Source organism: Procambarus clarkii, chromosome 17, assembly GCF_040958095.1.
Source record: "Procambarus clarkii isolate CNS0578487 chromosome 17, FALCON_Pclarkii_2.0, whole genome shotgun sequence".
In the NCBI taxonomy this organism is placed as follows: domain Eukaryota; kingdom Metazoa; phylum Arthropoda; class Malacostraca; order Decapoda; family Cambaridae; genus Procambarus; species Procambarus clarkii.
In genome coordinates, this window is record NC_091166.1 from 25,757,499 (window position 1) to 25,829,587 (window position 72,089).

The following is a 72,089-nucleotide window of genomic DNA, read 5'->3' on the forward strand; positions in this document are numbered from 1 at the left end:
GTAATGCTAGAAGGCCGGAGTAGCACTAGGTAACCATGGATATAGCTTTGGGAAAATACATGGACCCGCTCTGGGTGTGTGGAGAGCTACACACCAGCAAATCAATTGTCTAATTAACATGCATATATATGCTAATTAACCTTCAAGATTTATATGTCAGAAGAAAGGCAGAGATGTAGACATTACTGTAGCTACATTTCAAGTAATATATATAATTTATGTGAAAGGCATTATATTTTTAAATAAATAATACTACATAATCGCCGGTATCCGGACACATGAACACTACATTCAATGCCATCATTATAGTCGGTAAATATGTCATATTTCATCAATACTTGTGTAATGCAAGGAGGTTTTATCTTTTTTTAAAGATAAATATTTCAACTTTAAATATCTTTTCAAATATTTTTCATTAAAGTATATATTCTGAAAATAATCATGTATTTTATTTACCCCAAAGTAGAGCACGCATATCATAGTGTCATATCCTGTGATTAGTAATTTATTTTGCACCCCATACTCATTCCTTGAAGATTATTTACATTCACTCCTAGCTGGATAAATTCAAGATCTTTTGAGTACATGAAAATATGTTTTAGAATTAAAGTATTCAATTGAAATTAGTAGCGTATAGCTAGCTCTAAGCAGAACTACTACTGTACCAGTAACCAGTAAAACATTTTAATTAACATTTCAGATCAGGTAAGAATTGAGACCACAAAAATCCAGTAGCATTTCTATCACATTCGTCTATAGTTGAACTATTAAGAATGTCTCTTAAATGTTACCCAAGCACACATGTTTGTGGAGACTAAAGTTATTATCAATAGAAAGCAACAAAGCCAGATGGGTTTATTGCACCATATATGACAGAGGACTTTCTAAGTGAGCAGAAAGACATCAGATTAGTGATGTGAAAGGAATTAGATTCTCTGAATCTTTATCCTGGGAATGTGTGTGTGTAATACTAGATAAGAGAGAAAATTAGGTCTGGAGTCAGTACATTAGACAGCAGAGGGTTAGAAAGGCGGAATCCAAGAGCTAACAGCTTTAGCCTATGGATAGAAATAGCAAATACACAAACAATTCATTTCATGAGGATCCCGGGGATCCTGTAAATTACTATCCTCCCTTCTTATCCAATATTGTTCTTCCGAAGAAATTACTATCTATTTGTTTGTGTTATATACAAGAAGGTACATTGGATTTGTCAGGGTACATAACAGTGGTGTTCTTACAATTATTGTAAAGCCACCTAGTTTTGGGCAAGTGCTTAATCTATCAGGGGGGGGGGGCGTCTGGCGCCCCCCTTTCCCGGCAATTAAATATTAACCGTATAGAATGTTACAGTATTACACTGTCATTTTACCCAAGGTAGCACTTTTACTAATGTAAAATGTAATAGCCCCATTGTTAGACTTATTCTCTGGAAGTTACATATTATTACATTTACCCTTGTTACACTTACTAAGTTTAATATACAAGGTTATTCTCAGGATGTTAACCTTCAAGCCATGTTAATGAAACCAGTACAGTGCATTGTTAACTTACAGCGTTAATGTAAATAAGTTATTTTACCCAGGATAAAAGTTTTACCAATGGTTATTACCTTATAGGAATGTATGTACTTTATATGGGAAAGTGATCACTAATTAGCCATTGTAATACCAATCTTTGGACAGCATTGACTAACTGGCCTTCATTTATTACAGCCAAATCTTCCATCCATAAGGCGGATGGTGTTTGATGGGTTAATATAAAATAGTCATAACTTGTAATTATAGTTATGTAATTATAGTTAATGTTGCAGATGTCATAAGATAAACAAGTAAGAAACTTTCATGCAGTGAGAACTTACATACAATATGTAAACTTTCTATATTTAAATTTTAATTAATAATGAAGAAAATGGAGTTAAATGTAATGAAATAATTAAACAGAGTACGACAATGTTATTTATTAACAAAAAATTAAGGAAAATGAAATAAACTTGTGCTCTAAATATATAATTTTTAACAAATCAAATAAATTGAATATGCAATCTCTGTACCTACTAATTAATATGTATGTCAGCGACCACAGACCTTTCGCATATAAACTGTATGGCTGTGACATGAACCCTCACATTTATCTCTCGAGTGTATATATGTTACCAGTTTCATTTAACATCTAAGTGAACAAAAGATAAAAAATAGATAATAATCGACAGTTTTAAAAATCCGAAAATATGGTGTTGGATACAATGAGGAACTTAAAAAAGTTTTAACTAATAATAGTAATATTGGAAGAACTAGAACAAATAGAAGAATAAACAACTGACAGTTAATATTATTGAATATAAATAAACAAGGTCACCATATGTATAATACAATTAAGAATAAAGATAAATGAAATTAGATTCAAATAATTAACTAGGATACATATAAATAATCAAATTGCAAACCCAATAACTTCTTATATGAAGATTGTAATACGCTAATAGGATAAAGATAAGCAAAATAAACACACAATTGCCTGGTGGCATTTCCCAAACACTTATACTTCTCTACTCTATACTGTCCTCTCACTTCGTGGACGCTTACGCTGATGTGGTTTTCTAGCTATTGCAGAAGTTTTGAGAATTGAAAATCTGTTGCCTTTGGCAAATATTTTTCTGTCCTCAATATATGGTTTTCTTGATATAAAGCACCATAAGCACTTTATCTTTTCGTCTTTAGTTTTTTTATCCCAAACTTCCTTAGGAATAAGGTACCCTTTTAAATTGGATGAAAGTACATAATTACCTTCTCCATGTAACGCCCTCCTCAGATCTAACATTTGGAGTGTTGAAACATTGCTGATTTTTTCAATCAAATCTGGCAATTTTTGAGGTTTCCAGTCAATAGTTAGTTTAAGAATGTGGTTCAGTGACTAGCAATTGTTGTTAGTCCACAACTTATCCATTTTGCCTTTGTGTGAGGAACACACACATAATTCCACAGAGAAGATTTTAAACGGCAATCAAAATATTCTTTGAACTTTGGGTATTTGGAAAAGTACCAAATGAGATTGTTGATACCTGTTTCAAACTTTTCCTCACAGTCACTTCTAACTAGTCCATTTGTACCAAAAATTTTCTTTAGGATAATAATCCTTTCGGTGGTCATACAACCAATAATATCAGTCAAATAGCGTCTAACATTTTCCTTTAGGTGGTTGCTGCACAATAAGAGTGTTGCATTCGGAAGACAACACATAAGTGCCTTTCTTAAATCTTTTTCTTGATCACTTCCAATCATTACGTTCGCGTTATCAATATAGTCTCCTAGTTGGGTTCTTAGGTTGTAGAAAAATGTTGTGTAAGTTTTATATTCACCATCCCAGTGTAAATACATAGGTCCGAGAAATATAGGGTTGTTTGATGTTTCCTTTTGTATTACATTTGTGTTCTTGTAAACAATTGTCGTTAGATAACAAGGGCCAAGATTGAAGGTCCTGTCAACACCGATGACAAAAGGGTTGTCTTTTCCGGCAACACACAAATGTTGCTTGAAATCTTCCAATTGCTCCTTGGAATATAATACCACACAGGGGACTTTGTCCTGTTTATGAATTATCTCCTTTACATATTCATGACCGTCTAACATGCAAATTACAGTTAAAAGATCATCTGCAACATTGTGCCTATGGATAGGTTTACATTCCCTTTTCCTCTCATTGTATTTTTTATTCCTTATTTGCTTGAAGTCTCGTGGGGCTAAATCTGAATCTTCCATGAGCATATTTTGATAAACCTCCCGCGGAGGATGGCTCTTAACCATCTCCCCTATCTTTTCTAAAACTTCAGGCCTAGTCCGAATATAAGGAATTGTTTTTTTTGGAATTACCATGCATGGTAGCTCCTGTAAACTTGCCAGAGTATTCTACGAGAGCTACAGACTGCATCTGTTTAATAACCGTTACTCTTTTTTTAAAGCATTCTTGACCTTTGAGGGTTGTGTAATACTTGTGCATGTTGATGATAGTATCTGGGGAGGGCTGTGGATCTAAGGGTACCCACTGCACTTTCCTTTTAAACATAACTCGATTAAAAAAATAAATTATTTCTCATATATATCATCCGCAAACTTTTGTTAGTGTTCAATACATAGCAACTGTTCACTGTGGCAGATTTAGCACTGTTCCACACTCCACAGTCGTCAGGAAAGTTATTTCGTATTTTGTCACCCCTATTAATATTATGTGAATTGTCAACCACATAAAATGTGTCTTCTTTAGCTCCACGAGGGATCTCTTTAAACACATTGCGTTTCTCTTGCAAATGCCAATAGACTTCTTCTGCAAGTAAAAATCTTCCATTGTGCAGCTTACCAGAATTTTCAATCTCGATATCATTCAACAATTTTTGCTTCTTCAAAACAGGTCCTGTCTCTTCAGTGTCATAATATATTTTGCACACACAGGGCATAGAGTAATTTCTAATTGGAGTTGAAGTGTATACAATTGGTGCAGATGATGTTGATCGACCCAAACTTTGAGGTGTAGATGCAATAGTGTTTATTAACGGGGTACTATCTATGGATATGTGACCCAGTGGAGGCAATAACATTAATGGAACGAAATGGTTAGGTGTCCATATTTGTTCTCCTAGCTTAAGATTGCCGCTCCACATAATGTAAATGGGATCCTGCCTCACTTCACACCGAGGCACAAATCTTCTATTGAGAATAGACATACATTTGTCATAGAGGCCGTAAACAGCCGGGTACACAGATATTATTTCTCTACTTACAACAGAACTCGCTGCATGCATTGTCCAACCTGATGAATACTCTCCAGGTAAGGCACAATTGAGACAAGCTTCTTCGAAATCGGGAGACGCTAGGTGTAATCTTGTATCCGCATTGTGTGTTATATACCAGTCCCATTGGTCTACAAGCTCAATAGTTGTCCTTGCTTTAATTTCTACTGATCTAGTCTCATCCCCACATACAGCAACTGAGATGGCATTAAATAAACAATTCCCATCTCCTTTAACACTAACTGGCATACGTGTGTTGCTCTTAGTACTTCCAACACTTCTTATAATTTCTGCAGCTGTAATGTCCTTCGAAAATTCGACATTTTCAGGAATCTTAATAGAATCAAAAGAACATGCAGTCCGCATAAGTATTTTCTCACGACTGACTGCTATTTTCAGTTTCTCTATGCCTAAAGAAGCCGATTTCGCCAGGCGGGTTTGAGCCTACTCAAAACAAAATTTGCCATGTGACTGGCAGCACCTGATACATCTTAATTTGTTTTTTGTGCGGTTAAGCTCAATCATGTGTTCAGTTGACAACTTCTGGCAATGTAAATGGTAGCGCAGATGACAAGTGCCGCACTGGACACTATGTGGGCCACAAGCATCTTGACAAACACCACATGAAGTAGCCTGAAACAAGAAATAATCCTAAGAGTCAGTAATGGTAAATGTTTATGTATCATGTGTATCTACACGTATATAAATAAAATTTTTAGAACATAAAAACATAAGAACAAAGGTAACTGCAGAAGGCGATTAGTTATTAATATTGTTATTAATATTAGTATTATTGTTATATGATGCCTCTTCACCTAGAAGTTAAACACACCAACCAACACACACTTGTGACAGCAACACAAGACAGAAAATAAGATAAGAACATAAGAACAAGGGCAACTGCAAAAGGCCTATTGGCCCATACGAGGCAGCTCCTATTTATAAACACCCAATCCCACTCATATACATTTCCAACCCACGCTTGAAACAATCGAGATTAATCGAGAACGCGAAACAATGGGTATAAATTGGATAAGTTTAGATTAATGATAGACTTTGGTAAATACTGGTTCGGTAACAGGGTTGTTGATTTGTAGAACCAATTACCGCGTAACGTGGTGGAGGTGGGGTCTCTCGATTGTTTCAAGCGTGGGTTGGACATGTATATGAGTGGGATTGGGTGGTTATAAATAGGAGCTGCCTCGTATGGGTGAATAGGCCTTTTGCAGTTACCTTTGTTCTTATGTTTTGCTTTTAATTACATGGATGGTGAATAGCGCATATTTATGCATATATATGTGACGGAAAACATATATATGTGATATATATGTATGTCTAGCTTTGGAAACAGGTACGTCATTGTTTGTAATCTATTTAATGCTAGTAGTTAAGAAATTGAGTCTGAAAATATTTAGCTGTCTACTATAATGTTTTCAATCATTTTAAGGGGCACCAGCAATGCTACCAGTTCAACTTGCAAGGTGAATGCAACAATTACGCCACCTCCCTTGACAACACTGCCCACTCTACACTTACCTATATACAACCCCTCCCAGGAAATCCTAATTTAAAGGTCACAGCCTGCATACCATCATAAACCAAGAGTCAGGCAATGTGCAAGTGAGTCGTGGAAGGTTGCTAATGTGATACGAGTATTCCGGGTGGGACATAAATGGTTGGATATATTTCCTTTCACCTAATGCATCTGTTCATCTACCAGTAAGTAGGTACTCAGGAGTTAGCCTTTTTGTTGTGGAGTTGCATCCTGGATGGGGTCAGTAATTCCTCCCTGGGGACGTAGTGGGTGGCCTTGATAAAAGCCTAACGTGTATAAATACACTCCGGCTTCCTGTCCCCCGATACAATGAATTTTAAACTAAATTATATATCAGGAGGATGGGTTCCTTGCTTTCTTACTAATTCATAACTAATTCTTACTTCTTACTAATTCTTACTAATCTTACTAAATTCTTACTAATCATAACCCCCAGATCCCTTTCGCAATATTACTTCGCAATCTCAATACCATCTAGTAAATATCTTGTAACTCTATCATCATTACCTAGCCTCAAAACCTTACATTTGTCAGCATTAAACTGCATCTGCCAATCCTTTGACCATTCAAAACCCTATTTAGATCATCTTGAATTGATAGTGAGTCTTTTTCTGAGCTTATTTCTCTCCCGATTTCTGTATCATCGGCAAATTTGCAAATGTTACTGCTCAAACCTCAATATAAATCCTTTATATATATTATGAATTGCAGAGGTCCCAGGACAGAGCCTTGAGGCACTCTACTTACAACATTTTCCCACTCTGACTTAACCCCATTGATACTAACATTGTTTCCTTTGGTATAGCCATGCCCTAATTCAACATAATATAGCACCCCAATTCCATAAGCTTCTATCTTTTTAATCAGACTTTCATGTGGCACTGTATCAAAAGCTTTGCTAAAGTCAAGGTACACAACATCACAAACCTTACCACTATCAACTGCCTCAACCATCCTGGAATAAAATGATAGCAAATTTCTAAAACACGAAGAGTAATGTTAAACATAAAGATGACATTTAAGGTTGGGAAGTCTATCGCCCCTGGGGAGGATTACTTTACCTTGTGGTTACTTTTCCTTTCTAAGGTTACGCGGATCAACGTCCCCAGGGGCCTGGTTTGACCAGGCCTCCTATCGTTGGTGGTCTGTTCAACAACGCTGTCACTTACACTCATTACATTATATGTGCATAAATAATATATAATTTACATTCTGAAATAGGTGATAGGTGACGTAAAAGGGGGGTTTTCGATGTGGATTCAAAATATAACCTATTTAAAAATATTCTAAGCAAAGCCCAGGAATGTAGTATACCATATACTACAGATCCAGATCGAATACTAATGATCCAAAGTGGATAACAAAGGATCTGAAGAACCTTATAGGTAAAGTTAAGAAAGGAGATAGATCACTTGATCAGGGCATAGAGATAGCCCTTGCGCCACCTATAGCTCTGCTGTTCAACAAATCCCTTGAGTGTCATACTTTCCCTGATATCCTTAAAAAAGCAAGAGTAACGCCAGTTCAAGTATCTCTGGGAATTCGCATTATCTGCTGATGTAGACCTGACCAAATGTAAACTGTCAACAAAATTATTCGCACACACTAAATAATGTTGTTAATAATGAACTAAAAAAAGTCCACTTATGGATGTCAACCAACAAACTAACACTTAACATAGAAAAGACCTACTACATCTTATTTGGAAGCAAATCTACAAATGTAATTCAGCTTCAGATAACATATGCAGTAAATTTATGCAGTAAATAAAGAACCTAAAAATCAAGGAAACTACAGACGGCCTATTGGCCCATACGAGGCAGCTCCTATTTATATTCATCCAAACTCATTCATATATATGTCTAACCTACACTTGAAACAATCAAGGGATCCGACTATTATATTATATTCCGCGGTAATTGGTTCCACAAATCGACAACCCTCTTATTTTCATTTAATATTACACTTAAACATGTGTTGGGACTTTTCTTCAATTTCATTCAATAATAATAATAATAATAGTAATTCATTGTGTTGGGGGACTGGCAGCTAGTGTAAATATACATGTTATGTTATATCGGTTTCCCTCCTCCCCACAAGGTCTATTTCCTGACTCCCCAGGATGCAACCCCACAACAAGGTAGCTCCTGGCTACCTATTTACTGCTAGGTGGACAGGAGCATTAGGTGATAGGAAACACGGAAACCATTTCTTTCCTGACCGGACTGAAATGATCACATCTCACTTGCACTACACATATCAAAAAACTCTATCCAACTATAAACATTTAAATAAAATGGAAAACAAAGGTATTTAACATTTCTTCTGGTGCATAACACAACACACCAGACGAGGCTAACCATAGCCCGTGCTACTTGCTCCGCTCCTGTGCCAGGTAAGTCCACTACGGGCTCACCATAGCCCGTGCTACTTGGAACTTATGTTCCGAGTAGCTGAATCTAAAACAACAACATGCATAACACAATTGTTTAGCTTACCTCAGACTGCATTATGATGCTCACCGTATTCACGCTGCTTATGACTCCTGTTAAGTGACTAAACTAAGTTTGGAAGCAGACCCTTTTATCAGAGACGGAGACAGACAGAAACAGAGTCAAGGACGGACAGAAACGTCGTCGTTCCTTCACCTTCTAGTGTGTGGTCTGGTCAACAGACCCTTTTATAGACCAGGAAGAGACGGGGCTTCTAGCTAATCTTGGGGATTGATTGATGAGGATAAAGCCATCCAAGAGGTGGCACGGGCATGAATAGCCTGTAACTAATCTTGGTTGTTGTTGTTTAAGATTCAGCTACTGGGAACAAAATGTTCCAAGTAGCACGGGCTATGGTGAGCCCGTAGTGGACTTACCTAGCACAGGAGAGAGGCGATGAGTAATTATCTAATCATCATTATCTAAATATCTAAAAAATGGGAATCTTGGTGTTAAAGGTAACTTATATACCCCATGAGAGTTTGGAGGCTGAGATGAACAGACTGTTCATATCAGATGAACACATGATGAAAAATTTTAGAGAATGGTAATGGTGGACAGCAGTAACACACTTAAGAATTATGTAATAATAAATACAAATTCGTCCTTCAATTCTGGTAAAGTAGTAAAGTACTTAGTAGATTTGTGCGTCCCTTGAGGGACTTGAAGTAGAAGGGGGTAGAAATAGCTTAATATACTCTATCCATTTGAGATGTACGTTTCGCAATGAATTTACTTGAACTTGAACCTCAGGGAGAAGTATTGAGTTTGTAACGGTTCTATTGTTACGTAAAGTATGGTGACAAATAAACACAGACACTAAGATACTATATATATATTTGGTCGAATATACAGAAGTACACCGGTGATACTTTGGTGTGAGTTGAGCGCACTGAGCGTCGGTACAGTATCTCGCAAGTGTCTGCTCTAGACCACACTTGAAAGTAGACTAGTTAATGTTTGCTATTCTTGCTGCTTATATTGCTCGGGCAACACCTCACCGTGTTGCCCGGGCAACGCCTCACCTCATTCATCTCCAAAGGTTGACAGGAATATTAACACTATATTTGGAGCGAGTATATTATTGGGATAATCTACTCGCTACAGAACTCCCCCTCCCAGGGGATGAAAGGAAGAATACTTGATCAAGGAACTTAGCTGGTCGGTGAATTGTACGCCCTGCTCGCGTTACATAACCATCAAAGTTAACTTCCTCCTCTTCGCTGATGTCATCTAACTGGGGTCGTAGGGTGGGAGGTCGCACAGGATCGTCCGTTGTCGCAGGATCAGGTTGTGGTGCGGCTGGTAACTGGGGTTGTAGGGTGAGAGGTCGTACAGGATCGTCCGTTGTCGTAGGTGGCGGTGCTGCTGGTAACTGTGGTCGAAAAGTGAACTGCGTAGTCGGCGGATGTGTCTCTGGATTTAGCAGTGTCGCAGACGTTTGAGACGAAGCCTGGAGCAGAGCAGAGAGCTGAGTGAGGCCGGAGTCGTGGAGCTCTATGTGGGAGAGCGTGGCGGCTCGATTGAGAATTGTGAGTGTCTAAACTCGGGGAGCGAGAGCGTGGCGGCTCGATGCGGTCGTAGTCTGCTGTCTGCTCTGTGTCGAAGCTGTAGCGTCTTGGGTTGATTAGGACTGTACACGCCCAGTACTACATTGTTGACTGTGGAAATTTTAGTCTGGTACTAAAAGATGTAGGCAGTGTGTGGACAAGCTCGGTGTAGCAGGAGAGAAGAATGTGCATAATTGTTGCGTCCTCGGGTCGCTGGTGGAGCATTTAGATCCGGGGCGGATGGGCTCGGGCACCAGGACATTAGGAGGTAATGTAGGCACGTAGTTAGGACAATGAGGTAATCACTGCTAGAGCTGAATTGTCCTGGAGGCGACGAAGAGTCGGAAACGCAAGCTGTAAATCCTGTACTGCGCAAAGTGCTTGAGTCGGCAGAGTATCAGAATGCAGTGAACGTGTAGATGAATCTGACGAAAGAGCAGCTTTCGTGGGCGTCCCTGTAGAACAAGCAGTGCCCTGGCAGCGACGGAGAGTCGGCAGGACAGGCTGTAGATCCCACATTATGTAGTTACTGATGAAGCTGCCAGATGAGTGAGTAGTGATCGTGGAGCAGCAAGCCGTAGTAGATGAAAATGCAGAGACGATCGCGATGAAAATCATGGCTGTGGCAAGGGTGTTGGCAACGTTCCATGACAGGTGGCTGCGGTCCACAGCAAGCAGCAGCAGTGGAGGTCCAGTGAGAGTCCATGTTGTAGTCCATCGTGGCTGGGTATCGTCGAAACTCTCTGGGGTCACCAATGTAACGGTTCTATTGTTACGTAAAGTATGGTGACAATAAACACAGGCACTAAGATACTATATATATATTTGGTCGAATATACAGAAGTACACCGGTGATACTTTGGTGTGAGTTGAGCGCACTGAGCGTCGGTACAGTATCTCTCAAGTGTCTGCTCTAGACCACACTTGAAAGTAGACTAGTTAATGTTTGATTGATTGATTGATGAAGATTAAGCCACCCAAAAGGTGGCACGGGCATGAATAGCCCGTAAGTGGTGGCCCTTTTAAGCCATTACCAGTATCAAGAGATGATACTGGAGATCTGTGGAGGTGCGAATGCACCCTGCATGACGGGAGATGTCTCCCTTATGAATGTGCTAAGATGAAGATGAAGCAACCCAAAAGGTGGCACGGGCATAAATAGCCCGAAAGTGGTGGCCCTTTTAAGCCATTACCAGTATCAAGAGCTGATACTGAAGATCTGTGGAGGTGCGAATGCACCCTGCATGACGGGAGATGTCTCCCTTATGAATGTGTTAAGATGAAGATGAAACAACCCAAAAGGTGGCACGGGCATAAATAGCCCGTAAGTGGTGGCCATTTTAAGCCATTACCAGTATCAAGAGCTGATACTGGAGATCTGTGGAGGTGCGAATGCACCCTGCATGACGGGAGATGTCTCCCTTGTGAATGTGTTAAGATGAAGATGAAGCCACCCAAAAAGTGGCACGGGCATAAAAAGCCAGTAAGTGGTGGCCATTTTAAGCCATTACCAGTATCAGGAGCTGATACTGGATATCTGTGGAGGTGCGAATGCACCCTGCATGACGGGAGATGTCTCCCTTGTGAATGTGTTAAGATGAAGATGTAGCCACCCAAAAGGTGGCACAGGCATGAATAGCTCGTAAGTGATGGCCCTTTTGAGCCATCACCAGTATCAATAGATGATACTGGAGATCTGTGGAGGTGCGACTGCACCTCCACAGCACCCAGCGTGACGGGAGATTTCTCCCGTGTGAATGTGTTAAAATGAAGATGAAGCCACCCAAAAGATGGCACGGGCATGAATAGCTCGTAAGTGGTGGCCCTTTTGAGCCATTACCAGTATCAAGAGCTGATACTGGAGATCTGTGGAGGTGCAACTGCACCCTGCGTGACGGGAGATGTCTCCCGGACCAAGTGTGTGGACCCTTAATGTTTGCTATTCTTGCTGCTTATATTGCTCGGGCAACACCTCACCGTGTTGCCCGGGCAACGCCTCACCTCATTCATCTCCAAAGGTTGACAGGAATATTAACACTATATTTGGAGCGAGTATATTATTGGGATAATCTACTCGCTACAAGTTCCACCCTGTTCAGTATACTAGTGAATAGATCCAGTGTCCTATTTACCTTTACTACACTTTTATATGTCACTAATATAGTTTTGTCACCTAAAAAATTTTGCATTTAGTTAAAAAAATTGCTAAGTCGTTCCAGCATATGAGTAGATTGAATGGCCAGTGCTGTGGGTCAGCTGTGTAAGGAGACAGCGTTGGTCAAGGGATTTACAGAGGTAATAATCTTAGAAATATGATATAACTCCAGGCTGGCAGTTGACCGCTGACAGGTTGACCGCGTCAGATCAAGACCTCAACAATCCATCCCATCACGGGCCGCGGGTCTTTGAATGAGGATATATGCTCAATTTAATTAATTTAGACATTTGTTTTTCTGGACTTCATAGTGAAAGATGTAACACAATGTGCTGTTGCTGAGCGTACAAGTCGTATTAAATATATTTTTAATACATACACATTAAAGCTACGTGATTTAGGAAATACTATAAAAACATAATTTTTAACATTGAGTATTACTGGATTATGCAAGTGTTGTACATGATTTTAGAGTACACGTACAGCTTAATATACACAGTGTATATTAAGCTATAATATACATATAATGTGTATAATATACATGTGTACACTGCATTACTCACTGCCTGCCCTAACAAAGCTCTCTTCGTATCCATTGTTCTGTTGTTGTTGTTGTTTCAGATTTAGCTACTCAGAACGAAGTGTCCAAGTAGCACAGGCTTTCACTTTCAACAACGGCTTCTCCAATGGTTTCGTATAAAGACATCATAAGAAGGAAAGTGAAACGCCATGCAACCTCTGAAGAGACAACTAACACAACACCTATACCCCCTATTAGACTATTTTACAGGAACTTCTTTCCCACAGCCCATAAAACGGAGGAAAGAAATTAATTTTGGAGAATTGATCTTTGAATTACCATCAACAATGAAAAGAAATGTAAGAAAGATAGAGAAAATTCGTGGGAAGCTGGGAAGCTCCCCAGTTACATAGCTCATATTATACAATTCAAGCAAGGGATTACCTGGAATCCACAGGGAATAGCAGTTAGGTTATATAGATTACGTCTAGGTTACAAATGCAACTGGGAGATTGGTGAAACCCGACAGAGAGAGTGCATCTTCTGACAAACTGTCACAGAAAAGCCATTACTTCACTATCTTCTGGAATGTGAAGCAACCAATGACCTTAGAAGAGCTTTAAGAGTTCCTGAATCATGCAGTGGCCACCCTGAAGCCATCAACACAGCCACTCTCCTGGTCAACAAAGGTGTTCAGCAGCTGGACACCCTCATAAAGACTGTGAAGCAGTATCCTCCCCAGCGATAACAGCTTGATGGTTAAATGGAAACTCAGAATACTGAGAAAAAAAATTGTACCACTTACGGGGGGTCATGCCCGTGCCACCTCTTGGGTGGCTTAATCTTCATCAATCAATCAATCAATCATAGTTTTTCACTTTTTGCCTTAAAATTGCACTGTATCAATTGCTACCCAATCTCCCAACCTTTATGTTCCCAATTTGAACATCTTTACCATTGTGATCATTCCTGTTTTCTTATATGTGCTGCCAATCTGTTGTATGGTGTTTATAAATCTTGTTTATCTGAATCTTTTGCTACCCAGAGTCCCAATCTTTATGTACCCAATCTGAACATCTTTAACATTGTGATCATTGCTGTCTTATATGTGCTGTCAATCTGCTGTATGGTGTCTATTAATCTTCTTTAAATTACTAATCAAGCTGTCAATGTAATCAATCAGAGCTTTAATATAACAATGTGCTTTAATATACTTACTTATCTCTGTCATCTCATTTTTCTCTTGTAATGTATCTTTATCATTTATCAATTCTGATTGAAATTACCTACTTAAAATTATCTGCTAGATTAAGGACCTGCCCGAAACGCTGCGCGTACTAGTGGCTTTACAAGAATGTAAATACTGTACTATCCAATGTATTCTCACAAACCCAATGTACCTTCTTGTATATATATAAATAAATAAATAAATAAATAAATAAATAAATACAAAAAATAAATCTTCCTCATCACAATCGACTTGAGAATGGTCCAGGACGGACCGAAACGTCGTCATCCCTTCACCTTCTAGTGTGTGGTCTGGTCAACAACCATTGGTAAAACTTTTATCATGCGTAAAATAACTTATTTACATTAACGCTGTAAGTTAACAATGCACTGTACTGGTTTGATTAATATGGCTTGAAGGTTAACATCCTGAGAATAACCTTGTATATTAAACTTAGTAAGTGTAACAAGGGTAAATGTAATAATGTGTAACTTCCAGAGAATAAGTCTAACAATGGGGCTATTACATTTTACATTAGTAAAAGTGCTACCTTGGGTAAAATGACAGTGTAATACTGTAACATTCTATGCGGTTAACATTTAATTGCCGGGAAAGGGAGGCGCCAGACGGCCCCCCCCCCTGATAGATTAAGCACTTGCCCAAAACTATGTGGCTTTACAATAATTGTAAGAACACCACTGTTATGTACTCTGACAAATCCAATGTACCTTCTTGTATATAACACAAACAAATAGATAGTAATTTCGTCGGAAGAACAATATTAGATGAGAAGGGAGGATAGTAATTTACAGGATCCCCGGGATCCTCATGAAATGAATTGCTTGTGTATTTGCTATTTGTATCCATAGGCTAAACCTATGGTTTAGCCATGAGAATAATCTTAGGGTGCCCAAGAAATGCTATGATTGAGATAATGAGGAAGGAATTGATGAGTATTGAGGATAGAATTTCACAGATATATGTAGCCTCGGCCATTAGATTAATGAGAGACGAGGTAGCTAATATATTAATCCTCTCAGTTCAAAAGGTGGGAAGTAATGAACAATATATGTTAAAGAATAATAAGAGAACATAGAAATTAGAAACCTGTCATATAAAAAAAGATTAACGAAGCTTAAATTGCATTCACTGGAAAGGCGAAGCGTTACGGGTGACATGACAGAGGTTTACAAGTGCATGAATGGACATAACAAAGGGGATATTAGACTCAAATATCACAGAAACAATGTTATCGCGAATAACCGAACTCAATTACGAGCTCACCATAGCCCGTGCTACATGGACACTTCGTTCTATGTAGCTAAATCTAAAACAACAAGGGGATAATAGGGTATTAAAAGTATCAATACAAGATAGAACACGAAACAATGGGTATAAATTGGATACTTTTAGATTTAGGAAAGACTTGGGTAAATACTGGTTCGTTAACAGGGTTGTTGATTTGTGGAACCAATTACCGCGTAACGTGGTGGAGGTGGGGTCCCTCGATTGTTTCAAGCGTGGGTTGGACATGTATATGAGTGGAATTGGGTGGTTATAAATAGGAGCTGCCTCGTATGGGCCAAGAGGCCTTCTGCAGTTACCTTTGTTCTTATGTTCTAAAGCTGTTAGCTCTTGGATTCCGCCTTTCTAACCCTCTGCTGTCTAATGTACTGACTCCAGACCTAATTTTCTCTCTTATCTAGTATTACACACACACATTCCCAGGATAAAGATTCAGAGAATCTAATTCCTTTCACATCACTAATCTGATGTCTTTCTGCTCACTTAGAAAGTCCTCTGTCATATATGGTGCAATAAACCCATCTGGCCTTGTTGCTTTCTATTGATAATAACTTTAGTCTCCACAAACATGTGTGCTTGGGTAACATTTAAGAGACATTCTTAATGGTTCAACTATAGACGAATGTGATAGAAATGCTACTGGATTTTTGTGGTCTCAATTCTTACCTGATCTGAAATGTTAATTAAAATGTTTTACTGGTTACTGGTACAGTAGTAGTTCTGCTTAGAGCTAGCTATACGCTACTAATTTCAATTGAATACTTTAATTCTAAAACATATTTTCATGTACTCAAAAGATCTTGAATTTATCCAGCGAGGAGTGAATGTAAATAATCTTCAAGGAATGAGTATGGGGTGCAAAATAAATTACTAATCACAGGATATGACACTATGATATGCGTGCTCTACTTTGGGGTAAATAAAAAACATGATTATTTTCAGAATATATACTTTAATGAAAAATATTTGAAAAGATATTTAAAGTTGAAATATTTATCTTTAAAAAAGATAAAACTTCCTTGCATTACATAAGTATTGATGAAATATGACATATTTACCGACTATAATGATGGCATTGAATGTAGTGTTCATGTGTCCGGATACCGGCGATTATGTAGTATTATTTATTTAAAAATATAATGCCTTTCACATAAATTATATATATTACTTGAAATGTAGCTACAGTAATGTCTACATCTCTGCCTTTCTTCTGACATATAAATCTTGTAGGTTAATTAGCATATATATGCATGTTAATTAGACAATTGATTTGCTGGTGTGTAGCTCTCCACACACCCAGAGCGGGTCCATGTATTTTCCCAAAGCTATATCCATGGTTACCTAGTGCTACTCCGCCTTCTAGCATTACACAAGTAATGAAGATATATGACATATTTACCCCCTATAATGATGTTATTGAATGTATATCACACTACACACACACCCAGAGCGAGTCCATGTATAGCGAACGCATACCAGCGAATAATCATCAGCATCTATATAACAAAACTATTGTCCCAAGGAGTTAATTTCACTTCCAGACACCTATTTTTCAATACAATTTCAATATTTTCTGGCTATTTATGCTAAATATTATTGTAACTATGCATTATTGTAGTTTATACCATTATTTCAATTTGTGACGACGTGTGTACAAGATAACTTGTCTTGGATAAGTCGCTCCACAACATTGACGCTTGGATCGTCGACTTGATTTGGCGTCACATGCTCTTTATTTTCGTCTAATTTCTTTATAAAAAGATACTTTTTCGGATTAAAATTATGTTTTTTCATGTTGTATGTTCAGCACCAACATTGTAATGAGTAAATATATCATATTTATTCATTACTAACGTATTGCCAGGAAGTTTTCTGAAGCGTGTGTAGCATGTGCTAGTTTTTGGTAATTAGACGGACCGCCACCAGGCTAGTCGCCGAGCTGAGGGTATGACCTATGAGGAAAAGTTATAAGTTGTTGTCATTATTATATTTTTTTCTGGTCTCAGTTGTAAGAGAGAAATACCCCAGATAAAAAATTACATGAAATCTCAGAGTTGAAAGGAATCCTGCTGTTGGTCAATGTTTGGTGAATTTGAAAAACTTGAGTGTAGAAAAAAAAGTGTCAGAGTACCTAACAGACGGAATGTGATGACGTGGAGGCAGACTCCATAAGCTGTTTTAAATGTAGATATGATAGAGCCCAATGGGCTCAGGAATCTGTACACCAGTTCATTGATAGTTAAGAGGCGGGGGCCTATGAGCCTAAGCTCAGTCCCCTTCGCCAAGCATAACTAGATGAGTGTATACACACATACACATATTTGATGAAAATAAAAATTCAACCAGTATATATATGAAACTATATTATCTTTTTGTTTTCTTTAGTTTAGTAAGTATTAAATAACAGTAATATTATTTTATTTACTTACTAAAACAAAAAAAAGAGATAATAAGGGTTTAGTTTTATATATACTTTATACAGTCAACCAGACCACAAAGATAGATTAGACATGTTTGGACAATTTTAGGCATCCTAGGGAATCATATTATATAATAAACCCCTTGAAAATTTCTTTAAAAACTTATGATGACAAAAAAATCAGCTGTGTTATGCCAAAAATTACATAGACACGAGAACTTCAAGAAATTGTTCTAATTTATTAGTTGCTGTCATTATTAATTTTTTTCTTTATTCAGTTATAAGAGACAAATACATTAGAAAAAAGATTTCATGAAATCTGAAGGCTGAGAGGAATCATGCTCTTTGTCAATGTTTGGTGAATCTTTGGAAAACTTGAGTGTAGGAAGTAAAGTGTCAAAGCAGCAACTCCTAAATTAATATTCTCTAGGATGCCTTAAATTGTCCACATGTGTCTAATCAAACTTTGCGGCCTGGTTGACTGTATTACAGTATATATAAAACTAAACTCTCTAATTATTTATTTTTTATATAAAATAATAATAATAATAATAATAATAATATGTACTTACTAAAAAAGGAAATTATTGAGTATAGTTTCATATATAATGGTGTATTTTTTTATTATCCATTGTGTGTGTGTGTGTGTGTACACTCACATAGTTGTACTCATCTAGTTGTGCTTGGGGGGGGCTGAGCTTCGGCTCTTTAGTCCCACCTCTCAACAGTCAATGAACTGGTGTGCAGATTCCTGAGCCTAATGGGCTATATCATATCTACATTGGGAACCGAGACATGATCACTTCTTTATAAAACTCTCTGGAAATAAAAAAACTGGAAAGAACTAAAAATCTTCCTTGTTGTTACAAATTCCACCAGTCTAATAAACCATTACACATCCAAATTCCAACATCATAGCAAATTGATTGACTCTTTATTTTATTGTTTGGAAATCTTTATATATTTCATCTTGACATCCATTTGTGGAAATCCCCTTGAACAATTGATTCTATCATTCGTGAAACTCCTGTAACAAATTCTACATAATGGAAGAGAAGGTGGATAATATGGTGCTTTTACCATATCAGTTACTTGGAAGGAAACCAAAAGATATTTTCACTATATCAGTTATTTAAGGCATCATGTTGTTCTGTATGGAACTAGAAGACACTAGTCCTTCGGTACAACTTCTCAAATAAACCACAGGGTCTAATTTAACTTTGCGGTTTCTATATAAAAAATACAAAAAATATATGTTCGGGAATAGAATATTCACATATTTTATACTTATTGTATTAGTTATTTTGTGTCTGTTCATTAGGATAACATCTATTATGAATATATATAACAAAATACCATATATGGAATCAGTTGCAGTTGAAATAACTGATGGTAAAATTAAATATGTTATGGGTTCACTACATGCCATAGCTGGTTCCCTTGTTGTAATTCTGGCAACTTTGGCAATTTTCACAACAATTAGCACAAATAAAAGTATAAAAAGTGAAGAAAGAGAACAAATGAATTTCGAAGCACCATAAAAAAGGTAGGAATTTTCCAAATATAAAATTAAATGGATGAGAATATATTTAATAACTGGGCTAAAAAAAGACCATACTGTGTGAACCAGGTGCTTGATTAAAAATATAATAATGACAACAATTCTTAACTTAATATTCTCTAGAAGGCCTAAAATTGTCCACACGTGTCTAATCTAGCTTTGCTACCCGGTTGACTGTATACAGTATATATAAAACTAAAATTCTTATTCTCTCTTTTTGTTTTGTTGAAGTAAATAAAATAATATTATTATTATATATTTACAAAAAAAAAGAAATATAGTGTACAGTGTCTCACCTAGTTGTATTTGGGGGAATTGAGATTCGGCTCTTTGGTCCTGCATCTGAACTGTTAATGAACTGGTGTATAGATTCCTGAGCCAATTGGTTCATCATATCTACATTTGAAACTGCGTATGGAGTCTGCCTCCTCCTCATCATTGCCTAATGCATTCAATCGGGTAGGTACGCTGACACTTTTCTTTCCACACTTAAGTTTTCCGAATATTCACCAAACATTGACCAACAACACAATTCCCTCAGATTTCAAGAAATCTCTTATCTGTTGAATTTTTTTTCTTACAACTGAGTCAAGAAAAAAATAGTAATACCAACAACTCCCAACTTAAAATAATATTCTCTAGGATGCCTAAAATTGTCCACGCGTGTCTAATCCAGCTCTGCAGCCTGGGTGACTGTATACAGTATATATATACTACACTCTTATTCTTTCTGTTTTTTGTTTTAGTAAGTAAAATAATATTTCTGTTATTTAATACTTACTAAGAAAACGAAAACAAATTGAGATTATAGTTTCATTTATATACACTGGCTAAATTTGTATTTTCGTCAAATGTGTGTGTGTGTACTCACCAGTTGTGCTTGGGGTGGAGGATTAAGCGTAGGTTCTTTGGTCCTGCCTCATAACTGTCAATAAACTGTTGTGTAGATTCCTGAGTCCATTGGACTCTATCATATCTACATTTGAAATTGTGTATAGAGTGTGCCTCCACTGCCTAATGCATTCCGTCTGTTAGGTACTTATCATTGTTATATTTTTTCTTGACTCAATTGTAAGAGAGAAATACCCCAGATAAGAGATTTCATGAAATCTGAGGGTTGAAAGGAATCGTGTTGTTGGTTAATGTTTGGTGAATTTTTGTAAAACACTAGAATAGAAAATATATTTTCATTAAGATGAGACTTGGGGTAATAATGTACAATATAAAGAGAGCCGAGAGATTTTAGACTGGCCTCTTTATCAAAAATATTGTTCGTTCTTTTTTATTTACTAACTGATGAGGATCCCAATTACCCTGCAGAACTTTACATTTAAGCTGAGAAGATGGTATCACTAATATGGGTTCTAGGAGTAAAAAGAGAATTGGGGACCAATGATAAGCTACATCTAAGCCACTGTCAGGAAGTCTAAAGATATTAATCACGTGACGTGAATTAAAAACAGGTTGTATTTTAGGTTTGAGCATTGTAGTTGCAATCCAACCTGGATTGGTAACCATTTCAGAAAAGGCAGAGACCGAAGTTGGAATAACCCAGTTGCATGGTAAATCAGAGGTGAAAAATGAAAATGACACTATACCTTTCTTTTGCTTCTCGATATCATAACCTAAGAGCAGGAGACCAGGTAGTTGACATAGTAGACATCTTCCTCCATCATAATCATTATGATTAATGAGTGATTTATTTATCTGTCTGCAGTATTTGAGGAAATTAGTAACTATTTGAAAAAAAAACCTTGGTGTCGTGTAGTGGGAGGTAATAATAATCATCCTTATTATTGTCCAGGGTATTATTACACCAAGACCAACTTTCATAGGAAAAAGGCATGTTAGTAAAAGCACATTTTTTTTAAATAATTTTCTTCTTTTTGACATTTAAACATTCCTTAAATTTTGAAGGATATATTTTTTGTAATAGTTTATTGTAAAATTGGGTCATTATCGAGGATCAAATAATGTTGCATACCGATGAAAAAAAAAAGCAACCATAATTGTCGTAAATATAATTAAAAATGTAGGGGGAGACCATTTTGATTTGCTACTGCATTATGGGAAATGTGTGGGCAAGAATTTACATCGACATAACAAAATGTTAAATAGTCAAATTCGCTTTTATTTCACCGGTATCAGTTGTAAATTGAACTTTTAATTTAGATGACTGCTTATTTTTTCTTAGTAAACCTGCTTCTACATATGAATTTACATCATATAAATTTATTGGTTGTGGTTTATTATTATTATTATTATTATCTTCTATTATATATAAATTTGCATGTTTCACATTTGCCTCACTATACAATTTTTGAATTAAAATACTCACGCAAGCAGTAATATTTGTCATATCTTGATTAAAAGGTGAGGAATAGGATGATGGAAGTAAAATATAAAAGTTTGTATTAGTTATATTTATTAAATCAGGTATAATTTGCCCAGATATATACTGCATATTAATGGTTTTTAAATATATATGATGAGAAAATAACTTTTAATGAAACTGGGTTTTAGGCAATAAATCTCAAAAGGATAGAGTACCTTAGGCTGAAATCTAAAATTTACTGATATCTCGTTCTTCAACTTGTTTATGTGGAAGATTTTTCATGTAATCAACCCGTAGGCTACGAGGGGTGGCCTCGTAGCCTGGTGGATAGCGCGCAGGACTCGTAATTCTGTGGCGCGGGTTCGATTCCCGCACGAGGCAGAAACAAATGAGCAAAGTTTCTTTCACCCTGAATGCCCCTGTTACCTAGCAGTAAATAGGTACCTGGGAGTTAGTCAGCTGTCACAGGCTGCTTCCTGGGGGTGGAGGCCTGGTCGAGGACCGAGCCGCGGGGACACTAAAGCCCCGAAATCATCTCAAGATAACCTCAAGATAACCCCTAGTAATTTTTCCCTAATGTTATATACAAATCGCAAGTTTTATATACATTTGCAATGTTTTATATACCACAGTATATAAAATCCCCGGGCCTTGTATATCCCCGAGTAAATAAAATTAAAATGACCCTATGGGAGGGCCACAAAATGAAGGAAGTAAACTTTATCTAATATTTGGGAGATGTTTATATAGCGACTATTTCACCTGATAAAGAACCCTCAGACAGATAGAGTAGAAGGTATTGTTCTTAACTCGAGACATGATCACTACCTTATACAATTCTCAGAGGGATTGATTCCCATCCAACTTTCTGGAAAAACTAAAAATAGACATATCAATAGAATTACTATTTTCTATGTTGACATCGATATTACCTACTTCCCCAATATTAGTTCTTAAGACATATATCTTCACCAGTCTAATTACTTCTGCCAATTTATATTGGTTATTTGTTCATATAAAACCTTACTATTGATACCAAAATATAGAACTTAGCACGAAAATTGAGGAGAGAAAACTAAAAAGAATTCACATTTTAGTGCCAGTGTAGTGGGCATGTTGATGGGTGCTCGTTCCCAGTTATGGGTCATCCGATTTTCGGGTTGGCTGCAGATGGCACGCTGGGCTTTTTTTTTTTACCTTCTATGCATACATCACTTTAGAGAATTCTATTGCAAACAATTTTACATCAAAATGAACGACATAGCTTGAGAGTTAAAGTGAGAAAATTGAAAAGATTATACACATTTTAAAACGATCTAGTGTTTTTTAATGAAAACGAACCATTTTAAAGTGCTCTCCCAATACACCAACAGCATCTTATAATGTTGTGAGCATTTATAAAAAAAATATTTGACAATGCGATTGGAATGATATTGAGAGAGGTTTCATAGATCTCATATTTTATAACGATCTTGGGTTTTTTAATGAAAGCAAACCATAAACGATTATTTTTAATGTGCCTAAAAGCTTTGCCAACGCACCAACTGCATCTTATAATGTTGATTGTGTTCACCTATAAAAAAAAAATGACAATGTGATTAGAATGATATTAAGAGAGGTTTCATAGATCTAATATTTTAAAACGACCTTGTGTTTTTTTTAATGAAAACGAACCATAAACGATTATTTTTAATGTGCCTATAAGCTTTACCAATACTTCAAATTGAGAGATTCGTCATAGTCCGTCCTGCTTGGAACATTTAGTTCTGCATAGCTGAATCCAGTTTTTATCCTTTTGGTGGGGGGTTCTTCTCCTTCTCCTCCTACTGTTTGGGATTCTCCTCCTCCATAACGAGATTGTAATAACTGTGATATGTGCATTCCGAATGCTTATGATTCTCTTCCTCGTTCTCCTCCTGCTGTTTCTGATTCTCTTCCTATTTCTTCTCCTCCTACTGTTAGTGAATCTCTTCCTCTTCCTTTTCCTCCTACTGTTTGTGATTTTCTTCCTACTCCTTCTGTTTGTGATTCTCTCCCTCCTTCTTTTCCTCTTACTGTTTGTGATTCTCTTCCTCCTCCTTCTCCTATTGTTCGTGATTCTCCTCCTCCTCCTTCTCCTTGTGATTCTTTTGTTGTTTCTTCTCCGACTTCCACATAAATGTTAAATTTAATGCTAGCAAATGTGTCTGAGGAATTAATATTCTTAGCCAACATTTTACATTCCACCTCATTATTACCGTCTTGAAGTTCAAGTTTCATAACCACGAATGGGGGTAGTGAATTTTCTGTCATTGGGAAATTATCCGTATAAAATCCACAATGAAATATATCTTGGCTTGCAGCATGGGTACATGATATCAACAATTTGTTCATGAAAAATCGTTTTCCTTCCTTTTGAAAATTTATATGTGATGCTTCTAAATTGTTCTTTAATTTGACGTCTTCTATTTTATTTAGATCTGTATAAATATCAGGTATGAAATTATGGAAATTCCATGGAAATATTAATATAAACTGATTTTTTGTATAATATCCCCAATCAATATTAGAATTTTTATATAGTTTATGTACGTAATATGCAGGATAACCATTGATAAAGTTTTTGTGGATTTTATCATAATAACTAAGGAATTTATTAAGGGTTGAATTATTGTCTTGTCAGTTTCGGATGTATTTTTAGGATTATACAAAATTGGTGGTTTGGGAACAATAAAGAGACCTTTATAAGTTTTTATGTCTTCGATAAATGGCGAGAATAATGATTCTACAAGTTCGGATGTCATTTTGGATTTTCGAAGTTCAGACGAATCTGTTTGACAAACGAATTCTTTTGTTTCTTGGGCATATTCTTTTGTTTCCTGAGGTAGTTCAGAGAAATCTGCTTGACAGCTGGAGGATTGTAATAATTCTCGAAGTAATTCATGAGGTAGTTCGACCGATTCCATTTGCCTGATGACGTGAGGAACGCCAGAAGACTCATTTTCACTTGTTTGTAATTCTCCTCCGCCTCCTCCTCCTCCTTCTCCGGCGTCTTGTAATTCTCCTCCTACCCTTTCCCCTGCATCTCGTAATTCTCCTCCGTCTTGTAATTGTCCTCCTACCCCTTCTCCAGTATCTTGTAATTGTCCTTCTACTCCTGCTGCGTCTTGTAATTTTCCTCCTACTCCTTCTCCTCCATCTTGTAATTCTCCACCTACTCCTTCTCCTGCATTTTGTAATTCTCCTCCTCTGTGTGATTCTTTTGTCGTTTCTTCTTCCCTGATTTCCACATTAATGTTAAATTTAATGCTAGCAAATGTGTCTGAGGAATTAATATTCTTAGCCAACATTTTACATTCCACTTCATTATTACCGTCTTGGAGTTCAAGTTCCATAAAAACAAATGGGGGCAAGGAATTCTCTTTAATCGGAAACTGACTCATATTAAATCCCTGAAGATATATATGATAACTTGTTGCATGGGTACACGAAATCCATAACTTATTCATGTCAATTATTTTTCCTTGTTTATATAATTTTATAAAATTGTTCTTTAATTTGTTGTCTTCTATTTCACTTAGATCTGTATAAATGTCAGTTGTAAACTCAGAAATATTCCACGGAAATATTAAAAAAATTGGATTTTGTGTATAATATCCCAAATCAGAATTAAAAATTGTCCTAACTTTATTTATGTAAAATGAATCTTTTTTATGAAAATATATGTGGACTTGATTATAATTTGTAAGAAAGTCATTTAAGGGTTGTATTAATGTCTTGTGAGTTTCGGCGATATTTTTAGGATTATACGAAAATGGTGGTTTGGGAACAATCAAGAGACCTTTATAAGTATTTATATCATCAATAAATGAAGTGAATAATAATTTTAAAATGGATTGCTTGATGACGGATTGTAATGTTTGCTGGATTATGGATTGTAGTACCTCTTGAGGTACTTTAGAGGACTCTATTTGACTGATGACTAACTGCAATGTTTGATCGATGATGGATTGTGATATTTCTTGTGGTACTTCAAGTTCTTCATAGAGCTCTGCTTGATTGATGAGTAATTGACTGATGATGGATTGTAATGTCTCTTGAGAGAATTTAGAGAAACCTGTTTGATTGATGGGGGAATGTAATGTTTCTTGCGGTATTTCTGAATAATCTGTTTGTAATGTTTCAAGAGGTACTTCAGAGGAAACTGTTTCTTTTTCTTCCTCGACCTCCACATTAATGTTAAATTTAATGCTAGTAAATGTATCTAGTGTATTAACGTTCTTAGCCTCTATTTTGCATTCTACCTCATTATTACCTTCTTGAAGTTCAAGTGTCATTACCACAAATGGCGGTAATGAATTGGATTCTTCTTCCATTGGGAAATCATATTTGTAAAATCCTTGAACAAATATATCCTGAATGGCCACATGGGAACATGATATCCACAGTCTGTTCATTTAAATTGGTTTCGTTCCGTTTTGTGATTTTGTACTTACTGCTTCTATATGATTCTTTAATTGGACATCTTCTATTTCATTTGAATCAGTATAAACAACAGGTTTGAAATTAGGAATATTCCATGGAAATATTAAAACAATTGGGTTTTTGGAATAATACCCCTTATCGTACAAAGAATTTTGCCATACTTTATTTATGTAAAAAGATTCTTTGATATACAAATATCGTTGGGCTTGATTGTAATTTGAAAGGAAGTCATTAAAAGGTTTTATTACTGTATTCTCAATTTCGAGTCTATTCTTAGGATTATACGAAAATGTTGGTTTAGGAATAACAACGAGACCTTTATAAGTTTTTATATCCCCGATAAATGGGGAAAATAATGATTCCAAAATGGATTTCCTGATGGAAGATTGTACTGTTTGGGTGATGATGGACTGTAAAGTTTCTGGGGATACTTCAGAGGAGGACTGTTTGACTAATGACCGACTGAATTGTTTGATTGATGACAGATTGTAACATATCTTGAGATAATTCATATGATTCTGTTTGATTGAAGAATGATTGTAACTTTTGACTAATGATGGATTGTAATGTTTCATGAGGCAGTTCAGAATCCTTACTTTGTAGAGTTTCTTGAGGCAGTTCAGAGGCCTCAGTTTTTATTGTTTCTTGAGGCAGTTCAGAGGCCTCAATAGTTAATGTTTCTTGAGGCAGTTCAGAGGCCTCAGTTTTTATTGTTTCTTGAGGCAGTTCAGAGGCCTCAGTTGTTAATGTTACTTCAGAGGTCTCAGTTTGTAATGTTTCTTGAGGCAGTTCAGAGGTCTCAGTTTGTAATGTTTCTTGAGGCAGTTCAGGAACCTCAGTTTTTATTGTTTCTTGAGGCAGTTCAGAGGTCTCAGTTTGTAATGTTTCTTGAGGCAGTTCAGGAACCTCAGTTTTTATTGTTTCTTGAGGCAGTTCAGAGGTCTTAGTTCGTAATTTTCCTTGAGGTAGTTCAGAGGTCTCAGTTTGTAATGTTTCTTGAGGCAGTTCAGAGGTCTCAGTTTTTATTATTTCTTGAGGCAGTTCAGAGGCCTCAGTAGTTAATGTTTCTTAAGGCAGTTCAGGAACCTCAGTTTGTAATGTTCCTTGAGGCAGTTCAGAGGCCTCAGTTTGTAATGTTTCTTGAGGCAGTTCAGAGGCCTCAGTTTTTAATGTTTCTTGAGGCAGTTCAGAGGCCTCAGTTTGTAATGTTTCTTGAGGCAGTTCAGAGGCCTCAGTTTGTAATGTTTCTTGAGTTCGTTCAGAGTCCTCAGATTGTAATGTTTCTGGAGGATGTTCTGAATCCTTTGTTTGTAGTTTTTGTTGAGGCAGTTCAGAGGCTACAGTTTGTAATGTTTCTTGAGGCAGTTCAGAGGAATCGGTTTGAATCTTGATCAGAAGATGAAGGTGTTGTTGGAGCTGCTGCCATTTCTTCATTATTTGAATCTTGGAGGATTTTAATGTTTCTTTGGGTTTTTCGGAAGATTCTGTTGAACTGATGGAAGATGACTGTAATGGTTTTTGAGGTACTCTACTGACTGATTTTAATGATTCTTGAGGTACTTTAGAAGCTTCTGTTAGACCGAAGGAGGATTGTTGAGATAGTTCAGTGGACTCTGGTATTGTATCATGACTGATGGAATTGTCATTGTTTTCCTTTTTATATAATTTTTTAGTATTTGTAGATTTTTCCGTGAATGAATGACTACTATAATGGTTAGGAAAATTAATAATATTATTAAATAAAAATTGTTGACAGTAGATTCATTCCTAATTTTCTCTTTTTTTATTTATATAATTTTTAATTAAAGTATTAAAAAAATAAAGTAATCATTCAACCAAAAATCAAATATGTTAATGAAATATTATATATACACTTTCACTCAGAAACTTATTTCTAAATTCAATTAGGGGTCGAAAATTCATACATTCTCCCTCACTGTTTTTATCCTATTCTCAACAATTATAATTTTAAATTCTCTCGATTATTATGTTTCTGGACTCATAATCGGGAACCATATCAGGGAGTCCTCTTGCTCTTCCTCCTGTTTCTTGTTCTTCTTCCGAGACTTCCACATTGATATAAAATTTAATGCTAGCAAAGGTTTCTGAGGAATTTTTATTTATTTATTTATTTATTTATTTATTTATTTATTTATTTATTTATTTATTTATGCATATACAAGAAGGTACATTGGGAATGTGAGGATACATAATATGGTAATTACAGTCTTGTAAAGCCACTAGTATGCGCAGCGTTTCGGGCAGGTCCTTAATCTAAGAAAATTTTAAGTAGGTAAATACTCGCAAAATTTATAGAAAAAAAAATTATAACAGTTACATGGAATGATAAAAAGAAGATGAGAGAAAATTGTAGGTACAGTATATTAAAGCACATAGGTAGCTAAGATCGATTGCAATGACAGCTTGAATGGTAGTTGACAAAAATTGGTAGGCACAATACAGCAGAAACAATATAAGACTGATTGCAATGACAGCTTGAATGGTAGTTGGCAAAAATTGGTAGTCACAATACAGCATATGGCTAGCACATAAAAGAAGACAGCAATGAACACAATGATAAGGTTGTTTGATACTACATAAAAATTAGGAGATTGGGTAACACTAGGTACAGAGCAAATTTAAAGCTCAGTGTAGGAAACTAAGAAGATGAAATTAGGTACTTTTTGGTTTTGCTTTTACATAAGGCAAAAGTTTTACAGTTTTTCAATTCACAAGGGAGTGAGTTCCATAGACTAGGTCCCTTAATTTGCATAGAGTTTACACAGATTAAGTTTGACCCTGGGGATATCAAAGAGATATTTATTTCTGGTGTGGTGATAATGGGTCCTATTACATCTGTCCAGGGAGAGTTTCAGAGCATGGTTTGCATTTAAGAACAGAGTTTTGTAAATGTAGTTGACACAAGAGAATGTGTGGATGGAGTTAACATTTAGCAAGATTAGGGATTTAAACAAGAGAGCTGAGTGTTGTCTGAAAGCAGAGTTAGTTATTATTCTGATAGCAGATTTTTGCTGCGTGATGATGGGCTTAAGGTGGTTTGCAGTCGTAGACCCCCATGCACAGATACCATAATTAAGATAGGGGTAGATTAGTGCATAATATAGTGAGAGGAGAGCAGAGTTAGGAACATAATATCTGATTTTGGAGAGTATACCAACTTTCTTAGTTATGTGTTGAATGTGGGTGCTGAAGTTGAGTCTCTTGTCTAGGAATAGGCCAAGAAACTTGCCATCATTTTTATTACTGATGTTAATGTTGTCTATCTGTAGCTGAGTTGCATTTGATGATTTGTTTCCAAATAAGATGTAGTAAGTCTTTTCGATGTTTAATGTTAGTTTGTTCCTTGACATCCATAAGTGGACTTTTTTTAATTCATTATTCACAACATTATTTAGTGTATGTGGGTTGAGGTCTGAATAGATAAGGGTAGTATCGTCAGCAAACAATATAGGTTTGAGAATATTAGAGACATTAGGCAGATCGTTTATATATATAAGAAATAGAAGAGGTCCTAAGATACTGCCCTGTGGCACTCCAACGGTAATTGGTAGAGTGGAAGAAGTTGTATCATTGATGGTTACATATTGGTGCCTGTCACTAAGATAGGATCGGATGTGAAGGGCAAGGCCTCGGATTCCATAATGCTGGAGTTTAAGTAAGAGGTAGTTGTGATTAACAGTATCAAAGACTTTTCTTAGGTCAATGAAGAGTCCAATCGGAAACTCATTTTTGTCAAGGGCTGAGTAGATAACGTCAAGGAGACTAATAATTGCATCGTTGGTGCTCTTTTGGGACCGGAAGCCAAACTGGCAGGGGCTGAGTATGTCGAATTTTGCGAGGTAGGAATAGAGCTGTTTGTAAATAATTTTTTTCAAATATTTTTGATAGAATGGGTAGATTTGATATTGGTCTATAATTGTTTATGTCCGCCGGATTGCCTCCTTTATGGACTGGCGTTACTCTTGCTTTTTTGAGGATATGAGGGAAGGTGTGACACTATAGATTTGTTGAACAGTAGTGCTATGGGTGGGGCAAGGGCATGGGAGGCTCTCTTGTACACAATGGACGGAATTTCACTGGTGTTCCCTGCCTTTGTTTTTAGAGAGTGTATGATGGGCACAACATCTGCCGGACTGATTGGTGAAAGGAGAAGAGAGTTTGGATAGCTGCCTGAGAGATATGTGTTAATATGTGTCTGAGTCTGTTGGATTTTACTGGAAAGATTAGCACCAACCGATGAAAAGAAACTATTAAATTCATTTACCATTTCTAAATCAGTTGACGGTATATCCCCATCCTTGTAGAGTTTTATTTGGTTATGTGAGTATTGTTTAGTTCCTAGGATACTAGAGATTATTTTGATTTATTTGATTGAAATATTATATATACACTTTCTTTCAGAAACTTATTTCTAGAGTCAATTAGGGGTCGAAAATTCATACATTCTTCCTCACCGTTTTTATCCTATTCTCAACAATTATAATTTTACATTCTTTCGATTATTATGTTTCTGGACTCATAATCGGGAACCATATCAGGGAGTCCTCCTGCTCTTACTCCTGTTTCTTGTTCTTCTTCCGAGACTTCCACATTGATATTAAATTTAATGCTAGCAAAGGTTTCTGAGGAATTAATGTTCTAAGCCACCATTTTACATTCCACCTAATTATTACCATCTTGAAGTTCAAGTTTCATTACCACAAATGGTGGTAATGAATTTTCTTTAATTGGAAAATCATACTTAGAGAATCCCTGAATAAATATATCTTGACTTGCCACATGCGTACATGATATCCACAATTTGTCCATGTAGAATTTTTTTCTTTTATTGTGTTATTTTGCCCGTACTGCATTTATATGGTTCTGTAATGTAACATCTTGTATTTCACTTTCATCTGTATAAACATTAGGTTTCAAATCATAAATATTTCAAGGAAATAATAAAATAATTGGATTTTTTGTATAATATCCCTTGTCGTAACTAGAATTTTGCCATACATAATTTACGTTAAATGATACGTTATTATTATATAAATATCTGTGGATTTTATTATAATTAAGAAGGAAGCTATTAAAAGGCTTAATATTTGTATTCTCACTTTCGATTCTATTCTTAGGATTATATGAAATTGGTGGTTTAGGAACAATTACGAGACCTCTATAGGTATTTATATCTCTGATAAACGGGGGAGAATAATGATTCCAACTTTGGGATGATTATATTAGATTCTTCAGAGGACTCTGTTGTTGTTGTTGAACTGATGGTGGATGATAATGTTGTTTCTTGAAGTACTTCAGAGGACTCTGTTGTTGTTGTTGAACTGATGGTGGATGGTAATATTGTTTCTTGAAGTACTTCAGAGGACTCTATTGTTGTTGTTGTTGTTGTTGGACTGATGGTGGATGGCAATATTGTTTCTTGAAGTACATCAGAGGACTTTGTTGTTGTTGTTGGACTGATAGTGGATGGTAATGTTTCAGAGAATTTTGTTGATGTTGGACTGATGGTGGATTGTAATGTTGTTTCATGAGGAAGTTCAGAGAATTTTGTTGTTTGACTGTTGACGGATTGGTATGTTTCTTGATTGGAGGACTCTGGAATCGGATCATGTCTGATAGTCTTACTGACATTGATACATTTTCCGCGTAAATAAATAATTATTATAACGACTATAATTAGGATTATAGCAACTAAAATTGGTATTTACCCCATTGCTACTTTTTTCGTTTTTTCTATTGTTTTTTAGTTATAATAAATTCAATAAAAACTATTCAAAAAAAATATCAAACATATACTTGGTTGAACCAATCAAAGCATTGATTAACGGTTATACTTATAATTTTTGAACAATAAGTTTTACAATTATACCAGCAAATATTGTTATTATAATTAGTATCAGTATAATCCATCCCATTTTTTTCAATGAATTCGGTATAAACTGCAACACATTAGATTGGCCGATACCCTGAACGACCTGACCAACACCATCACCTAGTGCTTCAGCAACATTTCACAAAAACGTACCCTGTTCACTGTGAGATTTTTCTCTACGCCTACCTCCCTTAGGAGGTGAACTACAAGTTTAAAGTCTGCTCACGGCAGTTAAGCATGAGTCCAGTAGAAAAAGGAAAAGAGAGAGCAAACCGCCAGGCCTCCACCACCAGGGGTGAAAACCTGTCCACAATAGGCCGCTGGCTCCTCCTAGTTAAACAGGACGTTAAAACTAATAAAGGGTAACCGGCGGGTTCTCACAATCAAATATTTATATTTGATGTGGCGCTATGAATTGAAATTCGAATTCCCAAGAACAGCCGCCTTATCAAGATCACATCAACATTTAATAATAATATGCAGAAATATGGTGGAATAATATGGTTGAAGGGTTGACATCAAAGACCGTTTTCTATAACATAACAATTTATTAATAACAAGAGACTAACTACTACATTACCGAGTTTACGTTACGTTAAAGTCCATCCAGTGGCACGATAACAAACAGCTAAATAGCAACCCTTGCTGTGAGGCTGCATACTGAACTAACCTGAACACAGGTGTGCCCACTGATGACGCAATATTGCAAATCAAAGAAAAATATCACAGACTAAGTTACACCACAGCGAATGGTTACATTATTGTACATCAAGTGGCATTTGCAACACAACTATTCAACAGCCCCTCGAGAAGTGACAGCAGGCTCCATCTTGCTGACACTTCGGGCTGACAACATGAACTAACTGAACAAATGAAGGATATCCACTGAAGACAAAGACACAAGCAGGCAATCAATAGTGTCACGGTTTCCCTGACAGCTACTATAATCACAAACTTGGGGGTCCTCCCGCCCCCCAGGAGAGACCCACGTAACTAGGAGGGAGTCCAACAGTGACTCCCCCCTATCACAACCCAGTGTGAACACTCTTTGCAACTCCCAACAAGAAGTTGCCCTGTTGTAAACAGTAACAAAGACAGGCAAGGCGGGATTCTGGGACACAGCTCCACAGATCCCTAGATGACTCTACTCTCGTCACCAAACGACAACCAAAAAGAAATTGCCTTAAGTGATTAATTATGTTAATTGACTGATCGCAGCAGTCAGCAACAAAGTACTACGGTAATCACAAACAATTGTCTCACACTAGACAACAACATGATGATACTCTACGTTAATCTTTAACACTTGTCTCTCTCTTGTTAACAATAACTCAAACTTATATTACATCACACTTGACTTCTTGCAAGTATTCAGTGAGTAATTCTCAATTAAGGTCAAACGGACCACTAATTACATCCCCATTGAGTTATGTTAACTAAGCCTACCCTAACTTGGTAGCTTCTCAACAGTCTGAGTCAAAAAATTACTAGTGAGTGTTAATTACCCTAATTAATTCCCTAATTAATTCTGAGCGATTAATTAACTGTCACCAGGACCGATAATTAATCATCCAGAAATGCGTCTCACTCCGCACTGCCTAAGCAGGTCTCGTCAAACACTGTGAATTCACGGGAAAGGAGTTAATTACCCTAATTAACAAGATGTGCCACTAATCCACTGTCCTCAGACAGGATATGATTAATACAACGATTTATGCTAGCTCCATGACCTCGCTTTACCGAGTCACCGGAGCTCTCCAATGTTAATTACTCCACTAATTAACCTGAGCCACTAATTGCTATACTCCTGAAAGGTAATTAGTCTCGAACATATTACGTTAACACAAATGCTGACAGACTCTGACAGATCCTCTCCCACTACGTGAATTCATGGTGAGAAGGCTAATTACATAATTAGCTAGAGTTGTCAATTAGTTGTCCCATGGACAATTAATTGCTCCCGAGACGTATCTCACTCTAGCTCAACACTGTTCTCTCTTAACAGCCCTCACTCACTCCACAATACTAAGTGTGCACCCCTTATCCAGTTAATTACCCCTTACTTAATTAACTCACTGAATCCTTAAGTCCTCAACACAACTTAAAGAAACAAAGTAACCCCAGCGTTACATAGGTCACACTACAATGGCATGCAACATCATAAAAGCACTGCCCACATATGGTTGCGGCTACTGCAACTCGCTAATTACTGTGCCCACACAATAATGACACACGGTTGTGCAACACACAAAAGTATACTAATATTACTGCCCCCCCTTCTTTTTCTTGCACCCGATTGCAAAGGACTACTGTGAACACACACACTTACCTCAGCAAGGCAATTAACCCATCAATTGCCTGCTCTCATTAAGTACTGTGAATCACCCTGAATAATCCTTGAGGTCCCTTAAACCCTCAACACAGTTCCTGGGGCAATAATATCCTATAAACTGATAACAACACTGCACAAACCTGCAACATAATGATGCCGTCAGCATACCCCACATGCTAATGACATCATTAGGCAATCAGTCAGCAGTCACATCTGACTTACCACACAACACAGTACATAAACATGCAAATGAACACATAGAAATGGCATTCACATAATCAATGAAAATTATATCATCAAGTAAATGTAACTATCTACCTCTAATGATTATAATTTTACGGTACTCTATGGCATTAATCCAGTCTGAACGATTATATAGAATCGACAGGCTAGATCACTTATATGGTAAATCTCTACACTGACTGGTTACATACTCTAGTCAGTCAACTATACACACAGTGTGGTCCCGTGTATAATATCTATCTCCAGGTACCGCCCTATCAAACACCTGGACCCTACTGACAGCTGTCACTCAGCTGCTTCTCTAGCCTGGCTAGGCTCTGAGACAACTCTTACCAAGAATTTCCACCAGTATGCATCACAATGATAATAGTCCTATCATTTCTACTGCCCTCTTTCCCTTATTATTTCCTCATTTCCCAAGTTACTACCACACTAGCTGACAACACTTAGCTTGCTTGCTCCACATGCGTCGACAAGATGTGGCCCTAGGCTGTCCCGGGAAAGTGGCCAAGGCATGTGGCCAATTCATGTGGCCAAGGCATGTGGCCAACGCGTGGCCCACAGCGCCCCTCCCGAGCTGAGAGGGGGGGTGGGGTGGTAGTGGTAGCCGTCGCGCGGGCAGGCGGGCCATGTGGCCAGACCATGCGGTGGGTGGCCTGGGGATGGCCACAGGTAGCGCATGACGTCATAGCACCCCACCCGGCTGAGCTGCGCGCAGGGTGCGGTGGAGTTTGGCTGGGTGGGTGGCATGGGTGGGTGGCCACGGGTGGCCGCGGGTGGGCGCGCACATGGGTGCCTCAGGCTGGCAGGCTGCCGCCCACAGGAGTACCCACATGGCTGGGGAATCACAACCTTGCTCTACACTGGGGTGACAATGGCCGGCGGCGTCCCCACACTGACGCAGCCTGGCGGAATGCAAAGTCCAACATGGGCCTGTAATATCACACTCACTTACACTGCCCAACACCAATTGTCCATTGCCACTAGACAGGATACTCGGCCCACCTGTTACACCATGAGGCTCTGCCAGCCTGCCTCATGGGTGAACACAGTCAACTGTCTCTTTAGCTTTTTACTGTTTCTTCCGTAAATCCTTGGCCCCAATTCACCTAATTGGGCCTTGACACAACCCCTGATGGCAGGAGTGCCATATTCGATGAGTAATTTGGACGAGAGAAGCGATTAACGTGGGGTTTAGGTGGCCGGCGTGCCACCTCCACCAAACACTTCTTCCTCCCCTGGCCGCCCAATTCAAACTGACTCCCTGGCGGGCGGGAAAACTCAAATACCCATACCTCCTCCCTACTTTGTCTTGACCAATCAGCTTGAAGCCGGCACGGCTCCTCGTGCCTAAACCAGTCACAGGCCTCCGTCACCCTCAGGCGTCCTGTGATGTCACAAGGAGGGGGAGGCCTAAACACAGGAGCGATGTCTCCCATGTGGGGGGGAAAGGCAACGTTCCCTCCACTCTCCCCTCCACCTCTAACGGTTTTTAGTCCAGTACTTCCTCATCCTATTTCACAGAAACAGGAAAATCTCTGTAATTCTCTCTACAGAGCAATTACAGACTTCTAACTACTCACAAATGATAGTCCATAACATAAGCTTTCATTCAACACTCAACAAGCATATGTTATTTTGAAAGCTTCAGTTTCTAGAGTGACTAGCCTAATCTAGAAACTAGGAAAACTAGCTGAGGGATCTAGATCCCTCACACAACCTCCCACTAAAGAATATATTTTCCTGCAAGGAAAATACATTCAAAATACCAACCAGTTTTTCTGCACGCACCTGCCCAACAGGTGTACTAGCTAAACAAGTGTGGAGTGTGAAACTCTGTTTCCTATACATCCCTGGCCTGAGAGTCTCTGTGCATTACCACCGGATCACCCTGGTGGTGCTGCCCGACCTTGGAGTGGCACATGTTCGACTCCAGCTCTGGTCCTGGCCGGTTCAACACCTCGCAACCATTTCTATCACTGAACCTCCCATTTCCATCCTAGGTCTGTGTCATACTGAACACATGTGCAACACAGTGGTGTGGCCTTACCGGTGAAGCACTTCTACACTCCCCTCAGCCTACAAAGGACTTACTGTCAGTCCTCCACCTGACCAAGCAACAAGTTGACAGGATCACTCTCACTGTCCAACTGCCCAACACCAGCCGGTCATGCTCTACTGACTGAACCATCTGGGAGAAAACCCTCTTCTACGAGTACCTATGCTCCCCTACTGAGCTTGGGGTCCCTTCCTTGCTTCTCCTAGGTCTCGCTACTCTAACAAAGACTCAAGCGAAACTTTTGACATCTGTCAAACTCTCTTGTCTATTTCTCCCTGGATCTAACTTGGAATGTGATCAGCATTCCCTCTGCAGATCTACTATAACCCTTTACCAAGGCAATCCTTAAAGAACAAAATCATTATGCTGCTGGGGATCTGAACCATGGAAAATCACCAGCCCAAAATGACCTTTGCCATCTTGCATTGGCAGCCTTTCTTCAAAAGGCGATCGATGTATGCATCCATCGAATCGTCTTTCTCAGAACTGCAAGCTAGGCATCTTTACCTTCATACCTTGTCACCGGGTTAAGTGCACTAGGGTGGGTTTGGCTTCCCTTCCCTGTGTGAGATTGCCTCCTTGCAATCTGCACTTGAGCCAGCACTGACTTGCTGCGCTCTCACCATCAGGCTCGAACTCGGCCTTGCTGTCACCTCTGCAAACGGGAGCCTCTGCTCAACCTCTCTAGTGACTACCATGAATTCTTCCTGGGGTTGTACAGTCCCCACTCTGGCAAGAATTCCATCACCTGTCTAACTACAGATGAATTACTTCCTTTTCTAAAGAAGTCTACTCGGATCCTACGCTGGTGGCGCGACCTCCCACTAAGATCCAACTGTGTAATAACGACTACACTCCTATGACACCCTTGACAACTACAGTGTCCTCCAATAAGACCTCTCACTCTTGAGGTCACTTCTAGAAGCTTCTTCTACCCTCAGGTAGGTGGTGTCTTGCACCTCAGGCAGATCCTGAGTGCACCTTTGCAACCACTGTTGCACGCTGGCTTGGTGTCCACGACACCTGCTGCTGAGCTGACACCCCTCACCAATGAGTGTGTCAATGTCCACAAGCTAGCAGCCACAAAAAGCCGGACAGATTTCCCCATATCTACCATGAAATACCTCTTTCATACAGTGTGTGTGGTGTGTGTGTACCTAAGTGTGACAACCGTGCACAAAACATACCTCCAACAAACTGTTCCACAATATTCTGCAACGATATCTTATGTTACTTTAAAAATCAATAAGACTGCTCTTCATGGGCTCGAACCAAAGTTGCATAACCCCATGTTGGGCGCCAGTTGTGCGATTTTTCTCTACGCCTACCTCCCTTAGGAGGTAGACTACAAGTTTAAAGTCTGCTCACGGCAGTTAAGCATGAGTCCAGTAGAAAAAGGAAAAGCGGGAGCAAACCGCCAGGCCTCCACCACCAGGGGTGAAAACCTGTCCACAATAGGCCGCTGGCTCCTCCTAGTTAAACAGGACGTTAAAACTAATAAAGGGTAACCGACGGGTTCTCATAATCAAATATTTATATTTGATGTGGCGCTATGAATTGGAATTCGAATTCCCAAGAGCAGCCGCCTTATCAAGATCACATCAACATTTAATAATAATATGCAGAAATATGGTGGAATAATATGATTGAAGGGTTGACATGAAAGACCGTTTTCTATAACATAACAATTTATTAATAACAAGAGACTAACTACTACATTACCGAGTTTACGTTACGTTAAAGTCCATCCAGTGGCACGATAACAAACAGCTAAATAGCAACCCTTGCTGTGAGGCTGCATGCTGAACTAACCTGAACACAGGTGTGCCCACTGATGACGCAATATTGCAAATCAAAGAAAAATATCACAGACTAAGTTACACCACAGCGAATGGTTACGTTATTGTACATCAAGTGGCATTTGCAACACAGCTATTCAACAGCCTTTCGAGAAGTGACAGCAGGCTCCATCTTGCTGACACTTCGGGCTGACAACATGAACTAACTGAACAAATGAAGGATATCCACTGAAGACAAAGACACAAGCAGGCAATCAATAGTGTCACGGTTTCCCTGACAGCTACTATAATCACAAACTTGGGGGTCCTCCCGCCCCCCAGGAGAGACCCACGTAACTAGGAGGGAGTCCAACAGTGACTCCCCCCTATCACAACCCAGTGTGAACACTCTTTGCAACTCCCAACAAGAAGTTGCCCTGTTGTAAACAGTAACAAAGACAGGCAAGGCGGGATTCTGGGACACAGCTCCACAGATCCCTAGATGACTCTACTCTCGTCACCAAACGACAACCAAAAAGAAATTGCCTTAAGTGATTAATTATGTTAATTGACTGATCGCAGCAGTCAGCAACAAAGTACTACGGTAATCACAAACAATTGTCTCACACTAGACAACAACATGATGATACTCTACGTTAATCTTTAACACTTGTCTCTCTCTTGTTAACAATAACTCAAACTTATATTACATCACACTTGACTTCTTGCAAGTATTCAGTGAGTAATTCTCAATTAAGGTCAAACGGACCACTAATTACATCCCCATTGAGTTATGTTAACTAAGCCTACCCTAACTTGGTAGCTTCTCAACAGTCTGAGTCAAAAAATTACTAGTGAGTGTTAATTACCCTAATTAATTCCCTAATTAATTCTGAGCGATTAATTAACTGTCACCAGGACCGATAATTAATCATCCAGAAATGCGTCTCACTCCGCACTGCCTAAGCAGGTCTCGTCAAACACTGTGAATTCACGGGAAAGGAGTTAATTACCCTAATTAACAAGATGTGCCACTAATCCACTGTCCTCAGACAGGATATGATTAATACAACGATTTATGCTAGCTCCATGACCTCGCTTTACCGAGTCACCGGAGCTCTCCAATGTTAATTACTCCACTAATTAACCTGAGCCACTAATTGCTATACTCCTGAAAGGTAATTAGTCTCGAACATATTACGTTAACACAAATGCTGACAGACTCTGACAGATCCTCTCCCACTACGTGAATTCATGGTGAGAAGGCTAATTACATAATTAGCTAGAGTTGTCAATTAGTTGTCCCATGGACAATTAATTGCTCCCGAGACGTATCTCACTCTAGCTCTACACTGTTCTCTCTTAACAGCCCTCACTCACTCCACAATACTAAGTGTGCACCCCTTATCCAGTTAATTACCCCTTACTTAATTAACTCACTGAATCCTTAAGTCCTCAACACAACTTAAAGAAACAAAGTAACCTCAGCGTTACATAGGTCACACTACAATAGCATGCAACATCATAAAAGCACTGCCCACATATGGTTGCGGCTACTGCAACTCGCTAATTACTGGCCGCGGGCCGCGGGTGGGCGCGCACATGGGTGCCTCAGGCAGGCAGGCTGCCGCCCACAGGAGTACCCACACGGCTGGGGAATCACAACCTTGCTCTACACTGGGGTGACAATGACCGGCGGCGTCCCCACACTGACGCAGCCTGGCGGAATGCAAAGTCCAACATGGGCCTGTAATATCACACTCACTTACACTGCCCAACACCAATTGTCCATTGCCACTAGACAGGATACTCGGCCCACCTGTTACACCATGAGGCTCTGCCAGCCTGCCTCATGAGTGAACACAGTCAACTGTATCTTTAGCATTTTACTGTTTCTTTCGTAAATCCTTGGCCCTAATTCACCTAATTGGGCCTTGACACAACCCCTGATGGCAGGAGTGCCATATTCGATGAGTAATTTGGACGAGAGAAGCGATTAACGTGGGGTGGAGGTGGCCGGCGTGCCACCTCCACCAAACACTTCTTCCTCCCCTGGCCGCCCAATTCAAACTGACTCCCTGGCGGGCGGGAAAACTCAAATACCCATACCTCCTCCCTACTCTGTCTTGACCAATCAGCTTGAAGCCGGCACGGCTCCTCGTGCCTAAACCAGTCACAGGCCTCCGTCACCCTCGGGCGTCCTGTGACGTCACAAGGAGGGGGAGGCCTAAACACAGGAGCGATGTCTCCCATGTGGGGGAAAAGGCAACGTTCACTCCACTCTCCCCCCCACCTCTAACGGTTTTTAGTCCAGTACTTCCTCATCCTATTTCACAGAAACAGGAAAATCTCTGTAATTCTCTCTACAGAGCAATCACAGATTTCTAACTACTCACAAATGATAGTCCATAACATAAGCTTTCATTCAACACCCAACAAGCATATGTTACTTTGAAAGCTTCAGTTTCTAGAGTGACTAGCCTAATCTAGAAACTAGGAAAACTAGCTGAGGGATCTAGATCCCTCACATTCACACCTATACATATAAAATATTTCCTTAAAATCAACCGGTATATATCCTCCCTGGACAAACGGTATGAACAAATTATAGTTATGAGGATTACATATTCCATTACATCCTAAACTTAATATATTTTGGGTTTCAATAGTACTGGATATATTAAAGTTACAGTCCCATGCACGTGCGTTAGATAAAGGATGAGTTACGTCTTCCAGTATTGTGTCACTGCTGTGGTCAGCTCGACTGGTAGCGAATTGACAAAATCGGTTTAAATAAACTTCTTTCTGTAAGGATTGAGATTCTTGTCCCACATGATATCTAAAACAACCACTATTCTTTTGATTATATTTTTGTAGATAAGGTGGTAATAAACCTAATGTTAGCCCACTTAAGAGTATAAAACTTTTATTTTCATCAGCCCATTGGCCCATGGTTTTAAAAATACGGACAAATTTTTTATCTTTCAGTGAAGGAGTACTTTCTATAAACTCCCGAAATTGTGTTTCGTTTTCAAACCCCAGTTCCTGAGCCAGCTTATTTATTCTGTCAACATGTGCTTTATAGAGTTTAAATAGATATTTCACAGATAATTGTTGTTTCAGAGCTTCGTTTTCTTCTGCATTTAGAAGAGGAGATTCGTATTCTCCGTGTAAAAGAGATTCTATAATTTCTTTGGACTGACTATAAGATTTTAGGTGAAGATTGTCATGGACGGATGCAATAAAGGTTTTAGCTTTAAGATTTGAACCTTCAATATCTCTGGATATATCAGCCAAATATTTATTTGTGGTAGTAAATCCCCCACTTTCTTCACCCAAACTCGGAGACAGACGAAGCAAGGGTTGAAGACCCTGGTCAATTTCTTGTACTAATGCTTCGGTCATTTAATATTCTATGTTTTGTTTTTAAATTAGAAATTCATCTCATTTTATTTTTAATCCCTCATAAAATTTATCCTACTAGATAAAAAATGGATGACAAATTTATTAATCAAATATTTCGTAAATTTTTGAATGACAGTGACGTGGAACGAATAAAACAAGAATTCAACCATCCTGTTCTTAATCCACTTACACAAAGAGAAATTATTACATACGTTGAAGAGGATCAAAATGAGGAGAGTGAGAGAGATACTGTAAGAGGACAACCACGTCAGCTTAAAAGGCGACTGTTACATAACCCTTCTAGCTTAAAGAATTACAAGTGTACTCTGGAAAAATTTGGCTGCTTTAAACTTAGACAGGTTGGTCGTGAGGCCCCTGTTACCCCGATCAGATAAATGATTACAATGTGTATCTGAATCGCGATGCCAATTTGAAATACATGACACGACTAACCAACGTTCGCACACTCAACAAATATATCGTGGGTCCTATTCTGGCGCAAGAAATGCACCTGCCCCGTACTGCCGACAAATTGCGCCATAATAATAAACCTATTTTAGAGAGCTATTTGATTGCTCAGACCGTTAGTAGAATTTGAAATTTTTTTCAGTCTGAACACTCATATAAAATTCTACTAATATACCATACAGGTCTGCGAGCCAAAGAAGCCAACAACGTAACGTATTGTAATGTGATAGATTCCTATTACCCTTCCACACAAACTGTAGTTTTGCCGGTAGTGTACAGTAAACATGGTAAGGATCGCAACATTCCCTTGTTGAAAGGTGGTGCTTCCACTTTTTTTTATTCAATACCTCATTCCATATGTTAATAATAAGATGTTACGATTGACGTTACTTAAACATCCGGGAACCAGGGTAGCTGATCATTGGGATAAACCCATTTTTGACTCCAGTTACCTGAGTACACCAGAAACACAAGAAAGAGTACAACACAAGAGAGAGTTTTGACTCCAGTTACCTGAGTACAAGAAAGAAACCAGAAACTATCCCCAGATGAAGAATATAACGTCAAGGAAGAGTAACGAGGCGCGGGACTCCATTCCCTCAGAGCTGATTTTGCCACGCGTACTTTTAACAGTCTTTCACATCAGTTGGGAAAGAATCATATTTTACCTTTCAAAATTATCAGTAAAATTCTGGGACATTCTAATACTAAAGAATTTTTGAGAAGTTACGTTAACCAAGGTGAAACAACAACAATACCAACACCAACAATAGATGAGAGAAATAATGGCTCAGGAGGAATTAGGTAATGATGACAATGAAGAAGTTCATAGATCACTTATCAATGACGAAACTATTCACTGGGGTAGCAATGCGCGCCTTACCATACGACAACGTTATCGACACATGAAGGGGTCATGGTACCCGAAAATCCGATGAAAAATGGAATATTTACGAAAAATTACGAAAAATACTACAACGTTCTGGCAACACTGTGGTCCAAACCGTTTAATGATATCTTGAAAAATAACGTAATTAGAGTCAAATTTCCCGCTGCAACTTTCGTGAATCTGGTCCTCGCGGCGTGAGTGCGCCGCGGGGTATTGTATCTTACGTTGTAGAAGTCTTATTTTTCGTAATAGCGTTGAAAATAACCTGTTATTCATAAAATGAATATAAACTCACTCATTGGCAACAGTATCGTGAGAGAGAGAGGGGTGGTACGTGGCTCAGGCCCTCAGTGACTGTGTGTCTCTCTTGGAGAGAGGATGTATGCTGACGCGCTCTCACAATATCTCCCAGAACATGCTATTTTTGCTATTTGTACTGCAATATGACTTACCAAACGAACAAGAGAAAAGCATTGAAAGCTAGATGCATGCGAGCTCTCCATAGAAGGTACGAGCTGGTAAATCACGCATTGTCACGAGTGACCGCGAGTAGAGTAACTTGTCGCGCGCGCTACGCAACTCCAACTTTTACAACTAGATCTGCCTTCACAGCCTTTATTTATTATTCAATTTACATGAAACTTGCACATTATATGTAGAGTTTACGCCTCTAAAAACACATGTAGCTTTTCTTATCTACGTAGATTTATTGATTTTATAAATAATGATACACTTCATTTTGTTGCATACGTTTTTGGGAAACTTTTAAAAATCTGTATTATTGCACTAAATACATCTGGGATAAAGATCATACTACCAAATCTTTATTATATAGTAAGGTCATAGCGAGTGTCGTAGAAATGATTTTGGTTCACAATTGTGGGCTGTGAAAGCAATTGAACATTGTTGATTTTTTTTTTCTCCTTCTCTATTTAGGCTGAGATGCTGAAACTTGGCCTAGGTGCAGCACCTTTCACATGTATCAGGATAATAAATTATGAATACCCTACAACAACTCTCATAATTCCGGGGAGAAACCCCCTGAATGTCAATACCATTACTCATTTGGAAGATAATACTCATCCTTTGGCCACAACATAAGCTTTAACACCACCCCTGTCACATTTACAGTCATTATCATTACCTGACAATATTGCTCCTAATATTAATAAAAATATTCTTATTGATATACCTTCAACTACTACTACTATTACTACTCCAACTAGTTCTAATACTACTACTCCTACTGCTACTACTTTTAATAATAATAATAATAATAATAATAATAATATAACTAATAGAATTGTTTATCTTTAGCACTGTCAACATTACGTTTGGTTTTCACTTGGAGACAGTGGGACAGAAAGTTGTTATATTTTCATGTTTAACCATTGATTAAATATTATTTATTTGATTTTTGAATTTTTGTTTACGCTCAGGGTTGTTAAGGAAAGAACAACTCTACGAACAATAAACTGAACTATATCTTCTGATAATATTAAACTATACCTATCTTTATTATTATTATTATTATTATTATTATTATTATTATATATATATATATATATATATATATATATAAATATATATATATTTGTTTCTTTAAAAAAATAGAAGTTTAATAATAATGGAAAATTGCTTTTTATTAGCTTTTAATTACATGCAAACTTTTTCTTAATCGAATGGATATGTCCATAAGCGACATATCCTATATGAAGCCTCTGCTTCAGTAGTAAATATGGCTAATGGTTATTCTTATGTAGATAAATCAGCCTTTCATTTTCCCTTCAAATGCATTGATAGGTATCTAGATATAAATACAAAAACGAAAAAGATGAAATGACGGATGAAGAATTAAACCAAAATCAAGAAGAATTAAATAACTTAAACAAATGTCTAGAAACTCTGGTGTCCGAATATAATATAAAATATGTCTGGGTCTATGGAATTAATCAAATCTTATTCCTATTACCAGTTTTACAAAATCTGGCAGTCTTCGATATCCGAAATAAGAACATCCACACATTTGGAGACAAAATAACAATAAATAAATCTTTCAATGAATCTCGAAATGTATTATACCGTCGGGGTAATATTGATACATTTCCACCAGTTTTACAGAGCATTACAAATCTTTGTCATTTACTCGCCCAAAATTTGATTAAGGGGGCATATCAGTATAAATTAAAAGTTGTTTAATTTGCTTATAATTTTTTTTATGAAATGGTTATAGAAAGATCTGCAACTGGTCCAAGTTTCACCATCACACCCTAAACAGAAAAGGAGAAAAAAAATACACAACGTATTATGCAACGAATGTTCAACATTCTCAAATAATCTCAGGAAACACATGTGTCAACTAAAATGTCTACTATGTGCTATAGAAGCACAAACTCTTGAAATAATTGTAATATGTATGTGCAATATATTTATATGTAATTTTTTTTTCTTGTTTTTTTTTCTTTTTTTTGCCAATTTTTTTTCTCGTTTGTTATCAAGGGATTTGCATGAAACTTTCACAACTTGCTCAATGGATGCCTATCTGCAAGGGTGCCAATTACGAATGAAATCTGTCGAAGTCAAGCTCAGCTACAGGTGGCCGAACTTGGATCTTTATTTTACTCTGGAAAGTAATTTACAACTTCAAGGTGTTTCTCAGCTTTCATTTATTAATCAATTTACATGCAAATTACACCTTATATGTAGAGTTTGTGCTTCTACAAACCTATTGAGACATTTTAGTCCAAAGTCCATTTGTTGATTTTATAAAAATTTATAAACATCATATATTGCATATTTTTGGAAGGGTAACTTTGAATAATTATATTATGGCACTAAACACTGTTTTTGATAAAACCGATCAATACAATCCTTTACTATGTGTTAATTTAATATCTGAGTGTTATAGAAATGATTTTAGTTGTTACATGTGTTCCCTGAAATTATTTGAAAATGTTGAAAATTCGTTGCATAATACGTTGTGTATTTTTTTCTCCTTTTCTGTTTAGGGTGTGATGCTTAAACTTGGACCAGTTGCAGCCCTTTCTATACCCATTTCATAAATAAATTTATAAACAAATTGAACAATTTTTACGAAACCCGTAATAAGCCCCCTTAATGGATACCAGGATTCCACAAAGAGTATAACCTTCTATACCACAAACAAAAACAGCAATGATGATCTACAGTGTAGTTTTCATTTAGAAGGTGAGAGTAGTTCAACTTGTGCTTGTCTGTTGAATGAAATAAATTGCCTTACTCTTATGTTCATATCGGCTAGTCAAGAGCTATATACGACAGAATATAAAGACTACAATAATAGTAATCATAGGGATGACGAACGAATGTGCCAATATATGGCTGAACGTTAAGTCGAATACAAACTGCAAGCACTGTTGTTCAATATGCTTTGGCCCGAGAAAATACATTGGCAATGTAGGAGAAACGTAAATGGAATCGATGTAGGAGTAATAATTCTAAACTCTCCTTTTAAAAATAATTATAACTGGATTCAATGGGAGGTTAGGAATTTTAACAAACACATAATGAAGCAAACAAGGGTGAATCATCATGATTCATATTTCATACCAAATATTCTGATCTTTTTAGGGTAGGAAGAAACACAATATACGTAAACTACCTTAACAACAATCCTGAAACATTTCTCAGGCTTCGTGATAGAGAATCTGTTAACTTCATTTTGTTATATTATAGCTTCCCAAAATTACAAAATATATAATTGACCATTATATATATATATTTATATATACATATATATATATATATATATATATATATATATATATATATATATATATATATATATATATATATATATATATATATATATATATATTATATTATATATATATTATATATTATATAATATAATATGCTTAATAAATAAAAGAGAGAGAGATACTTTTTTTATTATATTTCCAAACAACTTGATTTCAACTTTCTTTTTGAAAAAAAAGAACATAAGATTCGAGGAACCTTTAGAAGGCCTATTTGCTCACATATGATTAATTAAATCTCCATTTGTTTTTACAATAGAGACCTACATTCAATTTGTATTTGGTAGGTAGTAATGATGCTGCATATCAGACAAGACCTGTCTGTCATGTCATCCAGCCTAAGTTGACTTGGCCAATAAAGGAAGTGAGTTTTGTGAGGAATTAAATACCAGACCCAACTGACTAATCCTGGGGTATATGGTTCCTCGGTTTAATATTTGTATAATATATATCAAATAATAATTTGTTCATATCATTTAAAATGAACTGAAATGTATTGATCTTAAACGTTTAAAGAGTTGGACTTCGAATTATTTGGTTGTCAATTATTCCTTACGGTTAACAAAAATATTGATAGAGAATGTTTAATGAAGATAACGATTACATTTTAGATGAAATTGCTGAGCTAAAAAATCAGATCGTATATGTATAAATTCATCATAAGATGATTGTATTATTAAGAATTGCTTAACCTATGAAAATATGTTAAAACGAATTAATAAATCGATATTAAACATTAGGATGTATATAAACACTTATGAAGTAAGAAAATATAATGAGGATATAATTGATTCTCTTATGAAACATTATAAGAATCAAGATACTTAGTCGAAATTAAGAAAAATACCAATGTCTCTAGCATTTGAAATGCATCTAGATTTAGGAAATAAATTTTTACTGATTTCTTATGGGATAAGAAATGAAATAACTAATGTAGCAGAAAATTCTAAATATCATCACCGTCTTTTCATCAATTATGGCATGTCAGAAATGGTGGCATACTTCTCAAGAAAATCGGAAAAATATAAAGATATTTGGAATAATCGGTATAAAAATTATGACATTAATATTAATGGTACTATTACAATAAAACAACTAAAGAAACAAATTTCCTGTCCAAAGAAAAGGAAATATCAAGAAGAATAAAAAGAATATATTTGTACACAAAATTAATGTGAGCATATGGTACTGTTGGCTATAATATACTAATAGCATTTACCGTAAGGTCCACTATGAGCTCACCATAGCCCATGCTACTTGAAACTTTTGTTCTGAGTAGTTGAATCTAAAACAACAACAATAACATTTACCATAATAAACATTCATTAATATAAAAATGAATAACCAACAGTCACTACCCACAATACCCATAGTGTCACCCAGTACAGCAAATCCGTCCCAACAACCGCTCCCTCTTCAACAACAATCATTAGTTCCTCAACCAAATAATTCGCAACCATCTATTTCATCATTAATTGCCAACCCCAAAGTTAATCCCGAATTATCTGATATACTATCAAAACTTCAAGCTATGACTAGGCATATCAGTGACCCAAACCAACGTGCTGAATTCATAAAAGCTGTAAGCCAACAGTTAAATGTGATAGGTAATGCTTCTAAATGTGTTTGTATTCATGCCTTGTTTCCTGAACTAAAAAATAAGGAAAAAGATTCCCATTTACAACTAATCGACGAACTGTATACAACAACATGGGGAAAACCAGTACACAATATTTATAGAAGCTTATCAGCAATATGTCCTCCTTGTTTATATCTGAAAATGGGTTTGATATCGATGGGCGTGGTGAAAGATTTCCACGATCCGTCTTGTTCCAGTAAAACTGGACCACAAAATACTTATAACCTAAGCCCTATGTTTCATGACTTAACAAGTTTTAATGTTAATCAGAAAGTCTATCCTAATATGCAAAATGCTATGAATATATCTTTTCATCTGGGTAATATTCTAATCCCTGATTCAAAGATCTTTTTACTGATGTTAGCTATGTCGTCAAATCTTACAGACCAGGGAGTTAAAGTGATTTGGGTCGATACAGATGAAACTGGTGTTTGTAATGATGGTGACATTGATCGTCAAATGAAAGTTTATATGTATTTCATGAAAACTCTTCCTAATTCCCTTGCTAATGGTTATTACAAAGGGAATATAGCAGATTCAGTAATATCATCACCATCATCAATTGACAGAAATAAATTAATAAGTAACCCACCTGACCAATTTGTTAAGGCAGGAAATAACGAACATTAGTGAAATTCTACTAAAAATCTTTGATGTAAATTCCGTCTTCAACATATACTATGCTCAACTGATCCAATCTCAGCGACGTTTACAAATGAAAACAATTTCATCAACAGATAATGATGGGAGTAGATTATATCTAAATCGAACAAATTTTGCTTGTTATGAACCCTTGTCCACACATCGAATGCACGATTTTCTGGCCTTAGCTATTACTTTATCAGATGATCCCAATGCACTTAATGATTTCCCTCCACTTAAGGGTGAGTGTATCACCACTCCCCATAATATTCTTATCATTAATAAGAATGGAAAGGCAGTATTTACTGCCAGTTCTGAACCCCAACCCCCATCATCCACCACAGCATGCGAAAAATGAAAACGAGGCCTTAAAGATGGCAATAAATATCCTCCTAATAAACGATTTGTAAATAGAGCGCATACAGCGACAATGAAACCTGCAGAGCCTAATAAACCAGACACATTTCCTCAGTTAAATAATGTCACATCTCCCAATCTTACTAATATTGCTATAGAGAAACATATTAATGATTCCAGCATGTACCATAAAAGTTTACAAACGAGCAAACATAATTTAGACAATTATTTTATCGAGTTTAAGGATGATCTAAATAATCCCGTCATTATAGATAACGTTAATCTTTCAAGTATTGACATTGCCATTGGCTTATATCCCAATAAAATAATAGATCCATATATGATACCGCAGAATCAGAGAATATAGATATATTTTCAGATACATACAAAGACGGTATGAATACCCTAGAAATAGCACCGCCTAATGTAGTTTATTCGCCAAACATCGGATTTATTACTCTCAAAATTCTATGTTCTAATGAGATGTTGGTATTAAAGAATACAATTACCGTTTTATCAAATATAACATCTCGAATTAGTGGGGTAAACTTTAGAAAAGTTAATTTAAGTGATCTGGCAAATAAAAGTTCAGTTTTTATCTCGCCTAATTATTCTGTTGAAATTAAGAATCAAAAAGAGTATTTTCAAGTTGTTGATAAAAAAGTAGATATTCATACTTCGATTCCCCCTGTTTCATCAAATGTAGCCCATGTTGAGCAAGATTTATGTGATACCATGTCATTTGGACAATATGTGCAACTTTATACGCCACCCCAAAAACAAGGATGTATATGGTAAAGTGAAGTAAGTAATTTTCAGGTAAATAAATTTAATAAATATCAACAAATATTTGTATCCATCACTCTTTAAAAATGTACCTTATAAATAATAGGTAATGTGATATGTAATATGTTAACAACAGGGAACCTTACGATCACGTCTCTCATATATCTCTATCTCTTAATATCATTCCAATCGCATTTTTAATGATTTTAATAGATGATCACAACATTATAAGAAGCAGTTGGAGTTTTGGAAAAGCTATTAAGCACATTAAAAATAATATTTTATGGTTCGCTTTTGATTTGAGATTTCATGAGCTTCTCTAAAAGAAAATACGTGATCGTTTCCATTACCCACCAGGTGATGATCACAAGAAAGGCCAGGCCAACTAACTGTAGAGTGTGCAGGAGATCATCGCCTGGCGGGCCAGGCAAACGATCGCATATTTTCTTTTAGAAAAACTCATGAAATCTCAAAATGAAAACGAACCAGAGAATATTATTTTTAATGTGCATAATAGCATTTCCATGACCCCCAACTGCTTCTTATAATGTTGTGATCATCTACGAAAATAATTAAAAAAGCGATTAGTGCCATATAAGGAGAGATATAGTTTTATACGATCTTGTATTTGCCTCCACCTCATCACTGCATAATGTATTCCATCTGTTAGGTACTCTGACAATTTTCTTTCTACACTGTAAGTTTTCCAAAGCCTCACGAAACATTGACAAACCCTCAGATTTCATGAAATCTCTCTCTCTCTCTCTCTCTCTCTCTCTCTCTCTCTCTCTCTCTCTCTCTCTCTCTCTCTCTCTCTCTCTCTCTCTCTCTCTCTCTCTCTCTCTCTCTCTCTCTCTCTCTCTCTCTCTCTCTCTCTCTCTCTCTCTCTCTCTCTCTCTCTCTCTCTCTCTCTCTCTCTCTCTCTCTCTCTCTCTCTCTCTCTCTCTCTCTCTCTCTCTCTCTCTCTCTCTCTCTCTCTCTCTCTCTCTCTCTCTCTCTCTCTCTCTCTCTCTCTCTCTCTCTCTCTCTCTCTCTCTCTCTCTCTCTCTCTCTCTCTCTCTCTCTCTCTCTCTCTCTCTCTCTCTCTCTCTCTCTCTCTCTCTCTCTCTCTCTCTCTCTCTCTCTCTCTCTCTCTCTCTCTCTCTCTCTCTCTCTCTCTCTCTCTCTCTCTCTCTCTCTCTCTCTCTCTCTCTCTCTCTCTCTCTCTCTCTCTCTCTCTCTCTCTCTCTCTCTCGCTCTCTCTCTCTCTCTCTCTCTCTCTCTCTCTCTCTCTCTCTCTCTCTCTCTCTCTCTCTCTCTCTCTCTCTCTCTCTCTCTCTCTCTCTCTCTCTCTCTCTCTCTCTCTCTCTCTCTCTCACTCTCTCCTAACGAACCATGAATATTTATTTTTAATGTGCCTAATGGCATTCCCAATACACCAACTGCATCTTATAATGTTGAACGCATCTTATAAAAAAATCATTGACAATACGATGAAATGATATTAAGAGAGGTTTTTAAAGACCTAAAATTTTATAACGATCATGAGATTTTTAATGAAAGCAGACCATGAACGATTATTTTTAAGGTGCCTAATAGCTTCCCCACAACACCAACTGCATCTTATACTGTAGAGTGCATCTTTAAAAAAATCATTGACAATAGGATTGGAATGGTATTAAGAAATGTTTCATAGATCTAATATTTTAAAACGATATTGTGTTTTTTTAATGAAAAAGAACCGTAAATGCTTTTTATTGTTCATAATACCTTTTATTGTTAGGCAATGTTAGGTAGGTTAGTTAGTCGAAAAACAATTAATTCATGAAACTAGGCTTATTAGGCAAATCGGGCCTTGCATAGCAGGCTGAGAAGTGCGTTCTGGCTACTAGGTACGACATATATATATATATATATATATATATATATATATATATATATATATATATATATATATATATATATATATATATATATATATATATATATATATATATATATGTATATATATATATATATATATATATATATATATATATATATATATATATATATATATATATATATATATATATATATATATATATATATATATTTACCTGCATAATAGACAAAACCCAAGATGCAAGAAGATTACAAATTCTTGAGGCAATTCACATAAGAATAGAGTGACCTACCATGAACACCCAAATCACGGAACTATTTACTCTACCCACCATGAGAGTAAGGACAAGACAAGAACATATCGATGCCAACACAGAAGACAATGTCCAACATAATAGGCCAATTACACTGGATTAATCTTTGTGTTTAGATAGGAGCTGCTTCGTATGGGCCAATATATATATATATATATATATATATATATATATATATATATATATATATATATATATATATATATATATATATATATATATATACCATCTTTGTAACCCATATGTAACTCCTTTTTTGTAACAAAGTTCAAATAAAGTAAATATATATGTGTACATACAAAAGAATGGGGGTGGTAGGAGAAGATAATATTAGTGTTCAATGAGAAACCACAAGGTCTCCTCTGAATACTTTTTATTTTCTTCTCCGAGGCTATGGGTCCCTATATATATATATATATATATATATATATATATATATATATATATATATATATATATATATATATATATATATATATATATATATATATATATATATATGTTGTACCTAGTAGCCAGAACGCAGTTCTTGACCTGCTATGCAAGGCCCGGTTTGCCTAATTAGCCATTTTTTTGAGTTTCAATATTTTTTTATTTTTTTTCTTATGAAATGATAAAGCTATTCATTTAATTATGTATGAACCAATTTTTTAAATTTGAGTCAAAATAAACGTAGATATATGATCGAACTTAACCAACCCTACCTAACCTAACCTAACCTATATTAACCTAACCTAAACTAAAGAAACTAAATCAATAATTTATATTCTTAATATAATATAATAATAATATATAAGATAAACCAATAGGGAAAACAATTTATTGAAAATAAAGAAAATCACTCGGCCTGTTAGGCAAGTCGGGCCCTGCATAGTATGCCGAGAAGTGCGTTCTGGCTACTAGGTACGTACCTAGTAGCCAGAACGCACTTCTCAGCCTACTATGCAAGGCCCGATTTGCCTAATAAGCCAAGTTTTCCTGAATTAATATATTTTCTCTATTTTATTCTTATGAAATGATAAAGCTACCCATTCCATTATGTATGAGGTCAATTTTTTTTTATTGGAGTTAAAATTAACGTAGATATATGACCGAACCTAACCAACCCTACCTAACCTAACCTAACCTATCTTTATAGGTTAGGTTTGGTTAGGTAGTCGAAAAAGTTAAGTTAGGTAGTCGAAAAACAATTAATTCATGAAAACTTTTCTTATTAGGCAAATCGGGCCTTGCATAGTAGGCTGAGAAGTGCGTTCTGGCTACTAGGTACGACATATATATATATATATATATATATATATATATATATATATATATATATATATATATATATATATATATATATATATATATATATATATATATGTCGTACCTAGTAGCCAGAACTCACTTCTCAGCCTACTATTCAAGGCCCGATTTGCCTAATAAGCCAAGTTTTCCTGAATTAATATATTTACTATAGTTTTTTTCTTATGAAATGATAAAGCAACCCTTTTCTCTATGTATGAGGTCAATTTTTTTTTATTGGAGTTAAAATTAACGTAGATATATGACCGAACCTAACCAACCCTACCTAACCTAACCTAACCTATATTTATAGGTAAGGTTAGGTTAGGTAGCCAAAAAAAGCTAGGTTAGGTTAGGTTAGGTAGGTTAGGTAGACGAAAAAACATTAATTCATGAAAACTTGGCTTATTAGGCAAATCGGGCATTGAATAGTAGGCTGAGAAGTGCGTTCTGGCTATTAGGTACGACATATATATATATATATATATATATATATATATGTCGTACCTAATAGCCAGAACGCACTTCTCAGCCTACTATTCAAGGCCCGATTTGCCTAATAAGCCAAGTTTTCATGAATTAATGTTTTTTCGTCTACCTAACCTACCTAACCTAACCTAACCTAGCTTTTTTTGGCTACCTAACCTAACCTTACATATAAATATAGGTTAGGTTAGGTTAGGTAGGGTTGGTTAGGTTCGGTCATATATCTACGTTAATTTTAACTCCAATAAAAAAAAATTGACCTCATACATAGAGAAAAGGGTTGCTTTATCACTTCATAAGAAAAAAATTATAGTAAATATATTAATTCAGGAAAACTTGGCTTATTAGGCAAATCGGGCCTTGAATAGTAGGCTGAGAAGTGAGTTCTGGCTACTAGGTACGACATATATATATATATATATATATATATATATATATATATGTCGTACCTAGTAGCCAGAACGCACTTCTCAGCCTACTATGCAAGACCAAATTTGCCTAATAAGCCAAGTTTTCCTGAATTAATATATTTTCTCTAATTTTTTTCTTATGAAATGATAAAGCTACCCATTTCATTATGTATGAGGTCAATTCTTTTTTATTGGAGTTAAAATTAACATAGATATATGACCGAACCTAACCAACCCTACCTAACCTAACCTAACCTATCTTTATAGGTTTGGTTAGGTTAGGTAGCCGAAAAAATTAGGTTAGGTTAGGTTAGGTAAGTTAGGTAGTCGAAAAACAATTAATTCATGAAAACTTTGCTTATTAGGCAAATTTGGCCTTGCATAGTAGGCTGAGAAGTGCGTTCTGGCTACTAGGCACGACATATATATATATATATATATATATATATATATATATATATATATATATATATATATATATATATATATATATATATATATATATGTATATATATATATATATATATATATATATATATATATATATATATATATATATATTTTTTTTTCCTGCATAATAGACAAAACCCAAGATGCAAGAAGATTACAAATTCTTGAGGCAATTCACATAAGAATAGAGCGACCTACCATGAACACCCAAATCACGGAACTATTTACTCTACCCACCATGAGAGTAAGGACAAGACAAGAACATATCGATTCCAGCACAGAAGACAATGTCCAACATAATAGGCCAATTACACTGGATTAATCTTTGTGTTTAGATAGGAGCTGCCTCGTATGGGCCAATATATATATATATATATATATATATATATATATATATATATATATATATATATATATATATATATATATATATATATATATATATATATATATATATATATATATATATATACATATATATATATAATATATATATATATATATATATATATATATATATATATATATATATATATATATATATATACATATATATATATATATATATATATATATATATATATATATATATATATATATATATATATATGTTGTACCTAGTAGCCAGAATGCAGTTCTTGACCTACTATGCAAGGCCCGGTTTGCCTAATTAGCCATTTTTTTTGAGTTTCAATATTTTTCTAATTTTTTTCTTATGAAATGATAAAGCTATTCATTTAATTATGTATGAACCAATTTTTTTAAATTTGAGTCAAAATAAACGTAGATATATAACCGAACTTAACCAACCCTACCTAACCTAACCTAACCTATATTAACCTAACCTAAACTAAAGAGACTAAATCAATAATTTATATTCTTAATATAATATAATAATAATATATAAGATAAACCAATAGAGAACAATTTATTGAAAATAAAGAAAATCACTCGGCCTATTAGGCAAGTCGGGCCCTGCATAGTATGCCGAGAAGTGCGTTCTGGCTACTAGGTACGTACCTAGTAGCCAGAACGTACTTCTCAGCCTACTATGCAAGGCCCGATTTGCCTAATAAGCCAAGTTTTCCTGAATTAATATATTTTCTCTATTTTTTTTCTTATGAAATGATAAAGCTACCCATTCCATTATGTATGAGGTCAATTTTTTTTATTGGAGTTAAAATTAACGTAGATATATGACCGAACCTAACCAACCCTACCTAACCTAACCTAACCTATCTTTATAGGTTAGGTTTGGTTAGGTAGTCGAAAAAGTTAAGTTAGGTAGTCGAAAAACAATTAATTCATGAAAACTTTTCTTATTAGGCAAATCGGGCCTTGCATAGTAGGCTGAGAAGTGCGTTCTGGCTACTAGGTACGACATATATATATATATATATATATATATATATATATATATATATATATATATATATATATATATATATATATATATATATATATATATATATATATATATATATATATATATATATATATAAGTAGGCATCCTTCAGTCTCGGGAGACTATGGAGTTGCGCCCTAGTTGTCAATCCTGGTGCAGCATCTGGTGTGACTGTTGAGGCCAATCCGAGAGTGGCAGTCCATCCCACACCGAGCACAAACAAAGTCCGATTCTGGTCTGTCTTCCCGGCTACCGGCTTTCCTTCTCTGTCTCTTTGCCTCCGATTCCTTGGCAAGTGACTTCTCGAACTTGGAGAGACCTCTTTGAACAGACTGCCTCCAGGCTGAACGGTCTGCAGCCAGTGTTTCCCATATAGCAAGATCGACGTCCATGGCTTTCTGGTCCCTTTTGCATACGTCTTTGTACCGTAGCTGGGGCTTGCCTGTTGGACGCTTTCCCTGCCTCAGCTCTCCGTACAGGAGATCCTTGGGGATCCTGCCGTCGCCCATTCACACAACGTGTCCGAGCCAGCGCATTCGTCTCTGTTTCAGCATTGTGTACATGCTGGTGATTCTTGCTCTCCCCAAGACGTTGTTGTTTGTCACCTTATCCTGCCAGGTGATGTCCAAGATGTGTCTAAGGCAGCGCATGTGGTAGGCATTCAGCTGTCTTTCCTGACGGGTGCGGAGTGTCCAAGACTCACTGCCATAAAGGAGAGTGCTCAGGACACTGGATCTGTAAACCTGAATCTTAGTGTGCTCAGTTTGCCTATTGTTGGCCCACACTCTCTTTGTCAGTCTGGACATGGTAGTAGATGCCTTACCGATGCGTTTGTTTAGCTCCGTATCAAGAGAGAGGGAGTCAGAGATTGTGGAGCCCAGGTACACGAAGTCGTGAACGACTTCCAGTTTGGAATCAGAGATGCCGATGTCAGGTGGGGAGTCCACTCCTTGTCCCATGACTTGCGTTTTCTTCAGACTGATGGTGAGTCCGAAAGCCTGAGAGGCCTCGCTGAAGCGAGTTATGAGCCGTTGGAGGTCTTCAGCTGAGTGGGCAGTGACTGCTGCGTCGTCGGCAAAAAGGAAGTCGCGCAGACACCTCAGCCGAACCTTCGTCTTGGCTCTCAGCCTGGCGAGGTTAAAGAGCTTTCCATCCGACCTGGTCCGGAGGTAAATGCCTTCCGTGACAGATCCGAAGGCGTGCCGCAGCATAACTGCGAAGAAAATCCCGAATAGGGTTGGAGCCAGTACGCAGCCCTGCTTTACTCCACTTCGGATGTCAAAGGCGTCTGATGTTAGGCCATCAAAGACCACGGTGCCCCTCATGTTCTCATGGAAAGATCTGATGATGCTGAGGAGCCTGGGTGGGCATCCGATCTTGGGGAGGATCTTGAACAGGCCATCCCTGCTGACGAGGTCGAAGGCCTTCGTCAGATCTATGAAGGCTACGAAGAGTGGCTGCTTCTGTTCCCTGCATTTCTCCTGCAGTTGTCTGAGGGAAAAGACCATGTCAATGATGGACCTGCCAGCTCTGAATCCGCATTGTGATTCTGGATAGACTCTCTCTGCGAGTACTTGGAGCCTCTTCAATGCGACTCGAGCAAACAGCTTTCCGACAATAATGAGGAGGGAGATTCCACGGTAGTTGTTGCAGACGCCCCTGTCACCTTTATTCTTATACAGTGTGACGATGTTGGCATCCCTCATGTCCTGTGGCACCTCTCCTTCTTCCCAGCAGAAGCAGAGAATTTCATGCAACTCCATGAGCAGGCTACCTCTGCAGCACTTCAAGGTCTCAGCAGGAATGCCATCTTTGCCAGGAGCTTTACCAGAAGCAAGGGAGTCTAGGGCATCGCTGAGTTCTTCCAGGGTCGGTTCGCTGTCGAGCTCCATTAACACAGGCAGACACTCAATGGCGCTCAGGGCTTCTTCGGTGACCACATAGTCCCTGGCGTATAGCTCAGAGTAGTGCTCGACCCAGCGCTTCAGCTGCAGTGTCTGGTCCTGAATCACCTCGCCAGTGGCAGATTTCAGAGGAGCGGTCTTCCTCTGGATTGGGCCGAGGGACTGCTTGATGCCGTCATACATTCCCCTTACATTGCCTGTATCTTGCCAGAGAAGTGCGTTCTGGATACTAGGTACGACATATATATTTATATATATATATATATATATATATATATATATATATATATATATATATATATATATATATATATATATATATATATATATATATATATATATATATATATATATATGACTGAAAACACACACCCCAGAAGTGACTCGAACCCATACTCCCAGGAGCAATGCAACTGGTAACTACAGGGCGCCTTAATCCGCTTGACCATCACGGCCGGACAAAAGGAAGTGGTAGCCGAAGCTATTTGAACCACTTCCCCGCCGGCAACTCGGATGGTAATCTTGGGCATAGCATTTCACCAAATCATCTCATTCTTTGGGGCACATGTGAGGAACACAAATGCGAACAAGCCTGAATGGTCCCCAGGTCTTTATGCGACTGAAAACTCACACCCCAGAAGTGACTCGAAACCCTATGCTTGCTATGCCCAAGATTACCATCCGAGTTGCCGGCGGGGAAGTGGTTCAAATAGCATCGGCTACCACTTCCTTTTGTCCGGCCGTGATGGTCAAGCGGATTAAGGCGCCCTGTAGTTACCAGTTGCGTTGCTCCTGGGAGTATGGGTTCGAGTCACTTCTGGGGTGTGAGTTTTCTGTCGCATATAGTCCTGGGGACCATTCAGGCTTGTTCGCATTTGTGTTCCTCACGTGTGCCCCAAAGAATGAGGTGATTTGGTGAAATGCTATGCCCAAGATTACCATCCGAGTTGCCGGCGGGGAAGTGGTTCAAATAGCTTCGGCTACCACTTCCTTTTTTCCGGCCGTGATGGTCAAGCGGATTAAGGCGCCCTGTAGTTACCAGTTGCGTTGCTCCTGGGAGTATGGGTTCGAGTCACTTCTGGGGTGTGAGTTTTCAGTCGCATATAGTCCTGGGGACCATTCACACTTGTTCGCATATATATATATATATATATATATATATATATATATATATATATATATAATATTAAATATGACCGAAAAAGTAAGATTAATTATTCTAACACGAATTTTCTCAATCTTTCGTACATTACGCTTCACTGTTGGAGGTAAATCAAAAATCAATTCTCCAAAATTCATTTTTATTTCTAGTCTGACGCGACACGGGCGCGTTTCGTAAAACTTATTACATTTTCAAAGACTTTAGTTCACAAATGCACAACTGAATAGAACTTACGTATCTCCGATTTTATATCTACATTTGAGTGAGGTGGAAGGGGTGATGTGGCATTAACACAAGACAGAACAAAGTGTGGTATTAATAAGGTATTAATTTCATCAACACAAGACAGAACAAGAGTATTAATAGGGTATTAATTTCATCAACACAAGACAGAACACGAAACAATGGATATTGAATAGAAGTGTTTGTAGAAAGCCTATTGGTCCATATTTCTTGATGCTTCTTTATTGGAGCGGAGTCTTGAGGTGGGTAGAATATAGTTGTGCAATAATTGGCTGTTGATTGCTGGTGTTGACTTCTTGATGTGTAGTGCCTCGCAAACGTCAAGCCGCCTGCTATCGCTGTATCTATCGATGATTTCTGTGTTGTTTACTAGGATTTCTCTGGCGATGGTTTGGTTGTGGGAAGAGATTATATGTTCCTTAATGGAGCCCTGTTGCTTATGCATCGTTAAACGCCTAGAAAGAGATGTTGTTGTCTTGCCTATATACTGGGTTTTTTGGAGCTTACAGTCCCCAAGTGGGCATTTGAAGGCATAGACGACGTTAGTCTCTTTTAAAGCGTTCTGTTTTGTGTCTGGAGAGTTTCTCATGAGTAGGCTGGCCGTTTTTCTGGTTTTATAGTAAATCGTCAGTTGTATTCTCTGATTTTTGTCTGTTGGGATAACGTTTCTATTAACAATATCTTTCAGGACCCTTTCCTCCGTTTTATGAGCTGTGGAAAAGAAGTTCCTGTAAAATAGTTTAATAGGGGGTATAGGTGTTGTGTTAGTTGTCTCTTCAGAGGTTGCATGGCTTTTCACTTTCCTTCTTATGATGTCTTCGACGAAACCATTGGAGAAGCCGTTATTGACTAGGACCTGCCTTACCCTACAGAGTTCTTTGTCGACTTGCTTCCATTCTGAGCTGTGGCTGAGAGCACGGTCGACATATGAATTAACAACACTCCTCTTGTACCTGTCTGGGCAGTCGCTGTTGGCATTTAGGCACATTCCTATGTTTGTTTCCTTAGTGTAGACTGCAGTGTGGAAACCTCCGCCCTTTTCCATGACTGTTACATCTAGAAAGGGCAGCTTCCCATCCTTTTCCATCTCGTAAGCGAAACGCAGCACGGAACTCTGCTCAAATGCCTCCTTCAGCTCCTGCAGATGTCTGACATCAGGTACCTGTGTAAAAATGTCGTCAACATACCTGCAGTATATGGCCGGTTTCAAGTTCATGTCGACTAAGACTTTTTGCTCGATGGTACCCATGTAGAAGTTTGCAAACAGGACACCTAGGGGAGAACCCATGGCGACCCCATCTACTTGCTTATACATGTGCCCATCCGGGCTCAAGAAGGGTGCCTCTTTAGTACAAGCTTGGAGTAGTTTCCTCAGAATATTTTCTGGTATGTCAAGAGGAGTACAGGCTGGATCACGATACACTCTGTCGGCTATCATTCCGATTGTCTCGTCCACAGGTACGTTGGTAAACAGCGATTCTACGTCCAACGAGGCTCTTATCCCTGTTACCCGTGTGCCCCGCAGTAAGTCGACAAATTCCTTTGGAGACTTCAGGCTGAAGGCGCAAGGAACATAAGGAGTCAGCAGGCCGTTGAGTCGCTTCGCCAGTCTGTACGTGGGTGTGGGTATCTGGCTAATGATTGGCCGAAGTGGGTTTCCAGGCTTGTGCGTCTTGACATTTCCATACGCATATCCAGGTTTATATTCCCCAATGATCTTTGGCAGGTGGAGTCCGGATTTCTTGGCGTTCACAGTTTCGGTCAGTTTGTTGACCTTTGCTTTTAATTCGGCTGTAGTGTCCTTCGTTACCCTTTGGAACTTAGTTTGGTCAGAGAGTATGATGTTCATTTTCGCCAGATATTCGTCTTTTTTAAGAATGACATATATTGGCGACTTGTCACCTCTCCTGACAACTATCTCCTTGTTCTCACGAAGGCTTTTAGCTGCCGCTTTAAGCTCGGGGGACAGTATGGTGCTTCTGTAGTTGCCTCGATTCTTTCCTCCTTCTGCAATAAGTTCTGCTTGTAAGGTATCTTTGGTAGTGACCTTCTTTTGTGTCTCGAGGTCGAATATGTCGTCCAACAGAATTTCCAACTCTACTTTCCGGGCCATCTCACTCGGTCTGGACATAACATGACAGTTTATGCCCAGATTTAGGAGAGTGACTTGGTCCTCAGTGAGGTTAATTCCTGCAAGGTTCAGGAAGCCATCTCTTGGTCGTGGAATTGCCATAGGTCCTCCATATAATGTTGTTAGTTTCTTGATAATCCTTGTTTCAGTGCTGAGGTGATGTTGGTCTGTGAGGATGTCGAGGTGTTGTTCAATGCGGGTACGGATACTATCGTCGATGTTGCTATTTCTTCACTCGTTTGTAGCATGAAGTAGTTGCGTTTTGTTGTCTTTGATTTCATTCTCTGCCTTGTATATCTGATCACGAATCAGATCCTGGCGATATTTTATCGTGAAGGCTTGATTCCTTGCTGCTGGGTCGTGCGCTTTAATATTAGTATATTTTGGTAGCAGTCTTTCCTGTAGACATATATTATTAAATATGACCGAAAAAGTAAGATTAATAATTCTAACACGAATTTTCTCAATCTTTCGTACATTACGCTTCACTGTTGGAGGTAAATCAAAAATCAATTCTCCAAAATTCATTTTTATTTCTAGTCTCCAAAATTCATTTTTATTTCAAGTCTAGTCTAGTCTTTTGGAGAATTGATTTTTGATTTACCTCCAACAGTGAAGCGTAATGTACGAAAGATTGAGAAAATTCGTGTTAGAATTATTAATCTTACTTTTTCGGTCATATTTAATAATATATGTCTACAGGAAAGACTGCTACCAAAATATACTAATATTAAAGCGCACGACCCAGCAGCAAGGAATCAAGCCTTCACGATAAAATATCGCCAGGATCTGATTCGTGATCAGATATACAAGGCAGAGAATGAAATCAAAGACAACAAAACGCAACTACTTCATGCTACAAACGAGTGAAGAAATAGCAACATCGACGATAGTATCCGTACCCGCATTGAACAACACCTCGACATCCTCACAGACCAACATCACCTCAGCACTGAAACAAGGATTATCAAGAAACTAACAACATTATATGGAGGACCTATGGCAATTCCACGACCAAGAGATGGCTTCCTGAACCTTGCAGGAATTAACCTCACTGAGGACCAAGTCACTCTCCTAAATCTGGGCATAAACTGTCATGTTATGTCCAGACCGAGTGAGATGGCCCGGAAAGTAGAGTTGGAAATTCTGTTGGACGACATATTCGACCTCGAGACACAAAAGAAGGTCACTACCAAAGATACCTTACAAGCAGAACTTATTGCAGAAGGAGGAAAGAATCGAGGCAACTACAGAAGCACCATACTGTCCCCCGAGCTTAAAGCGGCAGCTAAAAGCCTTCGTGAGAACAAGGAGATAGTTGTCAGGAGAGGTGACAAGTCGCCAATATATGTCATTCTTAAAAAAGACGAATATCTGGCGAAAATGAACATCATACTCTCTGACCAAACTAAGTTCCAAAGGGTAACGAAGGACACTACAGCCGAATTAAAAGCAAAGGTCAACAAACTGATCGAAACTGTGAACGCCAAGAAATCCGGACTCCACCTGCCAAAGATCATTGGGGAATATAAACCTGGATATGCGTATGGAAATGTCAAGACGCACAAGCCTGGAAACCCACTTCGGCCAATCATTAGCCAGATACCCACACCCACGTACAGACTGGCGAAGCGACTCAACGGCCTGCTGACTCCTTATGTTCCTTGCGCCTTCAGCCTGAAGTCTCCAAAAAAATTTGTTGACTTACTGCGGGGCACACGGGCAACAGGGATAAGAGCCTCGTTGGACGTAGAATCGCTGTTTACCAACGTACCTGTGGACGAGACAATCGGAATGATAGCCGACAGAGTGTATCGTGATCCAGCCTGTACTCCTCTTGACATACCAGAAAATATTATGAGGAAACTACTCCAAGCTTGTACTAAAGAGGCACCCTTCTTGAGCCCGGATGGGCACATGTAAAAGCAAGTAGATGGGGTCGCCATGGGTTCTCCCCTAGGTGTCCTGTTTGCAAACTTCTATATGGGTACCATCGAGCAAAAAGTCTTAGTCGACATGAACTTGAAACCGGCCATATACTGCAGGTATGTTGACGACATTTTTACACAGGTACCTGATGTCAGACATCTGCAGGAGCTGAAGGAGGCATTTGAGCAGAGTTCCGTGCTGCGTTTCGCTTACGAGATGGAAAAGGATGGGAAGCTGCCCTTTCTAGATGTAACAGTCATGGAAAAGGGCGGAGGTTTCCACACTGCAGTCTACACTAAGGAAACAAACATAGGAATGTGCCTAAATGCCAACAGCGACTGCCCAGACAGGTACAAGAGGAGTGTTGTTAACGCATATGTCGACCGTGCTCTCAGCCACAGCTCAGAATGGAAGCAAGTCGACAAAGAACTCTGTAGGGTAAGGCAGGTCCTAGTCAATAACGGCTTCTCCAATGGTTTCGTCGAAGACATCATAAGAAGGAAAGTGAAAAGCCATGCAACCTCTGAAGAGACAACTAACACAACACCTATACCCCCTATTAAACTATTTTACAGGAACTTCTTTTCCACAGCTCATAAAACGGAGGAAAGGGTCCTGAAAGATATTGTTAATAGAAACGTTATCCCAACAGACAAAAATCAGAGAATACAACTGACGATTTACTATAAAACCAGAAAAACGGCCAGCCTACTCATGAGAAACTCTCCAGACACAAAACAGAACGCTTTAAAAGAGACTAACGTCGTCTATGCCTTCAAATGCCCACTTGGGGACTGTAAGCTCCAAAAAACCCAGTATATAGGCAAGACAACAACATCTCTTTCTAGGCGTTTAACGATGCATAAGCAACAGGGCTCCATTAAGGAACATATAATCTCTTCCCACAACCAAACCATCGCCAGAGAAATCCTAGTAAACAACACAGAAATCATCGATAGATACAGCGATAGCAGGCGGCTTGACGTTTGCGAGGCACTACACATCAAGAAGTCAACACCAGCAATCAACAGCCAATTATTGCACAACTATATTCTACCCACCTCAAGACTCCGCTCCAATAAAGAAGCATAAAAAAAATATGGACTAATAGGCTTTCTACAAACACTTCTATTCAATATCCATTGTTTCGTGTTCTGTCTTGTGTTGATGAAATTAATACCCTATTAATACTCTTGTTCTGTCTTGTGTTGATGAAATTTATACCTTATTAATACCACACTTTGTTCTGTCTTGTGTTAATGCCACATCACCCCTTCCACCTCACTCAAATGTAGATATAAAATCGGAGATACGTAAGTTCTATTCAGTTGTGTATTTGTGAACTAAAGTCTTTGAAAATGTAATAAGTTTTACGAAACGCGCCCGTGTCGCGTCAGACTAGAAATAAAAATGAATTTTGGAGAATTGATTTTTGATTTACCTCCAACAGTGAAGCGTAATGTACGAAAGATTGAGAAAATTCGTGTTAGAATTATTAATCTTACTTTTTCGCTCATATTTAATAATATATGTCTACAGGAAAGACTGCTACCAAAATATACAAATATATATATAAATATATATGTCGTACCTAGTATCCAGAACGCACTTCTCTGCCTGCTATGCAAGGCCCGGTTTGCCTAATAAGCCAAGTTTTCATGAATTAATTGGTTTTCGACTACCTAACCTACCTAACCTAACCTAACTTTTTCGGCTACCTAACCTATCCTAACCTATAAAGATAGGTTAGGTAGGGTTGGTTAGGTTCGGTCATATATCTACGTTAATTTTAACTCCAATAAAAAAAAATTGACCTCATACATAATGAAATGGGTAGCTTTATCATTTCATAAGAAAAAAACTTGAGAAAATATATTATTTCCGGAAAACTTGGCTTATTAGGCAAATCAAGCCTTGCATAGTAGGCCGAGAAGTGTGTTCTGGCTACTAAGTACGAAATATATATATATATATATATATATATATATATATATATATATATATATATATATATATATATATATATATATATACATATATATATATATATATATATATATATATATATATATATATATATATATATATATATATATATATATATATATATATATATATATGCGAACAAGCCTGAATGGTCCCCAGGACTATATGCGAATGAAAACTCACACCCCAGAAGTGACTCCAACCCATACTCCCAGAAGCAACGCAACTGGTAATTACAGGGCGCCTTAATCCGCTTGACCATCACGGCCGTCAAAAGGAAGTGATAGCCGAGGCTATTTGAGCCACTTCCCCGACGGCAACTCGGATGGTAATCTTGGGCATAGCATTTCACCAAATCACCTCATTCTTTGGGGCACACGTGAGGAACACAAATGCGAACAAGCCTGAATGGTCCCCAGGACTATATGCGAATGAAAACTCACACCCCAGAAGTGACTCGAACCCATACTCCCAGAAGCAACGCAACTGGTAATTACAGGGCGCCTTAATCCGCTTGACCATCACGGCCGTCAAAAGGAAGTGATAGCCGAGGCTATTTGAGCCACTTCCACGACGGCAACTCGGATGGTAATCTTGGGCATAGCATTTCACCAAATCACCTCATTCTTTGGGGCACACGTGAGGAACACAAATGCGAACAAGCCTGAATGGTCCCCAGGACTATATGCGAATGAAAACTCACACCCCAGAAGTGACTCGAACCCATACTCCCAGAAGCAACGCAACTGGTAATTACAGGGCGCCTTAATCCGCTTGACCATCACGGCCGTCAAAAGGAAGTGATAGCCGAGGCTATTTGAGCCACTTCCCCGACGGCAACTCGGATGGTAATCTTGGGCATAGCATTTCACCAAATCACCTCATTCTTTGGGGCACACGTGAGGAACACAAATGCGAACAAGCCTGAATGGTCCCCAGGACTATATGCGAATGAAAACTCACACCCCAGAAGTGACTCGAACCCATACTCCCAGAAGCAACGCAACTGGTAATTACAGGGCGCCTTAATCCGCTTGACCATCACGGCCGTCAAAAGGAAGTGATAGCCGAGGCTATTTGAGCCACTTCCCCGACGGCAACTCGGATGGTAATCTTGGGCATAGCATTTCACCAAATCACCTCATTCTTTGGGGCACACGTGAGGAACACAAATGCGAACAAGCCTGAATGGTCCCCAGGACTATATGCGAATGAAAACTCACACCCCAGAAGTGACTCGAACCCATACTCCCAGAAGCAACGCAACTGGTAATTACAGGGCGCTTTAATCCGCTTGACCATCACGGCCGTCAAAAGGAAGTGATAGCCGAGGCTATTTGAGCCACTTCCCCGACGGCAACTCGGATGGTAATCTTGGGCATAGCATTTCACCAAATCACCTCATTCTTTGGGGCACACGTGAGGAACACAAATGCGAACAAGCCTGAATGGTCCCCAGGACTATATGCGAATGAAAACTCACACCCCAGAAGTGACTCGAACCCATACTCCCAGAAGCAACGCAACTGGTAATTACAGGGCGCCTTAATCCGCTTGACCATCACGGCCGTCAAAAGGAAGTGATAGCCGAGGCTATTTGAGCCACTTCCCCGACGGCAACTCGGATGGTAATCTTGGGCATAGCATTTCACCAAATCACCTCATTCTTTGGGGCACACGTGAGGAACACAAATGCGAACAAGCCTGAATGGTCCCCAGGACTATATGCGAATGAAAACTCACACCCCAGAAGTGACTCGAACCCATACTCCCAGAAGCAACGCAACTGGTAATTACAGGGCGCCTTAATCCGCTTGACCATCACGGCCGTCAAAAGGAAGTGATAGCCGAGGCTATTTGAGCCACTTCCCCGACGGCAACTCGGATGGTAATCTTGGGCATAGCATTTCACCAAATCACCTCATTCTTTGGGGCACACGTGAGGAACACAAATGCGAACAAGCCTGAATGGTCCCCAGGACTATATGCAAATGAAAACTCACACCCCAGAAGTGACTCGAACCCATACTCCCAGAAGCAACGCAACTGGTAATTACAGGGCGCCTTAATCCGCTTGACCATCACGGCCGTCAAAAGGAAGTGATAGCCGAGGCTATTTGAGCCACTTCCCCGACGGCAACTCGGATGGTAATCTTGGGCATAGCATTTCACCAAATCACCTCATTCTTTGGGGCACACGTGAGGAACACAAATGCGAACAAGCCTGAATGGTCCCCAGGACTATATGCGAATGAAAACTCACACCCCAGAAGTGACTCGAACCCATACTCCCAGAAGCAACGCAACTGGTAATTACAGGGCGCCTTAATCCGCTTGACCATCACGGCCGTCAAAAGGAAGTGATAGCCGAGGCTATTTGAGCCACTTCCCCGACGGCAACTCGGATGGTAATCTTGGGCATAGCATTTCACCAAATCACCTCATTCTTTGGGGCACACGTGAGGAACACAAATGCGAACAAGCCTGAATGGTCCCCAGGACTATATGCGAATGAAAACTCACACCCCAGAAGTGACTCGAACCCATACTCCCAGAAGCAACGCAACTGGTAATTACAGGGCGCCTTAATCCGCTTGACCATCACGGCCGTCAAAAGGAAGTGATAGCCGAGGCTATTTGAGCCACTTCCCCGACGGCAACTCGGATGGTAATCTTGGGCATAGCATTTCACCAAATCACCTCATTCTTTGGGGCACACGTGAGGAACACAAATGCGAACAAGCCTGAATGGTCCCCAGGACTATATGCGAATGAAAACTCACACCCCAGAAGTGACTCGAACCCATACTCCCAGAAGCAACGCAACTGGTAATTACAGGGCGCCTTAATCCGCTTGACCATCACGGCCATCAAAAGGAAGTGATAGCCGAGGCTATTTGAGCCACTTCCCCGACGGCAACTCGGATGGTAATCTTGGGCATAGCATTTCACCAAATCACCTCATTCTTTGGGGCACACGTGAGGAACACAAATGCGAACAAGCCTGAATGGTCCCCAGGACTATATGCGAATGAAAACTCACACCCCAGAAGTGACTCGAACCCATACTCCCAGAAGCAACGCAACTGGTAATTACAGGGCGCCTTAATCCGCTTGACCATCACGGCCGTCAAAAGGAAGTGATAGCCGAGGCTATTTGAGCCACTTCCCCGACGGCAACTCGGATGGTAATCTTGGGCATAGCATTTCACCAAATCACCTCATTCTTTGGGGCACACGTGAGGAACACAAATGCGAACAAGCCTGAATGGTCCCCAGGACTATATGCGAATGAAAACTCACACCCCAGAAGTGACTCGAACCCATACTCCCAGAAGCAACGCAACTGGTAATTACAGGGCGCCTTAATCCGCTTGACCATCACGGCCGTCAAAAGGAAGTGATAGCCGAGGCTATTTGAGCCACTTCCCCGACGGCAACTCGGATGGTAATCTTGGGCATAGCATTTCACCAAATCACCTCATTCTTTGGGGCACACGTGAGGAACACAAATGCGAACAAGCCTGAATGGTCCCCAGGACTATATGCGAATGAAAACTCACACCCCAGAAGTGACTCGAACCCATACTCCCAGAAGCAACGCAACTGGTAATTACAGGGCGCCTTAATCCGCTTGACCATCACGGCCGTCAAAAGGAAGTGATAGCCGAGGCTATTTGAGCCACTTCCCCGACGGCAACTCGGATGGTAATCTTGGGCATAGCATTTCACCAAATCACCTCATTCTTTGGGGCACACGTGAGGAACACAAATGCGAACAAGCCTGAATGGTCCCCAGGACTATATGCGAATGAAAACTCACACCCCAGAAGTGACTCGAACCCATACTCCCAGAAGCAACGCAACTGGTAATTACAGGGCGCCTTAATCCGCTTGACCATCACGGCCGTCAAAAGGAAGTGATAGCCGAGGCTATTTGAGCCACTTCCCCGACGGCAACTCGGATGGTAATCTTGGGCATAGCATTTCACCAAATCACCTCATTCTTTGGGGCACACGTGAGGAACACAAATGCGAACAAGCCTGAATGGTCCCCAGGACTATATGCGAATGAAAACTCACACCCCAGAAGTGACTCGAACCCATACTCCCAGAAGCAACGCAACTGGTAATTACAGGGCGCCTTAATCCGCTTGACCATCACGGCCGTCAAAAGGAAGTGATAGCCGAGGCTATTTGAGCCACTTCCCCGACGGCAACTCGGATGGTAATCTTGGGCATAGCATTTCACCAAATCACCTCATTCTTTGGGGCACACGTGAGGAACACAAGTGGCTCAAATAGCCTCGGCTATCACTTCCTTTTGACGGCCGTGATGGTCAAGCGGATTAAGGCGCCCTGTAATTACCAGTTGCGTTGCTTCTGGGAGTATGGGTTCGAGTCACTTCTGGGGTGTGAGTTTTCATTCGCATATAGTCCTGGGGACCATTCAGGCTTGTTCGCATTTGTGTTCCTCACGTGTGCCCCAAAGAATGAGGTGATTTGGTGAAATGCTATGCCCAAGATTACCATCCGAGTTGCCGTCGGGGAAGTGGCTCAAATAGCCTCGGCTATCACTTCCTTTTGACGGCCGTGATGGTCAAGCGGATTAAGGCGCCCTGTAATTACCAGTTGCGTTGCTTCTGGGAGTATGGGTTCGAGTCACTTCTGGGGTGTGAGTTTTCATTCGCATATAGTCCTGGGGACCATTCAGGCTTGTTCGCATTTGTGTTCCTCACGTGTGCCCCAAAGAATGAGGTGATTTGGTGAAATGCTATGCCCAAGATTACCATCCGAGTTGCCGTCGGGGAAGTGGCTCAAATAGCCTCGGCTATCACTTCCTTTTGACGGCCGTGATGGTCAAGCGGATTAAAGCGCCCTGTAATTACCAGTTGCGTTGCTTCTGGGAGTATGGGTTCGAGTCACTTCTGGGGTGTGAGTTTTCATTCGCATATAGTCCTGGGGACCATTCAGGCTTGTTCGCATTTGTGTTCCTCACGTGTGCCCCAAAGAATGAGGTGATTTGGTGAAATGCTATGCCCAAGATTACCATCCGAGTTGCCGTCGGGGAAGTGGCTCAAATAGCCTCGGCTATCACTTCCTTTTGACGGCCGTGATGGTCAAGCGGATTAAGGCGCCCTGTAATTACCAGTTGCGTTGCTTCTGGGAGTATGGGTTCGAGTCACTTCTGGGGTGTGAGTTTTCATTCGCATATAGTCCTGGGGACCATTCAGGCTTGTTCGCATTTGTGTTCCTCACGTGTGCCCCAAAGAATGAGGTGATTTGGTGAAATGCTATGCCCAAGATTACCATCCGAGTTGCCGTCGGGGAAGTGGCTCAAATAGCCTCGGCTATCACTTCCTTTTGACGGCCGTGATGGTCAAGCGGATTAAGGCGCCCTGTAATTACCAGTTGCGTTGCTTCTGGGAGTATGGGTTCGAGTCACTTCTGGGGTGTGAGTTTTCATTCATATATATATATATATATATATATATGTCGCACCTAGTAGCCAGAATGCACTTCTCAGCCTACTATGCATGGGCTGATTTGCCTAATAAGCCAAGTTTTCATGAAATAATTGTTTTTCGACTACCAAACCTACCTAACCTAACCTAACCTAACTTTTTCTGCTACCTAACCTAACCTAACCTAACCTATAAAGATAAGTTAGGTTAGGTTAGGTAGGGTTGGTTAGGTTCGGTCATATATCTACGTTAATTTTAACTCCAATAAAAAAAATTGACCTCATAGATCATGAAATGGGTAGCTTTATCATTTCATATGAAAAAAATTAAAGAAAATATATTAATTCAGGAAAACTTGCCTTATTAGGCAAATTGGACCTTGCATAGTAGGCTGAGAAG

The 72,089-nt window shown here is 38.4% G+C and overlaps 1 protein-coding gene across 1 annotated transcript; it reads right to left on the bottom strand.

The window, feature by feature from the left end:
• Positions 1-23,793: 23,793 nt before the first annotated feature.
• Positions 23,794-42,077, bottom strand: LOC138365596 (putative leucine-rich repeat-containing protein DDB_G0290503). Its single transcript, XM_069326074.1, has 5 exons — positions 41,710-42,077; positions 27,562-28,072; positions 25,827-26,297; positions 24,623-25,334; positions 23,794-24,188 (listed from the first exon to the last, which is right to left on the bottom strand). Exons 1-5 carry the CDS (start codon positions 42,075-42,077, stop codon positions 23,794-23,796), a joined length of 2,457 nt encoding a protein of 818 aa, XP_069182175.1.
• Positions 42,078-72,089: the final 30,012 nt, after the last annotated feature.

What these genes read in the sequence shown, in the direction of transcription:
- LOC138365596 (XM_069326074.1), bottom strand. Translation starts at nt 42,077, where the DNA reads ATGACCGAAGCATTAGTACAAGAAATTGACCAGGGTCTTCAACCCTTG. An exon ending in AAGCTGGCTCAGGAACTGGG is followed by an intron (nt 28,073 to 41,709) that starts GTTTGAAAACGA and finishes TAACCATTATAG; the next exon opens with TAGTCATTCATTCACGGAAA. An exon ending in AAGAAACATTACAAACTGAG is followed by an intron (nt 26,298 to 27,561) that starts GCCTCTGAACTG and finishes GTGGCCATTCAG; the next exon opens with GATATATTTGTTCAAGGATT.